The sequence below is a fragment of the Zingiber officinale genome, chromosome 7A, assembly GCF_018446385.1.
Source record: "Zingiber officinale cultivar Zhangliang chromosome 7A, Zo_v1.1, whole genome shotgun sequence".
Classification (NCBI taxonomy): domain Eukaryota; kingdom Viridiplantae; phylum Streptophyta; class Magnoliopsida; order Zingiberales; family Zingiberaceae; genus Zingiber; species Zingiber officinale.
The window spans coordinates 131,928,904-132,000,992 of record NC_055998.1 but is presented as its reverse complement, the minus strand read 5'-3'; the positions used below and the strand labels follow the sequence as shown (position 1 = coordinate 132,000,992).

Sequence of the window (72,089 nt, the reverse complement as noted above, 5' to 3'; positions counted from 1 at the left end):
CTTTAATTAAATTGCTAGTGAAACGTAGATGCTCTTGGTATTTAGCACTGCTAGGAAATTGAGTTTTGGTTACTTTTGGATCATTGACTTATTTGCATTGCTAGAATCTGGTATTGTTTCTTCCTTTTGCTGGAAATTCCTTGACCAGAACTGCCGTATGAGGGGTTTATAATTTCATGCATCAACTGCATTGCTACCCCATTGGTAGTGAATGTCCGGTTATGGTTAATTACAGAAAGCTTTAATTTAATAAGATCAGATGCATGCCTGTTTTGAATTTCTTTTCTATTGTAGTGGGGATTGAAGCTGCTGTGAATAAGACCAGATGCATGCCTGTTTTTTTTAATTGCTATAGTCTGCATGCATTGGTAACTAAATAAGTTCAGTTGCTTGAAACTTGTTAATGTTAGTGTTGAGCTGAATTGCATTTGCCAAAGTCCTTCAGTTGCCTTAGGTTGCTTTGGTAATACAGCATGTTTTAAAAAAAAATTTAGAAATGCATGTTATACTTTCTTACGTGTTGTATGTTTAGTGAGAATATTTAAAAGAACCATAATTCTGCATGTTGCAGCTATTACATGATTGCATGTTAGAGTGTATACTAAAAGCCTAGCTTTTGGTATAAACATTTATCTAGAAATAAAAATCACATTGGTCAAATGTCTACATTTATGATAAATGTAGTTGTTCAATTAATTTATATTATAGATAACATGGTGTGTGGTGTCACACACAGAAGATCATGTTATCAGTTTCCTTATAAATTATAAACAGTAGCTCACGACTAAAATGGAAAGGAACAAACCATTAGAAGGTCGTAGTGTAATTATGTATTAGTTTATCTTAACTATATAATTACACTAGTACACTTAGAGTGTATTGAGTAGGACCATTAGAGGTCGTTTCTTTTATACTGACTTTATAAAGAAACAAAGACCTCAGTTATTATGGAAGTGTGTGCTCTTAATCCTAATATAATAACAAGCACATATATTTGATATTTATTTCTTTAATTTATCAATGGGTGAGATTTAGTTCGATGAATCAATAAGCCCGATAAGTTGGGAAATGATATCACTTATAGTGTGTGTTGTTGATTATAGAAGGAAACTGTGTCCTAGTGATCTAGGTTGAGAATGTCCTCAAGAGGAGCTCATAAGGATTGTCATGTTAAACCCTGCAGGTGGACTTAGTCCGACATGACGATGAAGTTGAGTGGTACTACTCTTGGAGCTAGATATTAATTAAGCGAGTTGTCAGTAACTTACTTAATTAGTGGACATTTGTTATCTTAAACACAGGGAGACTAACACACTCATAATAAGAAGGAGCCCAAAATGTAATTTGGGATTGGTGCGGTAGTTCAATAATAGTTCTTTAGTGGAATGAATTATTATTGATGAAATTAAGTTGTGTGTTCGGGGCGAACACGGGATGCTTAATTTCATCGGGAGACCAAAACCAATTCCTCCTCTCGGTCCCTATCGTAGCCTCTAGTATATAGAGATTTATACCCACCGCATACCCACCTTCTTACCCATCCAATGGGGCCGGCCAAGCTAGCTTGGAACCCAAGCTAGGGCCGGCCAAGTCCAAGTGGATGAGGCATGTAGGTGGCCGGCTACTAGAATATTAAAAAGGATTTTTATTGAAATTATTTCTTATGTGAATATCATGATTTTAAAAGAGAGTTTAAAAATTAAAAATTTCCTTTTATAGCTTTCTACAAAAGATTAAGAGAAGAGATTAATCTCTTTCCTTATTTGTAGTTTAAGAGGATGGTTTTAATTTTTGGTAAAAACTTTTCTTATTTGTAAATCATCTACATGTTTAAAAGAGAGTTTAAAATTTGAAATCTTTCCTTATTTGTAGATTAAAAGGTGGATTTTAAATTTTAAGAAAACTTTCCTTTTTAACCATGTTCATGATTTAAAAGAAAGTTTAAAAATTAAATTTTCTCTTTTATAAGTTTCTACAAGAGGTTAAGAAAAGATTTGATATCTTTCCTTATTTGTAGATTAAAAGATATTTTAATTTTTAGAGATAACTTTCTTTTTATCCACATGTTTAAAAGAAAGATTTTAATTTATTAAATTTCCTTTTTATTAACCAATCATGAAGGGATAAAATTATTGAAGAAATTTTTATAAATTTCTAGAAACAAATTAGGAAGTTTTAATTTTTGTTTTAATTAAAACTTTCCTTGATTTGTGGATTGTAGGTGGCCGGCCAAATAAGTTGGAAAAAGGAAATTCATTTTTAATTAATTAATTTTTCTTTTTCATGGCAAAAGAATTAAGGAAGGTTTTATTAATTTTTCCTTATTTGCCAAGACCAAGGATTATAAAAGAGGGAGTAGAGGAGGTTTCATGGTGAACAACTCTATTCTATTCTTCCTCTCTTTTCCTCCTTGGTGGCCGACCCTAGCTTCTTCCTCTTCTCTTCTTCTTGTGGCCGGCGGCAATCCCTCTTGGAGCTCTTGATGGTGGCCGGTTCTAGCTAGGAGAAGAAAGAGAGAAAGGAGGTTTTATTTCTTGCATCCCTTGGAGCTTGGTGGTGGTGGCCGGACCTCTACTTCTCTTGGAGAATTTTGGTGGCCGAAACCTAGAAGGAAGAAGAAGGTGTTTGGTGGTTCTCATCTCGGAAGATCGTTGCCCACACAACGTCCGAGGTTAGAAGAGGAATACGGTAGAAGATCAAGAGGTCTTTCTAAAAGGTATAACTAGTATTTTTCCTTTCCGCATCATACTAGTTATTTTTGGAAATAATACCAAATACAAGAGGCTTACGATTCTAGTATTTCGAATTTATTTTCGATGTAGTGTTCTTATGTTTTCTTCTTTTCCTTGTGATTTGATTGTTCCTTTTGGTTAACCTAAAGTTATTTTAGGAAATTAAATATTATCTTTCTATAAAAGGTTTTGTCTAGTCGGTGGTGGTTGCTCCCATATCCAAGAAGGCCATGTGCCTCGCCACGTCAGTACTGGGAACCAATTATGGAAATTAATATTTAATGGAATTAATAACTTAGGTGATTTGGATCGAACGTGTTAAGTTCCGCAGGAGATCCAAGTCAAAACCTAAAAGAACAAATAGATTAAGTTTTGGATCAAACGTGTTAAGTTCCGCAGGCGATCAAAAATTTAATTTAAAAGAACACATGGTAGCTAGGAAAAGGTTCAGACCTTTGTACAAAATTTTTGTACAGTGGAACCTCTAGGCTTTCCGAGTAGCAACCAACAGCTTTGGTAATACAGCATGTTTTAAAAAAAAATTTAGAAATGCATGTTATACTTTCTTACGTGTTGTATGTTTAGTGAGAATATTTAAAAGAACCATAATTCTGCATGTTGCAGCTATTACATGATTGCATGTTTGGATTTCATTTCCTGAAAATTTTAAGTACCGCTAATATGAGAGAAAGTAACGCTAGTTAAGTGAAGTTTATAGTTAGTAGATAAGTAACGTTCACCCTTGGGGTGTAGTAAGAAGGGTGAGTTGTTACATATTGGGGCGACCGGCCGAACGGATCCGAACGGAATCAAAGACAGCCCGACGGGGGAGTCGGGGTTCCGACGCTCAATGAAACAGTAAATAATGACCGAGCGGAAGGCCTAAGAGGAGGCAGGACGTAATGGATGCGCCGCCCGGCCGGCGCAGGGAAGTAAAGCCTTCCGGACGGCGCTCTTCGTCTAGTCGGCCGGATGGACGTCCTGGCCGGCGGTGGGTAAATAGGGACAGGAACATCTACTGACAGCCGTCAAGTCGTATGGCTAAGCCATACTCCTAGTCTGACAACAGGGTGTCCTGTTGTCCCATCGAAGGCGTGATGGGATTGTTGTAGTATGGCGTTAGGTAAGCTTTCTGACAAACACATACTGAGGTATGGGCTGCGGACACGTACGCGCCTCTGTGGGCGTGTAGAAGCTCTTTCACCGCTCTATATAAAGAGCCGCAGACTTCGCCGGAGGTACGCATTCAAGGCCTTTGGAGCTACTTTTTCCACCATCTGCTTGCCTGACTTGAGCGTCGGAGGGTCGCCGCCGGGAACCCCTTCCCGGCCCGACTTCTTTGCAGGTTCGCCGGAGCATCGTCCGACCGGCCTGAGATCCACGTCAGCGACTCGGAGAGCGCCAAGTGCCCAGCGTCCGTTGATTCAGCATTCGGACAGGATCAATTTGGCGTCGTCTGTGGGAACGCGCCTGCATCCGAGTGGAAGAGATGAACGAAGCTGGACGACCACACACCGTGGCACTCTCTCGAGAGGGATTGGACGCTCTAATCAAGGCAAGAGCATCTAAGCCCGTGGAGCAGCAGAAACAAAAAGCGCAAGCCGAACGCCTCGAGCAACAGGCGACGGCAGCATCATTAGGCCGAGCGGAAGTACACCTCCGACCGGAAAATATCTCAACATGTGGCCGAGATAAAGGTCCGGTCGGCAGTCAAGGGGAAGCACCACTTGCCCAAGGGCATTACAGGTCGACAACCTAGTATGGAAAAAGGCAAAGCCGGTTGGAAGAGATGGGCAAGTTGAAGACTTCTTGAGCGGGCCCCTCCAAAGTCATCGAGAAGCTCCGCTCGGGTTCCCATTATTTGGAGCGCAAAGACGGGCGACCCGGAAAATTCTGTCATCCTCATGGCCTTGATGGGTTTCGATGAGTACATCGTATCCTCACTCCACGGGTATTCGGGAGTCGAGAAACTGAATCAGATCCTCTGCTGGTCGGCAGGTTAGTTTTCCAGCTGTATTTTATTTCGGTCATAGAATTTCAGTTCCTCGATACCGAAGGCCCCGAGTCGTTCGACCGGAGGTAAATTACCCGAGCCAAGCGCTCGATGACGAAGGCCCCGCGCCGTTCGCCCGGAGGTTAATTAGCCGAGCCACAGGCTCGATATCGAAGGCCCCGGACCGTTCGGCCGGAGGTAAATTATCCGAGCCAAGCGCTCGATAACGAAGGCCCCGAGCCGTTCGGCCGGAGGTAAATTATCCGAGCCAAGCGCTCGATGACGAAGGCCCCGCGCCGTTCGGCCGGAGGTTAATTAGTCGAGTCAAGCGCTCGACGAACGAAGGCCCCGAGCCATTCGGCCGGAGGTATAATATCCGAGCCAAGCGCTCGATGAACGAAGGCCCCGAGCCATTCAGCCGGAGGTATAATATCCGAGCCAAGCGCTCGACGACCGAAGGCCCCGAGCCATTCGGCCGGAGGTATAATATTCGAGCCAAGCGCTCGACGAAGAAGACCCCGAGCCGTTCGGCCGGGAGTACGATATCCAAGCTGGGGGAAAGGTGTGCTAAATGTAAATTTATACACATTTCGGTCGCCTATGTCCTTGTAATGCAGGAAGCGAAATTAATTCAAAGGATGGCCAAGGGTTCCGCCGATCGGCAGCATCGAAGTTAGCCGTAAAGGCCGTCGAGCTCCGACGTTAAATATCGAGAGACGAGCCAGCGTCTATAAACGTCCGAGCGGAAGACCGTCGAGCTCCGACGTTAAATATCGAGAGACGAGCCGGCGTCTATAAACTTCCGAGTGGAAGCCCGTCGAGCTCCGACGTTAAATATCGAGAGACGAGCCGGCGTCTATAAACGTCCGAGCGGAAGACCGTCGAGCTCAGACGTTAAATATCGAGAGACGAGCCGGCGTCTATAAACCCTCCGAGCGGAAGACCGTCGGGCTCCGACGTTAAATATCGAGAGACGAGCCGACGTCTATAAACCCTCCGAGCGGAAGACCGTCGAGCTCCGACGTTAAATATCGAGAGACGAGTCGACGTCTATAAACCCTCCGAGCGGAAGACCGTCGAGCTCCGGCGTTAAATATCGAGAGACGAGCCGGCGTCTATAAACGTCCGAGCGGAAGGTTGTCGAGCTCCGACGTTAAATATCGAGAGACCCGCCGGCGTCTCTCAACCCTCCGGCGGAAGACCGTCGAGCTCCGGCGTTAAATATCGAGACGAGCCGGCGTTTATAAACGTCCGGCGGAAGACCGTCGAGCTCGGCGTTAAATATCGGCGTCTATAAACGTCTGAGCGGAAGGCCGTCGAGCTCCGACGTTAAATATCGAGAGACGAGCCGGCGTCTATAAACCCTCCGAGCGGAAGACCGTCGAGCTCCGATGTTAAATATCGAGAGACGAGCCGACGTCTATAAACGTCCGAGCGGAAGACCGTCGAGCTCCGACGTTAAATATCGAGAGACGAGCCGGCGTCTATAAACGTCCGACCGGAAGACCGTCGAGCTCCGACGTTAAATATCGAGAGACGAGCCGGCCGAGCGGTTCATTTATCAAATGTACTTGGAAGGGAATACAAGGCACGGGCAAGACGCCGCCGAACGGATGTGCATCCCTAAGCCTGGCCGAGCGGATTAATGCAGCGGCCGTTACTCAGTCTGACCGGCAGTCCAGTCAGTCGGACTTCGCCTCCTTCGACTAGACTTGAAGGGGAGGCAAGTGATCCGGCAGTAAGAATGGGGGACCACATTTAATAGAGTCAAATCCACGGGAAGGTTGAAGAGTAAAAGGTCAACCAGAGGATTGGCCGAGCGGATAAATATTGGGGCGACCGGCCGAACGGATCCGAGCGGAATCAAAGGCAGCCCGACGGGGGAGTCGGGGTTCCGACGCTCAATGAAACAGTAAATAATGACCGAGCGGAAGGCCTAAGAGGAGGCAGGACGTAATGGGCGCGCCGCCCGGCCGGCGCAGGGAAGTAAAGCCTTCCGGACGGCGCTCTTCGTCTAGCCGGCCGGATGGACGTCCTGGCCGGCGGTGGGTAAATAGGGACAGGAACATCTGCTGACAGCCGTCAAGTCGTATGGCTAAGCCATACTCCTAGTCTGACAACGGGGTGTCCTGTTGTCCCATCGAAGGCGTGATGGGACTGTTGTAGTATGGCGTTAGGTAAGCTTTCTGACAAACACATACCGAGGTATGGGCTGCGGGCACGTACGCGCCTCGGTGGGCGTGTAGAAGCTCTTTCACCTCTCTATATAAAGAGCCGCAGACTTCGCTGGAGGTACGCGTTCAAGGCCTTTGGAGCTACTTTTTCCACCATCTGCTTGCCTGACTTGAGCGTCGGAGGGTCGCCGCCGGGAACCCCTTCCCCGCCCGACTTCTTTGCAGGTTCGCCGGAGCGTCGTCCGACCGGCCTGAGATCCACGTCAGCGACTCGGAGAGCGCCACGTGCCCAGCGTCCGTTGATTCAGCATTCGGACAGGATCACCGATCTTTGAGGACAAGCTAATTCATCACGTGGAGGGCACTTGTATTTTGTGAATTTTACTGATGATTATTCATGAAAGTTTTTGGTATACTTTATGCTTCACAAGTCATAAACTTTTATAAAGTTTAAATTGTGGAAAATTGAAGTGGAGAACTGGACCGGAAGGAAGATTAAATGTCTTAAATCAAACAATAAGATTGGGTACACAGATTTAAAATTTTAGAAATTTTGCGAGCAGCATGGGATAATGAGGCATTTCTCGGTTCGCAGGACATCTCAGCAGAACGTGGTTGCATAAAGGTTGGACAGGACAATCATTGAGAATGTAAGATGTCTCAAGATGAATACAGAGCTAGCAAATAATTTCTAGATGAAAGCAATTAACATGATATGTTATCTCATTAATAGATCACAAGGCCAGCACTAGAAGACAAAGTATCAGAGGAAGTATGAATAGAAAATCAAGTAGATTACTCTCATCATCGAGTTCTTGGATGTCCATCTTATATGCACATATCTAGTAAGGAAAGATCAAAGATGGATGCAAAGTCAAATCAATACATTTTTCTGGGTATCAAAAGGGAGTTAAAGGCTTCAAGTTTTGAGATCTTAAGACAAACAAGGTGATGATCAGTAAAAATATGGTATTTGATGCGAAGACTATACTATAGTGTACTCAGGAAGAAGGAAATGAAGCACCACAGAGCAACATGGAGAAAGATGTTGTGCAGGTAAAGCAAGAGACTTATGACTCTGATAATTCTAGCTCAGAGCACATAGAACATCACACTATAGCTGGTGGCAGAATGAGATGAGTCGTAAAACCATCCACCATATACGGATTCGAAGACTTAGTATCTTATGCACTTATCATTAGTAGCGGAGACCCTACGTCTTTTCAGGAGGTGATACACAACTCTGAGAAGGACAAGTGGATGAGTGCTATGATAAAGAAAATGGAGTCGTTGCATAAGAACCAAACATGAGATTTAGTGGAACTCCCTGAAGAAAGAAAATTATAGGGTGTAAGTGGACATTCAAGAAGAAATAAGTAACGTTAGAGGGAGAATAAGTGAAGTTCAAGGCTCGGTTGGTAGCAAAGAAGTATTCACAGAGAAAGGGGATTGACTATGAAGAAATTTTCTCTCCAGTAGTAAGATATACGTAAATTAGAGCAGTGTTAGCTTTGGTGGCGCATCACGATTTGCAACTAGAGCAAATGGATGTGAAGATGACATTTCTTTATGAAAATTTGGAGAAGCAGATTTTTATGTCACTAGGGATTTAGTCAGCCCAGACAAGAGTGATTGGTTTACAAGTTGAAGAAATCACTCTATGAATTGAAATAATCTCCTAGGCAATGGTACAAACGTTTAGGTTCATACATGATTTAAAACAGATATAGGAGATGTGAGTATGATTGCTGCATATATGTGAAGAGTCTTGGGGATGAATCATTGATTTTCTTATTACTATACGTAGATGACATGCTTATTATTGCGAAGAATATGAAAGAGGTCGACAAATTAAAGAGGTTACTAAGCAAGGGATTTGACATGAAAGGTTTGGAAGTGGCCAAGAAGATTCTTGGGATGGAGATTTATAGGAATAGAGCTGCAGAGAGATTATAGTTATCTCAACGTGGTTATATGGAGAGGGTGCTGGATAGATTCAATATGAATAATGCAAAGTCAATGAGCACACTCCTAACACATCACTTCAAGTTATCCAGTACACAATGTTTAAAGACGGATGATGAGATCCAAGAGATGTCAAAGGTTTCTTATGCCAGTATAGTTGGTTGTCTGATGTATGTCATGGTTTGCATGAGACCAGATTTGGCGCAAACAGCTAGCATGATAAGCAAGTTTCTCTCAAATCCTAATCGACTACATTGGGATGTAGTGAAGTAAATTTTTATATACTTGAGAAATACAACTGATTATGACATCATGTTTAGTAGACAACCGGAAGATCTTGTTGAACCCCAAGGTTGTTTGATGTGATCAAACAAGTTAAGTTAGGTCCTGTTGGTTTTGATCATTGTGTCTAAGTGTGCAGGAATTTATGAGCACATGAAGTCGAGCAGAAGACGCAGCTAGCGAGAAGGATGACACGGGAAGGGAGCCGACGGGTTCAGTGCATCCGAGGGATGGAAGGGCTGCGAAAGAGTACACCGGTAGATGAGAAGCCGAAGTGAAAGCCTGCTCAAGTAGAAAATCGAAATTGGGTTCGGGTGAACCTTATTTCGGTTGGCCGAAATCACCCAAGCGAGCGGAGCCGGAGCGTAAGATCCAGACCGAGACGAGCATCACCGGAGCAGAGGGCCCGGACCCATTCCGGGCGCTCGGAACCCAACTTTTATCATTATCGATGTGGACGTTGACCGTTGCGTCGGGGATAGAAATCGATCCCACTCTAGGAGCCTGGAACCCTTCCAGGCGCCCCGACCAAGGCTATAAATACAGCCTTGGTCCAGAAGCTTAACAACCACAAGCAATTTGAGTTCCAACACTTGTGCGCTTCACTTTGCTAGTTTAGATTCATTTTTTGTGTGCTTTCACTGCTGTAAGAGGTTTCTCCGCCTGATGGAGATACTTAGTGCGATTCATTTCCTTGGATTAACAACCTCCTCGATTGTAACCAAGTAAAATCTGTGAGCCTCGTCTTTTATTTTATTTTTTTTATTTTATGCAAGTGTTCTTTTAAGTCCGAGAAAGGTTTGTTTCTTTTTTAAATTGTGCAGGGTTATTCAACCTCCCTTCTAGCTGGCCAACGGGCCCAACAAATCCTTCAGTTGTTGGATACGTAGATGCAAACTATATAGAAGATTTAGATGATAGGAGGTCTACTACAGGGTACGTGTTCACCGTAACATGAGAACCTAATTTATAATACAATCTATTATTACATTGTCTACTACGGAGTCGGAGTACATGGTAGCAGCTGAAGCAACAAAGTAAGCATCATGGCTTATAGGATTGGTCAGAGAACTGGATGTTCAGTAAGGTGGAGTTAAGTTATTATGCGATAGTCAAAGTGTTATATATTTTACGAAAAATCAGATGTATCATGTGAGAACCAAGCACATTGATGTGAGATTTCACAATATCAGAGAGTTGATTGCTTCCGGACAAATTTAACTTGAAAATGTTCATATTGCAGATAATGCTGTAAACATATTGACAAAGCCAATGACTACATAGAAGGTCATTACTTAAACTTAATCTATATCTCCAGATGCTAAAGAAAGAAATCTATATCTCCAGATGTTAAAAGGAAGGAAGCCTGGACCTAGAGTTCTAGGTAAAGTTTTGTTTAGATACTCGTATTTTTCGAAAGGGTGAATATTCATCAAGGTGGAGATTGTTGATGGATGACTCATATCTAGATGAAGGCCAATGTGAGGGACATCATAGAAGGAAAAATCTGTTAAGGTTTTTGTAACAGACTTCTGGTATGATTTTTCATAATAGAATTCTATTGCGATTTTTCATAACAAAATTCTGTTACGATTTTATTGAATTTGGGCTTTAGGCACTATTTATAAGGATCATTGTAAACCTATTGCACAATCATGAGAATCATTGAATGTAATTCTCTTGTATAGAGAGATTTCTAATAAAGCTTCGACCATTTTGTGGAGTAGGCACTTTGCCGAACCACGGTAACTCTTCTTCTTCTTCTTCTTTTTCTCCTTCCTTGTGTTTGTTCCTTTTCTTGAGTGTCTTTGTCTCGTTACTCCACGCAATCTCTTCTTTTTTTTATGCGTTAGAGGTTGAGAGGTGTTGCCCATTTTTCGTGCAACATGGCTAATGTTATTAACCACCATCAGTGCGCTTTTATCCTGAGTCGGCTTATTATGGACAATGTTACCGTTGGGTTTGAGTGTATGCATTGGATTTGTAACAACAAAAACAATCTGACTAATTTCGGGGCTCTTAAGCTAGATATGAGCAAAGCCTTTGATAGGATTGAATGGAAATATCTTGAGGAACTTATGATTAAAATGGGATTCTTGGAATCTTTTGTGAAGTTTGCTAAGTCACTTTTTCTATCCGTGCCAACAATTCGATTTATGGTACTCTTACTCCTTGCCATGGGCTTTGTCAAGATGACCTGCTCTCTCCTTGCTTGTTTGCTATTTGTTCCCAAGGTCTTTCAGGTTTACTTGTTTGAACGCCGAGAAACTTTTTAAGGGAGTTAAAATAATCAACACTTGCCCTGCAATTTCTCAACACTTGCTCGGAGGGGGAGCATTGACGTAACGGTAAAGTTGTTATCATGTGACCAAAAGGTCACGAGTTCAAATCCTGGAAACAACCTCTTGCAAAAAAACAGGATAAGGTATCTCACATAGCGAGAGTTTCATGCACCGAACTATTTTTTTTTTTTAAGATGACAACCTTATATTTTTCCGAGTTACGATACATGAGTGTATTCAGCTGAAAAGATGTATTCAAACTTATGAAAGAGCTTTGGGTCAATTGATGAACTATGACAAATAACTCTTACATTTATCCCAAGTACTCCACTGGAAAATATTCAAGCAATTCAGAATGTATTATTCTCCATTGAGGTGGTACAAGGACATGACGTCTATCTTGGGCTCCCTACTTTCTCTCTTCGGAGTAAGCACATTTAATTTTCTGGTTTACAAGATCGGTTTATCAAAAAGATCAACCGTTGGGCTTTTAGATTTTTCTCAACAGGTGGTAAAGAAAGCAATTCCGAATTATGCCATGTCTTGTTTCGAGTTGTCAGTTTCTTTATGCTCGAAATGGAATAGCTTTGTGCTAACTTCTGGTGGAACTCTAAATCTGATAACTGATAAGGGTGGTTTGCATTAGTTTAGATCCTCTGTCCCCATTTCTCTTTGTCCCCGTGTCCCACTGTCGATCGGACGGGCCAGATTATATCTCAAGGATGTCTTGCACATCATGAGGATCCTGCACACATCTTAAAGATGTCATGATGTATTGAGATGTAATCTGACCCGTCCGATCAGCAGTGGGACATGAGGACAGAAAGAAATGGGAACAGAGGATTTGAACTAGGTTTGCACTGGGTCTAAATGGAAGAAACTGTGCACACCAAAACAATTTGGGGGATTAGGCTGTCGGAGTCTCAGTGAATTTAACAAAGCTCTCCTTACGAAACAGGGATGACACATTATTCATGATCCTTTTTCTCTCAGGACTCAAATTCTTAAAGTCCGATATTTTAAACATGTTGATAGCATGGACACATCGTCGGATAGTAAACCATCTTTTATTTAGCGGTCTATCTTACGGAGTTTCTTCTCAATCTTTGCTTTCTACCCCTTTCGAGAATCGTCAACCTGATGATATCATTTTGGCAGAGATTCAATCTGTTCTTCTTATATCTTCATTTCTATTAATCATGTATTTCTTTTTTGAATTATACTGGATTCTCCTGATGATCTATAATATTTCATCTTCCCCCCAAAATAAAATCATCTCCCGAATTAATCTCAATATCTAGATTAATAAAAAAATAATGAAAAAAAAAACTGGAGTGATTTTTAATCATTCATAAGGCTGTAAATGAACCAAGCGTTCGTGAACAAGCTTGGTGTTTGGCTTGGTAAGAGCTTATTTATGTTCGTTCAATATACATAAGATTAATTAAATAAACAAGCTTGAACACATATGTGTTCAGCTCGTTAACGTTCGTGAACAACGTTCGTGAACAATGTTCGTGAACAACGTTCGTGAACAATGTTCACAAATCATATTTATTAATAAAACTCTTTCAATATGCTAAATAAATAATAAAATAAAATAAATAAATTTAAATTATCAATCTTAATAACTAATCAAACAATTAAAAGTTTCAAACAATCAAACAAACTTGAATTGAGAGCTTGATAATATCTAAACGGACCAAGCTCAAACCAAGCTCAAGCCAAGCTCGAACAAAGCCCAAACCAAGTTCAAGCCAAGCTTGAATTGAGAGTTTGATAACATCTAAACGAACCAAGCTCAAGCCAAGTTTCAAACAAGCTCAAGCTCATAAAAAATAAACCAAGCCAAGCTTGAATATTCATTTCAAAAGTTTGGTTTATTTTAAGCTCGGCTCAGTTATCTTATCAAATAAGCTTGAACACCTCAAAGTTCGACTCGACTCGACTCGACTCATTTACCGCCCTAATTATTCAATTGACTAAGCAATAAATGCCATTTTGCTTTTATAGACGGTAAATCGATCCGATAAAGTGGGTTGACTGGTCAACGGATATTAAAACTGAGGGTACTCCATGTACCTATTTCGTAATTTTCAAAGGCGTCAAAGCCGATTGAATGATGCCCTAAACACTAGCGCCCGCATTGAAACAGAATGCCGGTTCACGGTTTGCCTTCGGTCCGGACGCATGCAACCCATTCCCGGAGCGACCGGAAAGGACCGACCGGTACCTCAAGCGGTACATACACATTGCGATGATTTCCGATATGACTAAAATAGGCTTCCCACGTCGCGACTCTGTGCATGGTATCGCCGTAATTTCACCTCACTGTCCTCCTGCACGCGTTTCGCCTATCGGTTGGATACCGGCGATGCCCCCACCAGCCAAACTACATCGACGTAGGAGACGGTAACCCACCCATTCCCATCCCATTACGGAGCGGGGCCCGCAGCTCCAGTGTGAAAGACGGGTACACTCTGCCTTGTCCACTTTTTTTTTTTTAAAGTAGCTCGGATTTGATATACACAGTACTGTACCAGCGTTCTTATTGGAATAGTGGGTGCACCCCGCTTACTTCCGTCCGATAAATGACAGAGTCCTGCGCCGTAAAGTAAAAGAAGCATTATTTTGAGTCTTAGGGTTGGAAGAGGGAGGTGCGCGAGTGGACGACAAAGCGGAAGCAGCTCTCGCTCGCCATTTATCTGCCGATCATCCATGGCTTTCTTGGGTTTCTGGTGTTGTTCTAATCGTCGTGAATCTGGTGAAACTACTGCGACTCTCCCAAAGCAGAGTTTTCAGAGTGCGAATCTTGCGGCGTTTCACATTGCGCATATGCTCTTGGTGATTTGGTAAGCGAGGAATTTTATTTTATTTATTATTATTATTATCCGTAGAGGGATGTTGATCGATGCTGTTGGTATCTTACGTGTTCTATGTTGGATTAATTGAGAAGAAATCGTTTTTTTTTCCTTTGTTTTTTAAGATTTTGGTTTGGTTGCGTGATGTTTCTTAGTTTGATGTTTTATATAGGTTTTCACCGTCTTGTCTTAGAGATGAACGAGATATTCTATCTGGTTGGATTTGAATCTTATGGGAACCGATGGATCGTGAAACCTGGCCATCGCGTTGAGGTTTGTACCTTTTTTTTTGGTTTTTAAAGCTGTAAACTTTCATGATAAATTTCGCTGATTCTTGTGATTTAGGCGTGTGTAAGGTTGAAGGTTTGGCGATGCTTGCTCGTTATCGCTCTGCATGGGCTTGGTTGGTTGACAACGAGAGAGAGCACGCCGGTCCACAGTCCATACCGGCTGTTATGGTCTTGTACTAGCGTGCTCTTTCTCGTTGTCACCCGGTTTGCCTTGTCAAGCGTCTTTTTCTTCGCCTTGCCCGTGAGTTGATGGAAAGGTACTTTTTCGAACGCTAGTTACTTCATTCTGCTTCTTTGTTTGGGTTTACACTTAGTTATGTTGTGGTTGACTGGTGGAAGAAAAGTAAGCTCTCGGACTAGTGATTTAGGATTGCCATCACATTGATAGTGTTGTTGTATAAGCTTGTGGTTTCTTACACTAAGGCCATAAGTAACCTCTTTATTTATTATGTTTTGACGACCTTTCTTGACTATTTGTTTACAAACACATTCGACCCTAGTACTACAGCTACAGCATAAAGTTTATTTCCCAAATTGTGGAAGTCGCTCTTGGCTCTTAACTATTGTTTGAAAAGAAAACATTCTCAAAGATTTTCCTTCTATAAGTTCTCCGGTGACCTACATTCCCTATTTTGCTATTTATTGATTCTGGAATTTGATGGATATTATGTTTTTGTATTAGTTACACATCCTTGTATACTGATGCTTAATTATTTATTTTCCTTTTCATCAATCATTCAGTATGTATCTTTTGTGGGATTGATTTCTTGATCTATATTTTATTTCTATAAGTAGATAAGTACTTTTTGCCTACTCATATGCTTCCTAGGGATTTGAAATCTGTGATTTATCTGATAACAGATGCATGTCTTTTTTCTGTACTCAAACATTTTCTATGGACTGAATATCTATGATTTATTTGAGAAACCCGTTCTCTCTGACCAGAGCTTATAAGAAGAATCAAATCACTAACATCCAGGACAATCCCTGTTAAATGGAATACATTTGCATTTATTGCCCTGTTGGAGGAATGAGGTATACAGATGTCAACACCAATATTAGTGGCTGAGACAGTTAAATTCTATAAAAAAAAATACATTAAATGATTGAAATCTTGTTTTAGAACCGTATTCACATTATGTTTACATGAAATATAATTCTTGTGTTTATTTTTTTTACTTAGGCTGTGGGAACACTTTTATTTTATGGAAGAAAGGAAGCTCAACTTACTATATCCTTGTTAAGAAATATGGATATGAATTATAGCTACAATTACGAAAAGATAATATATTGCTTTAAGCAATTCAGGTTTTGTCCTTGATTATTGTACCATCATTTTAATATTTTCTTGATAATTTTTCTTATTTTTTTTTATTTTGTCATCTCTTAGGCGATGTGAAATAATGACAAATATGTATATCAAACGAGAAAAAGAAAGACCAAAATAGATTTGGTCAACAACAATAAAATAAGATAAAATTTATTTAAATATTGATGATATAATAGGGGATAGATCGATCCCACCTAGTGGGATAAGATTTGATTGTTGTTATTATTGTCGTCATCATCATCCCTTAATGTTATTTAAAAAAATATTTGACACTCAAGTATAGCTAAGATGCTCACACTTTTATACTAAACTTGGCGCATGCTTTAACACATGATTTGGAATTTCTTCACATGCACCCCACACTCTTATATTCGGCTAATATTGTGTTCCTCTAATATCGCCTAATTTGGACACTAACTAATTATGTCTGATTCAGTTCTTGAACTTGAAGTGTGATTTCAACCTTGCTTTGTATCATTAAATACTGCATGTTTCGTATGCAATACTATAGTAAGAGCATTTTCAATTAAGGCTTTATGCTTCATCATAGGATATGTAGAGGTGGGGGCATTAAATTACTTTTGCTATGTTATTTCTTTTGTTTTTGACATCATGTCAATTACGCTAAGTTTATACATGTTAAGATTATACTGTTTATCATAAATTACCGTAGTATTTATTTTCTTTCATTAACTTGGTTTTGAAGCTCTAGATTTTTTTTACTCCATTTGGTGTTCTTTTTCTCATCCTTTCAACTGCTAATGAATCAATCCTTCATTGCCATTGCTCATCAATGAATCCTTTTCTTTCTTATGGCAATAGGTCTTTCACCTCAATGACGATGTGAACACCATCCAACAAAACTTGACATCTACATCATTCCCACCCATTACCAGACTAAAGTTTTTATGACATAACGACCATTTTTTTTTTCTCTCTGGATTCGGCAGTGCTTGTCTTATTTTGTTGTAGTTAAATCTCTTTCATGACATCACTATTGACATGCTTTATCGTAGGTAAACACAATGCATATATATGTCTAATCTTTTGTGAGGAAATTAAAATTTTCCTACTTGTGCTTATACATCTGCGAAAGAACTTTTTTTGTCCATTGTTGCCAAATATAGGTCATGTCATAGATTCTTTGCGTATCCACTCTATGATCAATTCAGTTCATTAGAGGATTCCATCATCTCTGCCATAATGTACTGCTCAATTGCAGCTCCACATCGAGTACTAGAACATAAGTGCATCACAACCCTTAAATGATCTTGGAAGATGATGTTTATGTGTCAGTCTCTTAATTAGCTTGCACTTGCATCTTGCATATATAAAAGGACAACCTAATGGACAAAGCTCCCGTCAATGCGGAGTCCTAGGGAAGAGTCTATTGTACGCAACCTTATCCTACATTGCAAGAGGTTGTTTCCATGTATATATGCATCTTGCATATATATGCTACAATAATTTGAAAGGAAGTGTATATAATAACGATTATGAAATAACAGATGTTTTGTTAGACATAACAGATGTTTTATTTCTAACAACTCCATAAGCATTATTTTCTTCCAGTAGCCTCCAACTACAATAATTGATAGTGTAGAACTTTAAAAGTGCTTTATCTATTTTTCATGAGCATAGTCATCAAGCCAAAGGCCCAAAGTTAAAAACTGAACCTTAGGATCCCAAGGTCCGTATTGACCTAGACTATTATATAAATGGTGCATACTGCATTATTTTAATTACTCTATGAGCACTATTCTCTGCCAGCAATCTCCAAGTAAAATAAATGAAAATTATTGTTCCCTAAATTATATCTTTTTCATGTGTAAGTGTAATGATGGCACCAAGATTACACTCCAGAGCTTATGACCTTAAATCCTATGACACAAGTACAAGTTGACCTAAACTATTCAAATCCCATATAAGAAATTGGATATTTACAAGAGACAGTAGTATTGTCTGCCTTATATTTCCTATCTCGTGCAGCTTAATAGTATTTTTTTTTTTATCATCTATTAGCGTTTAAGAACATCAATTGATATTATCATAGAACTCATATGGTGGTTCTCGTCTAATGTTCAATAGAACTTTAAGCGCTTGCATGGTGAATTCTTAGATAGTATAGGAAATGAAAGTGGAACCATTAGCAATAGACAAAGCATTGCTTCACAAGAGATGAGGAATTAATTAGGTCACATGTCCACTAAGTGTTGTTGAGCCCAGGTTGGTCGAGACACTACTCTAGAATGCGATCCTTGGACTTTGTAGATGTGAAATCTAGATAAAGGTAAAAGGATTGAGGATGGGTGGGTGGGTGGGGGTATAGGGACACAATCGTCAACCTAAAATACTGAGAGAACAAAATTGTCTACAACGAGGCAATGACCCTACTAAACCCTTAACATTGCTAAAATTCTTATTTTCTAAACAACGGATACATGACAACAAATCAAGGAAACCACTTAAATTAAGCATAATGATGATTGGCAAGCTCTGATAATAAGTAAAATCTCCTTTCTTAATATCCAATCCAATTGAATGCAAGCAATTGAATTTTGAAATTGCGGTTAGAAAATTAAGTGGATTAAAGATAGATTAGGGTTTAGGTTCCAGCATCTAATCATGTGCTATAAAAGACAGAAAATGTAATTGTCATTGAAAAAAGTGTTTCTTGAATTTAATCAATTAAATAAAGGGAAACAATGTTGAAAGATAAAGAAAAAGTTATATCAGCAGAAAACGAAAACAGAGACAAATCATCACAAATATATATATAGCATAGTCCTGTTAAAATAAAGGAGAGCAAATAGAAAAGAAAAGGAGATATTAGGAAGCTAATATGACTCCGGATAAGGGAATACAACAACAATCAAATCTTATTCCATTAGGTGGAGGTGGGGTCGGCTAACTCTGGATAAAGGAATATAAAAATAATATGTTTCTAGGGAACAAGCAAGTATATTCATTTATTTGGGCTTCCTTTTTTTGAGTGCAAGAGTGCTTTGAGGTTAGACTTGAAATAACCTACATATTTATTTGGTTTATTTTGGAGTAACTTCATACAATAATATCAATCACATTAATGGATAAAAGCTTGACGATGCATCAATTGTTGATATATTGAGGTAGATCAACTAAACAAAGCTTAAATTAACATTTATTATTCAGGAAATGAGAAGTAATTAAAACATATTAATTAACAGATTGTTTCCTCAATTAGTGCTATCTGCTAAGAATCATAAACATGTTTGGGCATTACAATGGTAAAATTGAGATGGATACCTCCATAGGTAGGAAAGCTTGAATCAACAATTATATTTGCATAGGATTAGGTGTTAGGTTTAAGAGGATGTAGAGAATTTGAACCAGTTAACATTTTTATCTAGAGAAAATGTGCTAGTATAGACATGCGAAAAAACTAATCATATATTTTCTTTATAAATTAGAAGTAGCTATTTACAAGGGAATTGAAAATAAATAAAATTTAGACAATGCAACTATAAGTGACTTAAGCGGTCTTGGTTTATCAAGGTTGTGACCTTAACTAACAAACAATATCAACATAATAAAATCCCTCTCTAATCATGATATCATTATAGGTTATAAGGCAAATTATAGGAAAAGTTCCATGGTTATGATGATTAATGGCAGTTTGTAACACCATGATAGTATATAGATTATAAATAAGAGTGAGCTAAAGTTATACTTGAGTTGAATTATGCTAATAACCTCAAACAATATATTTAGGTGCTTGGATGTGAGTGTTGAGATGGATGAATGTAGTAATATGAATGATAAAATGCAAACAATATCATTTTACAGATTGATGCTATTAATCTAAGACAATATATTTAGGTGTTTAGATGAAAATGTTGAGATAGACGGAAGTATCAATATGAAAGATAAATGAAAATGTTCTCTTTTACAAATGTCAGACTATGAGGTGAGGTTAAAATGGTATGTATATGTCTCAAATTTGAATAGTTAGAATTATTTAATGAAAGAGTGATAATACCTGATTTTAAATAATTACAATACAATATATTATTTTTTGCACTTGCCAACAGCCTTTGATTATGGGATAAAGCTGGCGAGAACACTCTATGAGTAGAATTCCACAAGGAAATATAATATATATGATCAGTGGTTGACAATTTGATATATTAATACTACTATAGTTAATTAACATAAATTTATAGCACAACAACGTAACCTACTTATATAATAATATAAAAGTTACTTAAACTTACACACAAATAATTGATAATTACAATAAATACCAATATTAATCGATGACATAATTAATTGCCTATTCAATTATTTTTTTGATATAACTCTGCTTAGTTTTTGATAATTATTTTTTAATTACCTATTCAAATCGGGATAAAGGAGGGTTGTGTTAGGTTGCTAGCCAACGTTAAAATTATGGCAAATATTCAATGAATGGATCCATTAAATTATTGTACTAATACTAGGTTGTTCCCCGGAAGAAACGCGTTGTCTCAACAAGGACCGTTACATCTCCAAAACTCAGGTGTAGTGTTAAATATGCAAGAGTTCGCATTGTAGTGTCTGACTGTAATATATCGGCAAGAACCGCTACATCTCCGTGAAAACTTGGGTGTATTGTTAAATATGTAAGAGTTTTCACATCATAGGTTAGATAAGAACAAATGTGATATGAAAACTAATAATTTAAAATTTAAAACATGGAACGTAGGAATCCTTACTGATAAATTAATGGAGGTAGTAGATACGATGATTAGGAGAATAATTAGTATTTTGTGTGTACAAGAGAAAAAATGAGTATGTGAGAAGGCAAAATTGATAGAGAACTTAGGTTTTAAGTTATGGATGAGAACTTGGGTGTAGTGTTAAATAGGTAAGAGTTTTCACATCATAGGTTGGATAAGAACAAATATGATGGGAAAACTAATAATTTAATATTTGAAATATAATTTAATATAATTTAATTCTAAGTCTCTATTGATCCTTGATAATTTCACATCTTAGTGGTGGAATGAGAAAATATAAGAAAAAATGAAGGAAAAACGAATAGTTTATAAGGAATTATATATTTGTAAGAATGAGGAAAACTTAAAAAAATATACAATAGCAAAGAAAAAGCTAAGAGAGTAGTGAATGAAGCAAAGAATGAAAATTTTAAATGATTATATCAAAAATTAGATACAAAAGAAGGGAAAAGAGACCTTTATAGAGTAGTTAAAGTGAGAGAAAGGAAGACAAAGATCTTATCTAAATAAAATGCATTAAAGATGAATGTAATAGGATACTAGTAAACGATGGAAAAATAAAAGTACGATGAAAGAGGTATTTTCATCAAATTTTTAATGAAGGTTTAGGTGACCAACTTAACTTAGGTAATTAAAGTAGGTCAAATGAGCATAGAAATTTAAATTTTTACCATAGAATTCAAACTTCAGAAGTAGAATAAACTTTAAATGTGATGCACAATGAAAAAGTAGTTGGATTAGATGATATTCTGATAGAACTATGGAAGTATCTAGGAAATAAGGTATTGAATGACTTATAAAATTATTTAACATGATATTAAAAATGAAAAAAGTGTCTAAGGATAAATATTCTAGTTTCCTTATATAAGAACACGAGAGATGTAAAAATTGTGCAAACTATAAGGGTATTAAACTAATGAGTCATACCATGAAGTTTTAGGAAAAAGTAATTGAAAAAATATTAAGAAAGGAGACCACGATGACCTCAAATCAATTTGGGTTTATATATGAAAGGTCGACAATAGAAGTTATACATCTTCTTACATAATTAGTTGAAAAATATCGAGAGTAAAAATAAGATCTACACATGATATTCATTGAATTAGAAAAAGCTTATGATAGAATCCCAAGAGAAATTATATAGAAAATTCTATAAAAGAGAGGTGTTAGCATAACATATATTGAATAATTAAGGATATGTACGAGGATGCAACGATTAGAGGAAAAACTTCAGCGGAGTAACTGAAGCATTTCTAATAAAGATAAGGATACATCAAGGATCAATTCTAAGTCTCTATTTTTTTACACTAATTATGGACGAACTTACTACACACATTCAAGACATAGTACCGTGGTGCATGTTGTTTGCAGATGATATTGTTTTGGTAGATGAAACACGTGAGTGAGTAAATGCTAAACTAGAATCTTGGCGGAAAATACTAGAAGAGAAATGTTTTAGGCTTAGTAGAATAGAGACCGAATATATGAAATTTAAGTTTAGTAATATTAGACATAAAGAGACAGTTGCTAAGATAGGAGATGACGAGTTATTCGGAACCGAGAGCTTTAGATATTTAGGATTATTTTTACAAAATGATAGAGGGATTGAGAGAGATGTCTTATATAGAATACAAGTAGGATGATTAAAATGGAGGAAGCGTAAGGTGTTTTATGTGACCCTAAAGTACTTCTAAAACTAAAGGAAAACTTTAACAAAATTGTAGTTAGACTTACTATGTTATATGGAGCTGAATGTTGGACTATGACTCGAGCATATGAATAAAAGGTGAGAGTTGCAGAGATGAGGATGTTAAGGTGGATGTGTGGACATACGAGAATGGATAGAATAATAAATTAGAGTATTAGAGAGAAAGTCGGAGTTGCATCTATTGAAGAAAAACTCCGACAGACACGTTTAAGATGGTACGGGTATGTACTTTGCAGACTAATAAATGCTCCAGTTAAGCGATGTAAAATTATGATAAACATATATTAAACTAGGAAGAGGATGATAAAAAAAGACTTGATTAGCAATAATAAAATATGATAAAATTTATTTAAGTATAGATGATGATATAGTAGAAGATAGAGCTCAATGGCGTAAAAAGATCTATATAGTCAACCTTACTTAGTGAGATAAGGCTTGGTATAAATACTAGTCAATAGCTTATACTTAGTATAATCAATCCAAACTTATAAAGGCTAAATTAAAATTTTGATAACCTTATATGTTTCCTTCCTCACCCCTAAGTTTGACGTGACCATTTGGTAGTCTCCTGCACCCTACAATTCCATTCCGTGGTGTGAGGCATCCCGTGCCAAAGTCAATTTCATTGTGTTTTTTTTGAGGGCTTACCATCTTCCACTGCCACTTTTGAAGCTGAGTTCACCACCTTATGCAACCCTCTATTGTGGTTCCCCTTCTCTTTTAAGAGTCAAAGCTGCTCCTATTACACAATTTAAGCTCTCTTCAATTCTCCTTTGAAAGCCGAAGCTTGTCTTGGTACAACCTGTCAATCATTGCTTTTCAATTTCTTTATGCTATTTCAGTGCTAGATTCAATTGATGAGCAGAATGTTTTGCCCATGTGAACTAAAACAAAACAAGATTTCAAATATTAGTCACGATGATATATTCTTTATAAATAGAGGGAATAGTTTAATAGATAGCCTAATAAATTATTAGAGGTTTTTTTGCTTCAAGGACAATAGTGCAACAGTTAGGCCTTTTAAGCGGTTAACTAGACATCTAAGGGTCGAATCCTAGTTGCGACGCACTGCAAGGATTTTTCTCCAATGGGATGACAATTCTAAGAATGTTGGCTGCTTGGATGGGCCTCCGCGAGCACTTGTCGATTTATCCTAGTAGCCCGTGGAAAATTTCACCTCCAGGATCAATTTGTTCGAAGAGCTGATACCTAGATTATTAAAAAAAAGTTGGAGAGTAATATGACTTGATGATCAAATAACATAATTTCAACATTTATTGAGTTGTTTATACAATCGCTTGGGTGGATTTGGAAGAGTCATGCATTAGTTGCATATTATCTCTTATATGCAATTGAAACAATTTATATTTGGTTCATTTGAGTTGTTCATAATGAACCAAGTTGACTTGAAATCCCATTAAGCATTTTTTCACTAACCACATATGCTCTCATATATTACATACGGATTATTAAGCAACTCAGCCATATACGGCGTGTATTTATTTTTTAAACTTTGTTTTAAACAAAACAATCATGATATTCATTATCAAGTTGGTTGTCTTAACTATTGAATCTGTTAGTCTCTTTTAAACATCTTCATTTCATATCAACCTTTTATTATCATTACTATTATCAATTGAAATTAAATCAAATTGATCTACAATATTATTTTTAGTCAATCATTTCTAACAACTTCATTTTAGCATTCTCATCTCTACTATATTTACATGTTGCTTCCTAACAACTTGACACTACAATTCATAAAGCACAGAACTCATACCATGCAATCTTAGAAAACTTTTCTTTTAGCCCAAGGCGAGATCATCTCACAAGACAACAAAAGTTCTCCATTTCCACTGTCAATTCTCTATCCTATTAACCAAGTTATTTAAAACTCTTGCATTTTTGCACTAAAAAATATTTTTTGAAATGTGTTTCGCATTTAATTGTAGAATTTCATCCTTGGGAAAGTAAGATTAGTGATGGAAAATTATTTCAACAAAAATAATTTTCTATCGGAAATTAATTCCATCACAAAAATAGCGGTGGAAAATTATTTCCATCGCTAGAAATTAATTCCGTCTCTAAATTAGCGATGGAAATTAAATTTCGTCGCTAATTCAATATTTAATAACCAGTTTGCTTGTAGTGGTACTCTCCAAACACTCTAGATACCCTAGTATCAGTAGAGATTGTTGATCGGTTGTAATCCGTGAATTAATCAAAATGACTTTAAACGAAAAGAAGGAACACAATTGTGTAGATGCTAGTTCGGCCATCTTTGACCTTGGCAGATGATGGGTTGACTCTTTGGCAGCATCCGTCTCTGCATCTGTTGCGCCGGATGCATCACTGAGGAAAGCAGGATTGAAGGTGAAACTCGATGGTCGTCGTGATTAATGTTACTTGAGTAGCTTGCTTTCTCTTTACTGGTTTCGTGGTTATTTATCTCCGTTGCTTAGTTGGATAATTGCAATATCCAAATTTACTTTTCAAATGTGAGATAAATTGTAGTGTCCGCTGCTTAGCTGGCTTGTTTGATTGGACTGGGATTGAAGCTTTGTTGGGAAATTTTAAGCATTTAACTTCATACCCAAACTTAATGAGTATACTGTTAAAAATGAAGTTTATATTGATTGTTCAGCTTCATTTCTGCTTCATCAGGTTGTTAGCAGATGTTTCTAGGTTAACATTAAGTAGCATCAGTTTCTTGAATTCTTTCGAGCATATCTTATTTGGGATACCTGCATTCTTGTGCTTTTTCTTGGTTGTTCACATTTTGAAATATAGAGTATTCTTTTGTGAATTTGTTTGTAGTGAGTAACAAATAACTTGTGTCTCTATATGACTGATGTCTTAAAGTAGCTTGATACTTGATGATTCAATCTTATATGTTTTGAAGTTCAGTTGACTTTGCTTTGTCAACTAAACAGACTTGTTTCACTCATTCAGGTTCAAAACAGTCTTATCTTCGACAATAAATTATGGATGTCATTGCCATCAGTAAACTTAAAAAGCAGAAAAGCATCCATGTATCGATGCAGAGTTGTATCTATGTCTGTCCAACAAACTAGCAAAAATAAAGTCCCAGTTCTGCCCTTGGAAATTGAGAATGCTAAAGAGCTGCCTCTTAATCTATACAAGCCCCAGGAACCATACACCGCTGCAACGATTGTCTCGGTTGAGAGGCTGGTGGCCCCAAATGCACCTGGTGAGACTTGCCATATTGTGATTGATCATGAGCTATGGTGTTATCATGAGACTATTAGAAAAGCCTGTTAAATATTCTTTCAAGCCTTCTGTAAGTAGAATACATTTCACAGTTAAATGTTTGTCTTTGTTACAATTTTCCTCCAGAACTTTTAATTGATTCTTTCCTTATTATTAGTGAATTCAAGATACCTCTTGATGGAGTGATTTATGACCATACACTCAACTTAGTTTTGGATCCCTCCTCTTAAACAGCAAACACAGTTGATTGGCAACAAACTGGGTAGGTATGACCATGATGACAAGCCTGGTATGAGTTGAGCAAAAATGATCATTTGAAGGTTTTATGTAAGGAGTAAGTTCCACAAATTAAGGTGCCTGTTGAAGTGAACTCTTGTTTTCTTCTCATAGTCAAAAAGCCCTTTGCTTTCTGCGGCTGTTCATTTGTTGTTTTCAGCTCTCTTAATCCAAATGAAGACATTAGTCATTGTTGAAATACATTATTACGTCCCTATTATTTCTGAGTTTTTCCACTTATGTCTCTGAAATGTTTTCGTTCTCATTTATGTCCCTCATAAATTGTTTTCGATCTCACTTATGTCCCTGCCGTTAACTGATCCGTGAATATGAGACAGAATCGGCATGTGATCTGCATGTGCTGGTAAAAATCTCCTAAAAAATCAACTGATGGGCCTTTTCATGATTGGGCTTCGGCAGTGGTTGCAGGTCGTCGAATTTTCGCCGGATCAACTTGTGGAGCACAAAGGAGAGACACATATCTTTGAGCCTGCTGTCTGGATCGCCGGTCGTGAGCAAGCTTCCTTGGCACTGCCAGACCTTTTCCAGGGTGATCAGTCTCTTCTCATTAGCTACTCGCAGCTCGATCGGGTAATCCGATGGCGCAGGCTGCAACTTGTTCTCCGGTTTGGCTTCGCCGTAGACCAAGTACTTGTAGCCTCTCGTGGTGATCGGATCTGGCTTCTCAGAGCTGCTCAATTCGTGCTCGTAGCTCATGTAGTCAGCGATCAACCGCGAGTTCTGACCGTGCCGGTAAGACTGATCGGCCAGCTGAAACACCCACATCCTGAAGAGGAGCTTCACCACGTGCAACATCAGTATCGTCCAGATGGCCGGCAGAATCTGGCGGTCACTGGTGGTGTAGAGAATGCCGGTGTAGACAGAGTCCATGATCTTGACGAGCTCGTACTTCAACCTGCTCAACCTGTTCTTCTTGAAATCGGCATGGCAAACGATGTCAGTGAGGACGAGGAGGAGCGCCACCCAGAGCCAGTTGAAGTCCTTTTGCGCGAAGGTCATTTGCTGCATCGAGTCGATGGTGTACGGGACCAGGGAGCCGGAGATAGCGTCGAAGGCGTGGAGGGCGTACTTGAGGAAGCTACTGCGGCACTGGTACAGGTTCAGTACATGTAGGCCACCACCAGCAGCAGGGCGATGGTGATCACCAGGCCCTCGACTCTCATCAGCTCTCTTTCTCTGTGCCTTTGGGCCAAGTGAAGCTCGTGCTCCTTCTGCAAATCCATCTCGATCTCTTGATCTGCACCTCCCTCTCTCGCTCTCTCTTATCGTCCTATTTAAAATCTTTGCTCCAGTTTTTTTTTCTGATCGATTGAGAGCATAAATTCATCGATTTGATGAGTTTGCTGCATATATTCTCGAGGGACACGTTCGTGACAAGGCATCTATGCTCGAATGAATGAGGTTTGCGTCGGATGAACGAGGAATTAGGATTTTTTTGGGATTTTTACGCTCATATTCACGGATCAGTTAACGGCAGGGACATAAGTGGGAACGAAAACGATTTATGAGGGACATAAATGAGAACGAAAACATTTCAGGGACATAAAGTGGGACGTAATAATGTATTTCCCCTAGTTATAACATTCTTGTTTTTTTATTTATCTATTTGTTTCCTCATATAAGGGGAGCCTTGGCGCAATGGTAAAATTATTGTCATGTGATCAAAAAGTTACGGGTTCAAATTTTGAAAACAACTCTTACAAAAAGTAAGGTAAGATTACATATAATGGATCATTCCCCGGAATCTTGCATGACAGGAATTTCATGCATTGGGCTGTCTTTTTTTTTATTTGTTTCCTCAAGTGAGAACTCGAAGAAGCCAAGGAATCCTCAAAACGGTTAACTCTTTTAGGCATGAATTTAGACGATCAATAAATATTTTAGTGAAATAATATGAAATTATGTTAATGATAATACAGTAAGGAATATAGGATCGCTTCATTGTTATTGGTATGATAATTCAAATTGAAGTTTAGCTAGTTATAATCGTTAGAATGTATTAGAAATTAATTCAAATTATTTGTTTTGAAAAAAATGATTATTTTTATATTTACATAAATTATTATAAAGGCATGTAAATGTACATTGGGTTCTAAGTTTTTTTTTTCTTTCAAGATAATAACTATTTTTTTTTATTTTTGTTAAGGGTGAAACCTCGACGTGTCACCCTAATTAATCCTAGTCAACTATTATATTTGCCTTTTTTACAATTTTAAATCTTCATTGTGGTAATTTGTATAAATTATAAGTGGGTATTAAAGAGTTTTTTTATGCAAATTTCTAATTTACTTTAGGTGTTAATAAGGAATGAAAGAATAAAGGGGATCTAAACAAATTTAAAAGATATCTAATTGGGAGATTGATCAATGGTTAAAATTAATTATAATCAATTTTATTTGAATTTATTTGCTGTAAATAAAAAAAAATCATATAAAACATTCTTCAATGTCTCTTTTGATTAGCAAGCATCTTACGTAAAAAAAAATTGAAAAATGTTCCATCTTTGATTTTCCTTTTAACCTTATCTATTCAATATGATTATAATAATTTCGACAAAAATACTCTAAATTACTATTTTAGTTTAAAAAAAAACTATAACCAAGTCAGAACAGTTTTAACTAATGTTACAACAAATTTAACTTTCAATTTTTTTAAACTAATATTAGAGCTTAAACAAAATCTGAGAGTTTTATTAGTAAAGTAATTTGCTCGATTAGTCCAGAGATGGGTCGTCTTCGTCTGATTCATCCACCGAGTAAATTTGAGCCATCTAGTAACCCAAAGCTCATGTTGTGTTTTGAATTCGATGCAAATCCTTACCAGTCTAGCGAACTGTTTGCCACCAAGCTAGATATTCAATTTTACGATCTAATTAATTCTAAAGGTAATTAATCTGTCTCAGAAACATTTCATTAGTCATCAAAATAAATTAAAAGACACGGATGGATTTTGACGGACGACCTCATAATTTTTTCCAACTTCACAAGAGTAACGCGTCTTGCATGAAATTTAAACCCTCTAGAGAGTTCATCTCATTCTTTACTACTGCACCAAAGCCTCGTGATATTATTAAATATTTTTTTTATAATCCAACTATTCAACTTTTCTAACCGACTAATCTAGGTGATCGATATGACTCCAGTTGAGAATCGACTGGTGGATGCCTAATTAATTGGGAAAATATCTTACATTGCACTATAGCCTTGAGCAATAATAAGTGTTTTTTTTTATATTAAGTATCTAAATTTTATAACCCGACTAATTCTGAGGTTGAATGTTCGATCCCATATTCTGCCTCACCAAGCAAATTAAAGAAGCGAGACTTTTGACGTGGCACTCCAACGTCACTAGCGGTTCAAACGTCACATGCATAGGTTACATGAGTTTTGAACTCTGGTTGTTTGAGAAAAGACACTTTGTTACTTATCATTACACCCTGGAGTTTGTAATAAGTAATTTTTTTTAGTTGACATAAACATCCAAGTATTCGATATGATCCTTGGGAGACCAAGATTAGTCAGCTTATGCTATTAATCTTGGGATGATCAACTCAGTTCTATGAAAATTTTTCATCGATTATCATTATCCCACAGCAATAATATGTAAGTATTTTTAGTTGATATTTAATTTGTTGAAATTAAAATATCATCTTTAGATGTTTGAAAAATTAAAAAGGTATTATGCGACTGTAATTTTAATTGATATTAAAGTAGTTTTAATGATCTAATTAAATCATAGAGCCTAATAAAAATATTCTGAAAGTCGTCTCAACTATGTTTTTTCTGATGATAATTAGATCTAAATTAATTTATCTGGATGAATCTTCATTTTGCGCTTTTAAATTTTACGGATGAGTCGAACCGAATTAATTGGTTCGAAGAGAATACCTTGAATATTAAAAAAGTAAAAAGTATTCTAGGTTTCCCGCGCATGGTTTCTGTCCTTTCTAGTTTTCCCGCGAATCCGGCCAAACCCTCACGCGAATAACCCCCGAGTCCTCAGCTGCCGGAGCATTCGGAGACGTAGGGAATGGAGATTGTTCGATCGCAGAGGGAACCGACTCATGCTGCCGCCTCGACAACGTCGGCTAAACTCTCTTTCTACCGCTTCGCGCCGGCGCTCGAAGTCCGGCTGGAAGATTTTGAACTCTACGCCATAGATCGCCTCCGAGGTACCTTGCAAAACCTCATCTTTCCCCATTTCTAGGGTTTCTGGTTCGTTGTTTACTTTTTGCCCCCTTCCTTGATCAACTTCCCTATCCTGCGTCTGTTTGGCTTTGTCGGTAACTTATATTCGATTGTTTTCATGAAGTCCTGCAGGGTATTTCAGATGGTTTGTCCCGAGGAAAAAAGCCCGAAGAGATGGAGAAATTGGTATTGTGCGTGATTTTGTCTGGATCGCTCATTTTACTTTTAAATAAATGTTTTATTTTGGGAAAATTAGGTAACTGAACTATGGAGGGCACATATGAGGCATCAAGATCCATCAGAGGTCATGAACAAAGACATCATTTCACACTTCGTTCTCCGTCTTGTATATTGTAGAACGTAGGTTTTGATTTTTATGGTCATGTTTTATTTTGATATCGCACTGTCTTTCCTGAGTGTTATCGACTTCACCTCCCAGGGATGAATTAAGGAAATGGTTTCTTTCCATGGAGACTTCTCTTTTCCGCTATAGATTCCGACTAGAAAGCCCCGAATCACAGGTATATTCTGGATACCTTGTATGAGGTTTGGAGCTCTTATCTAATTTCATTTACCAAAATTATGTTCTATTGCTTGTAGAGGTCACTCATGTCCGAATTTCAGCTACCCTATAAGGCTATTAGTCGTGCAGAATTTGAGGTATGACTGCAAATTTATGCACCGTGTTTCTGGTCATGTTACAATACTACAATTTTTTAGACATCTTTTTCTATGGAGATGCATTTTTCTCATGTTCTTTGGCCATGGTTTTATCTAGGATGTCTTTTAGTACCTATAGGAAAATATTTTTTATTTCTTTGCAGACTGTAAAGGAAAAATTGAACCAAGTTGCACGTTCTATTGGCCAGTCGTTGAATGGTATGTCATTACCTATCAGATTTACATTTGTGATGCTACAAGTAACTAGTAATGGGCAAGATTGAACTTCAATAAGTCATCTTAAAACTCTTGTGATGCAATATATATTTGTCAATTTATCTTCTTATCAAATTCCAGGGAACTGATTATAAATTGTTTTGTTCTGTTTGAAAGTAACACGGATACCAGTTGCTCAATCATTTATAGCTTTTACTGTTATGTCCAGTAATTTGACAAATTTTTATTGTTATTTGCAGCTGATACACTCTTTTTTAAGGTACCATTTATCTACTTGTTTTTAGTCTAAACTCTTTTTTTTTACTACAACAATGTTTCCTTGGTTTCTACTGACCTGTGTCTACATGCAGGCACCCTTTGAAGAAGTGCCAGAATTATTTGCTGGCCGCAGGGTTTTCCTACAAAAAGGTTTTGCTTATGTTGCGATGCATCAGGTCCATGTTAAATTTATCTTTATACTTTCAAACTCCATAAGATGTGATTATAACTTTATACTTAGTCGGAACTTTTTTTCAGGTTGTGTCCCTTGTTGCCACTCAATTCCGAAGCAATCTCTCAAAGTGCCTTGTCTTAACCAACAGGTAATTGTTCATGTAATTGATATTCAACATTGCATTTGTTAGAATTGTCATTGCGGTCAAGGACAGTTGCCCTGTGCAATTTGACAATTTATTTTTTCCTTGCTCCATACCTATGATATTAAATCAAATCAAAAGAAAGATATAAAAGAGACACAAGTTTATCGTGACAAACATGGTGTGATGATGGGTGCTCACTATTATTATTATTTTATTTTTATATTTACATCTTCAAGCTTTATAAATCTTGTGATTTTTTATCATGATAAACATGGTGTGAGTTCTTTGCAGAAAATGGACATCAACCATTAGAGACACAGAAAGAGACAGGCTAGCCCCTGTGAGTATAAACTTACCTTACTATCTCGTTTTGCAAGTGCTGGGAAAAAGTTTACATTTAAGAACATCAATTTCATCTAGCTTCTCTAAATATTTTTGCCAATTTAGATCATCGAAGCACTAAGCACTGGGTACCTGGGGCCTGATTACTCTCAGGTTGTTGATTAGTTAGACTGTTGTTAGCTAATCAAATGTATTGAAGTATTTATGATTGTTGGTGTATTTATTGCAGCCTAAAAATTCTGCTGAGATATCTTTGAAGGACATCAACGGGCTAGCTAGCAGTTCTTTTCCTCTTTGCATGCGCCATTTATTTGATAAGGTGATGGATCTCCGGTATTTTGTTATAAATATGTTGTCTGCTTTAACCTTAGCAGCTGTGTTGTTCCTGTAGTTAAGAGAAACTCACCATTTAAAGCATGGAGGAAGAATGCAACTTGGACTTTTCTTGAAGGTACTTTATTGTTGTGGTGATCTGTTTTCAAAATGAAATTGACTTTATTTGCCATGAACATCAGTTGTTTGGCATTTCTTTTGCTATTGTAGCTTTGACTCAAACTTACTATCTTGTTGCAAAACCTTTTCAATTTGCAGGGTGTAGGCTTAAGACTGGAAGATGCTCTTCTATTCTGGAAATCAGAGTTCTCTCAGAAGGTCCTACAAATTGTTTTCTTTTTCAATTGTACTTCTGTATTTTATTCATTCAGGTAAACTACTACATCAGAGATGCAATTTCTTAATATACTAGAATATAATGAAGGGTAATGGTTCCTCACTTGAAACTAGCAACTTGGAAACTTGTATACACTGCCTAATAAATGATTGGACCTGAATCTAATTCTCTAGCTGTCTAGTACCTGGTTAGCCTGCTGTCCTGTTTGCAGGTTTTTGATACTCTATACATTTCTGTTGGAAGATATCTTACCCAAATTCATACTCTATTGAAACAAACCTAATTCAAACCAAGCAAATGGTTCAGTGGCTTTGACATGCCAAATCTATTGTTTAAAATGATCAATTTGTCAAGGTGCTCATCATAGAATTGTTTGTATTATCTAGAACTACACTTATTAAATCATGCAACTTGATTTGTTGCATCTTAGGGTTAATATCTTCTACTCATTTAGCTATTACATTCTGCCTTAGGTTGGTGCTGAACGTTTTGATAAAGAATATGCATATTCAATACGGCACAACTATGGAAAAGAAGGAAAAAGAACAGTAAGTTACCTTGCTCAATAAATCTCTCTCAAACGAGGATGAAGGTCAACTCTATACTTCACATTTCTCAATCAGGATTACACTCCTTATTCTTGCCAAAAAGTTATTTCTTCTACTCCTAGCACTGGTGATCACCACGGCTGTCCTTATCGGCATTTCAGGTCAGAAACCCAATTTTTTTTATGCTTGTCTGGTAGTTTTAGTTTCTATTGGTACATATATTTATTATAATTCAAGCTTTTGAAAAGAACAATATTGTTTATATTGTGTCAATGTCTGTCTGGGTACTTGATATACAATAAAGTTCTTTTTATTTAGTCTTGTAGGTGTCTCAAGCAGACATGCATTAGTACCATGATACTTATACTCTCTTTAGGCAGATTGTGACCAATTGCCAATCCTTGAGTTTTCAGTGCCTTTTCAGAGGCCAGTTGTTATAGCCCTTGGCTTGTGAGCATGCCAACCATACCTTTTGAACTCACACTTAATTTCCCTCCCAGTCTTCAATCAACTAAATATTAGTTTTCATGGAGCAAACACATGGAATTATACCAATTCCAAATTGCTGTTTTCAGGTCCATTCTTTTTTATCATCCTATAGTATCACCTCGACTGCTATTAATGTTCCCAAGTGGCGGAGCCATTGCAAACATGATCTCTGTTGGGTGACTTTTTTCCCCCCTTTGTTATTTCTTGGTATTCATAACAACAACAACCAAGTCTAATCCCACTAGGTGGGGTAGGCTGTATGAATCCTTTTACATCATTGAACTCTATTTTCTAATATATTATCATCTATATTTAAATAAATTTTATCTTATTTTATTATTACTAACCAAGTTTTTTTTTGATCTTCCTTGTTTGATATGCGTGTTTGTCATAGTTTCACATCGTTTAACTAGAGCATTTATTGGTTGTCTAAGTACATGCTCGTATCATCTTTAATATGTCTCTCGGAGTTTTTCTTCAATAAATACAACTCCGACTTTCTTTCTAATACTTTTATTTCTTATTTTGTCCATCCTCGTATGTCCACATATCTATCTTAACATCCTCATCTATGCAACTCTTATCTCTTGCTCATGTGCTCAAGTCATAGCTCAAAATCTAGCTCCATATAATATAGCAGGTCTAACTGCGATTTTACAGAATTTTATTTTAAGTTTTAGAGGATTTTTACGGTCACATAAAATACTTGACGCTCTCCTCCATTTTAATCATCTTGTTTATATTCTATGTAAGATATTTCTCTTAATCCTTCTATCATTTTGTAAAAATGATCCTAAATATTTAAAGTTCTCGGTTCAGGGCAACTCGTCATCTCCTATCTTAACAATTGTCTCATTAAGTCTAATATTGCTAAATTTAAATTCCATATATTGTCTTTAATCTACTAAACCTAAAACCTTTCCCTTCTAGTATTTTTCGTCAAGATTTTAGTTTAGCATTTATTCCTTCACGTGTTTCATCTATCAAAACAATATCATCTGCAAATAACATGCATCATCACTGTATTGTGTCTTGAATGTGCACAGTGAATTTGTCTATAATTAGCATAAAAAGATAGGGATTTAGAGTTGATCTTTGATGTAATTCTATCTTTATTAGAAATGTTTCAGTTATTTCGCCTAAAGTTTTTATTCTGGTTGTTACGTCCTCGTACATATCTTTAATTTGTTCAATATATATTATGCTAACACATTTTTTTTCTAGAATTCTCTATATAATTTTTCTTGGGACTCTATCATAAGTTTTTTCTATGTCAATGAATATTATATGTAGATTTTGTTTCTGCTCCTAATATTCCTTGGTATTCATAGCTTATGCTAAAATTATTAGCTAATGTTCAATATCTGGACCGGGTTGGAGGTGAGCTCCTTATTTGGGTTTAGTTATCGCAATCGTGCTATGTGATGATAATAGCATTCATTTCCTGTATCAACTATAATAATCATCCAAAAATATAAGGGCCATCCTAAAACTTGTCTTCTTTCAACTGGATTTAAACTCAAGTATTGATGATTTCATCTTTTCTATATGTGCAATGATTGAGATTGAGCTATCTCATTTACAGACTTGGATTATTTTTAGATGCCTATATTTGACATTCCTTGCCAAACAAGTTTAGATATAACAACTAGATTCCCATAATTCACAGAAAGCAGACTGATTCCAAGACTCATGGAGTATTGTATGTAGATACTAAATACCATGGTAGATATACACTGATCTTTGAATCATCAACCTCAATTTGCATAATTAGCTGACTAAACAATTAGGGAAGATCCATCTTTATAATTTGACTTCATGAAGCTCCTTTGAACGCATCACATGTTTTCAATACCATGAATGGCAAACCACTCTTAGATTGCTTCCTAGGAATGAATTTTTGAATAAATGCATCAAAGCCTTTTCATTTTGCCAGACTTTCTACTCAATATCTACATTGTGGCAAACACATCAAATTTTGGCAGAACTGATGCTGTTCAAATTTCTCTTGTTCAAAATTTTCCAACTGCCTTTGTGGCTGCATTTGGTAATACACATAAATCTATAAATCATCTCCAATCATTAGTATGGTCCTTCATGGCTTGGTTCAATGCCCTAAGGGTGTAATACATAAGTTATTACTCTTGCTGATTTAGTGGTCTATGCTCATCTCCTGCACCCATCTGCCATCACCAGCTCCCTCTTTGACTGCTTTCTCACCTCATTGTCTGGATTGGCTCCAGATGGTTTGAATATATCCAATGATCGGCACCAGTCATCCACAAGTTTCATGCACATGTTGCAAATATTTGTTTCCTGACGGTTAGATCTCATATATTTTAACAGTGAGGAAAATTTGAGAGCTGCTCTTACTAAAATGGGAGTTTGTGGACGTTCAGTAGACGGCATATTGGATAAAGTTCGGAACAAACATTATCAGGTATTCCAATTCCTAAATCTCAGAGCTCTTGCATCAACAAACAAGCTCCAATCGTTGAGATTTTGACTTCTTTTATTGCATTGATCCTAAACTTCACTGTGACAATCTCAGATAGCTTGTACATTGACATTTGAGGCTGTCCACGATGCTCCCTACGACAGTGGCATCAACCACCCAAATCAGTACTTTGATGCAAGCCGAAAGATACTCCAGAATAAGGTAATTTGAAGCTCTCAACTGCCTTTTAGGTCTTTGTACTGCTTCTGTCATTCTTAAGAGTAATCTCATATCATGGTTCAGATGGAGAGCACTTAATTTGGATGTGTTTATGGCCAACAAGCTGACCCATCTTCGATGCGATTAGTTCTTATTCCATGTCAAATGTTTTGGAGGTTGAATCAAGTGTATGTTGATGGTTGATCAATAGTTTGTAGAATAAACTTTGCAGTGTACTGCGACTAACTTAAAGATCCTCTGGTGCCATGAAATAGAAAGTTGCAAACTGTTACATTAAAGGTGATGCTTCTAACAATTTGAGGCTGAGTTGGCTATCAAACTGTAGCATAAGTGCTAATTCAATGTCAAATATAGGCATCTAACAATTTGAGGCTGAGTTGGCTATCCAACTGTTACATTAAAGGTGATGCTTCTAACAATTTGAGGCTGAGTTGGCTATCAAACTATATTTTTAGATACCTATATATTTTATAGGTGCTAGCAAATTATATTCTTACTATCATTGAATTGTATTTCATGTACTACTCTCTACTAGGTGTTGCCAAATTAAAAAGGAAGAAAATTAATACTTTTAAAACTGTGCACAAATTCATTTTGGAGTTGTTCAAATAAACATAAACCAATGAGCAGAACTCAGAAACTTTATTCAAATCCATTCTAAATCTCAAAACCCGCCCTAGGTTGAACGAGCTAATCGTTGTGGTATTTGATTCGTTTATTGTCCTTGAGAGCATACTCAACAGATGTACATGGGTTGTTGGAATCATCCATGCTTGATGCGAATCGTAATAACATCATAAGTTACTGTAACTAGATATATTAATTTAGAAGGTAATCTCGAAATCTGTCAGAAGCAAGATACTTGCCATTCTCTGTGATAATAACTAGAGGTCTTAGTCTTTAAGAGCAGCATGATATTGTTATGGTTCTTCATTTTCAAGTGCTCCATATTCAGGATTAGATAATAGACAGAAAATTTGAACAGATTTAGTAGCCTTACCAACCAAATTGAAAGTCCTATGCTCTTTGTGTCGCATCAATATCATCCGTCGAACGCTATGCCAATTGAACCTGCACAATCAATTCTTTTATCAACTGAAATACTAACCAACATTGAGTCACTCGTGCACAGAACCTGAGCACGCTAAAATAACAAGTATTCACGTTGATTTTCATTTGTTATGGCAAAAGGTGAATACACTCGTCTCTTGCGCCTCCATCAATTCGTCCCAAGATCAACACGGAGGAGGTAAATCACGAGGCAAATCACGGGCGGCTACTAGTCTTTGGAATAGTGACTAGCACATAAAGGAGGTATTTACCTCGACTTTACCGAGATTCGAATCCCAGACCTCATTATGGCAACACCTCATGTGCTAGCCACTTGACCCATCCGAGGGGACACGTTGATTTTCATTCGTGCATCATTGAGAAAATGAGTCTTAATTATAATTTCATGCGTTGAATTGTACCGGCCAACTGAGTAGAAATTTGTTATTAGGGACGTCAATTGACACTGATATTATGTCAATATAGGTAAACATTATCATAGTTTGAAATCTCATACCGAAACTCAATACTACTAGACACCACCGATACTTTACGCACATTCATTATTTGAGCCCAAAAGGTTTTTGATCCTGTCTGATAGTCGATGAGATGGAAAGCTGGGGATGTGGCGCTTCCGCTGACCGCTTGTAGACTCTGCTTCGCCCTGCAAAACAGATGACGTCAGTGTCGAGCTAGGGAAGGAGTCTCTGACATTGGCCCTTCGACGCTCAAGTTAGTCACCAACGACGATGTAGAAGGCGGAGCAACAACAAGAATAAACATTGTAGCGCAAATAGTGTATATCACGTACCTCCGTTGATGCTTGGTCCCCCTTTATATAGAGCTCTTGTAGCGCGCATGCACGCTTCCCCAAGCGAGCATGCTTCTCGAAGTTTCCCATGAAAAGACTTGTAAGTAAAGTGTCCCTGACACAATACCTTAACAAGCTGAGTATATCTCTGATGTGACAGGTGGAAGCTTCCGTCGTACAATCTTCCTGCTGACCATGCCTGGTGTTAGTGGCACTCACTCCCAAAAGGATGTCGAGAGATAACACAGTGGGTCTGGTGCTGGGCCGAGCGGGTTAGCCGCTCGGCCGGAACCTTGCTACACCTGTGTTGCATCCACTCGACCGGAACTTCACTGTCTATGTCGCGTCCGCTCGGCCAGGACTTTGTTACGCCTGCATCGCGTCCGCTCGGCTGGAACTTCGCTGAGTCTATGTCGCGTCTGCTCGACCATGATTCTGCATATCGTCTACCCTCCTCCGGGCATCCAACACTACTCTATTGAGCGTTGGTCATTCGGCACACCTCCCCGAGTCAAAGGTGGGGTTGGACCGAAACCTTCTTCTCCCGGTTGGCTAATGCGATTATCCTCCGTTTGGCCATATGATATCAAAACATTGACCGCCTTGACTCTGACCTCCATCGTGGCGACGGACCCCTACTGGGTGGGCCCCTCCATATTGCCACATCACATGTCTCTCCCTCAAGTCTAGTCGAAGGAGGCGCCAAGTCCGACTGGCTGGACAAATTGTCAAAGCCGTTTTTCACCCGATCAGCATATGACACTCCTTAGTTTCTGATTGGACCGACGTAACCCGACGGTCGACTATGTGACCGCTCCCTCGTGATTGAGCGAGTTAGTAGCCTTCCCTGTTGATCGGCCTATTGGAGGTTGTTGTTTGGCAATACGTCTGCATCCTTACGCTGATCAGCACAACGAACATTCATACTTAGAAACCTTTTCTCACGCTTCTTTGGGTGAGCGCACTCCAGACTTACGTCAACCATATTTCTATAAAATCGTGCAAATCCCTGCTCATGATGGCTGAGCACGCCGATGTAAAATACCGAAAATGGTGAATAACCATAAGGGAATTTTCTGGAATTTTTAAAAAAATTTTGAAAATTTTTCAAAGCTCGTATGACTTAGGTTACGGGGATAAATATTGGATCACGGAAAGTCTCTTTAGGCTATCCCATTTTAATGAGGAAAAGTTGAATTTTCATTTCCTTTTCCTCTCTTCCCCCGTTTCCTTTCCTCGACCCGCGCCTCGCTCTATTTCTGTTTCTCCTTCTCTTCCCCCAACCGACGCCCCGCCGCCGCCCTTCCCCGCGCCGTTTCTCCTTCCTCGGGTATAAGGCAATGGCCAGGGAAGCCTCGAGCCGATTCCTCTCCTCGCGTGCCCTAGCCTACGCTGTCTCCCCTCCCGATTCTATCTCCTCCTCTCGGGCTGTAGCGACGCCAGCCGATCGTCGGCCACCGGGGGCTTGAGCTCTTTCATCTTCATCACCGAGCCCCTCCCCTCTACCCTAGATAGCCAACCATGGAGCTCCGACGCCGACAGCTGCGAGCTTGATCGTCGACGCCGAGTTTCCACCTCACCTGTGCCCTAGATCGTCGGCGTGAGAAGGTGTTTGGGGATCCAAGGGTGAGCTAGCCTCAATTATCAACCTCTTTTGATTTCCATCGTGCCCTAGTTCTTAGTGCTTGCTGATCTGACATTGGCGATCATCTGCGCTGCTGCCACAGAAACCACGAGGTTCTAGCAACAGTTGTTTTCTAGCCACCAGCTTCTGATTTCTTGCTGCCATCACTGAAGAAGAGGTAATGGGAACAGGTTATTACTGGAATTTAATTGTTAATAGATTGTCTTGTGATTTCTTGATCATTCTTCTGGATCCGATCAGAGTAAGTGGTTTCCAGCAAGTTTAGGGTTCTGTGGATCTAGAATTTGTGGGGTATTTGTGTGCTCAATTCCAAACTGTGGTGTTTTTCGGTATTCCCAACGGCTGTGACTTCCGACAGTGAGTCAACAGCTGAGGATTTAAGTGAGTTTTAGAGGTAATTTCATTTCTTATTGGAGTTGATTTCGAAGGGTTAGGGTTAATGGAGCTAGCCCTAATTAACTTGTGAGTTGGATTTAATTAGAGATTAAATAATGGATTTAAACTAAGCTCGGATTAGACTCGTTTTGGAAGCTAACCGAGGTTAATGAATGAATTAGGGTTCCTGGTAAATAAGGATTTTTGGTTTAGCTGTTTTGTTTATAATAAAACTTAGCTAAACCGTACGATTTATTACAGGATTCGGATTCAGGACGAGCACTTCGACATAGAGGTTGATTAGCTCGATCTACATTGGAGGCGGGTACCTTGACTTATCTTTTAGATAATATCATGTTGATATGCTTAGTAGATTTTAACAAGTAGTAATAATTATATTTATATCTGCATTGATATGTCACTATTTGTTTCCGAGCATGTTTTGTTTGTTACCTGTTTAGCATTCATGCCCCTGTTGATTATTTATGTTATAGAGGTAGTGGCATATCATGCCATGTGATATACCAGACTAGTCATTTACCATATCTGACATGTGTACTTAGATCAGTTTATTTGATCCATTTATTTTTGGTACATGTTTTATGGAGGTAGATATGGTCATGATTTGTATGCTTAGTGTCATGCACCATCTCGCATGATTGCATGCTGAGCGATAGTCAACTCCATTATTGTTGAGCACATCGCCAGTTACATGGATCTGCATACACAACGACTCATGGGTTAGTGATTTTTATTCAGGCAGGGTGTATTGCAGCAGGTTGCTCTGTTTGACTCTGCTGGTCCGCTCATGGGTAGTGTGACGCAGCGTGGTAGCCGGCAGGGATCCCTCCTCTGGATTGTCATAGGGAGATGAGAGCATTGCGCTCCCCCACTTATGATTTGGGGTAGGGGATAAGTGTACTCCGACAGCATCCCGTCCACTCGGTCACTCATCAGGAGCAGTGACGTTAGAGTGCACGGTTGTCACAACCCTACCCACTCGGTCTCACCATTGTGTGTGAGATGACTGACTGACGTCAGAGGTGACCAGGACATGTCATTGGCATTATATGCATGATACATTTATTGTTTATGTTTGCTGCACTTTGTTTGCTGCATATTGGATGGATGCATATGATTGGCATGCATACAGGGACATGTATTTTCGGTCTGACGACCTTGTTATCCTGATAGGATGTCCTGGTGAGTATAACTTCTCCCTTATCTTCAGTTTTGCATTGTTTCATTACTTCTGAAAACTGTACGCATATTTATTACTGTTGGCTATTATTTACTACGCATGTCAACCAGATATCCGCTGAGTGTTGGACCCACCCCCACCCCCCGTTATTACCATTTCAGGTTGAGGCTGCCCGGAGGAGTTCCAGTTGCTAGTTTCCCCCTCCAGGTTGTGAGGATTTTCGTTTTGGATCTTCTCTTTGGTTTTCTTATTATGTTATTGTCTACGTTTTCAAACTTATACCTTTTGGCACTTGGATCTTGTATGATCCCTTATTATCGATGAGTTTTCGTTTGGATGTATGCTGGTAATTTAAGTTTATGGGTGTAGTTGAGTAGGATATAAGATTTGCGTTTATGGGTGTAGTTAAGTAGGATATTTGAGATGTTTTCCTTATCATTGCTTATGTTTGGTTTTTACTATTAAACTGTGTGGGTGCTTGCTTAATATTTATTGTTATTATTCTGGTCGTGTTGGCCGAGGTATATGTGGCCCTGAGGGCATTGTAGGAAGTTTTATATTGTCACCTGTACAGGGGAGATGTTGCCGAAATTTCTTCTGGCAGGGACTACCTGAGGTGTGACACCTCTATGCCTCTTTAATTGCCTTCATTAAATGTCATCCCATAGACAAGCGTCATGTGTCCCGCCTGCTGTTGTCGCACGCTTGACGTGACAGGCGAATATCTGCTGGCGATGTGACTTTGGCGCTTCGAATTTCAATGGCTCGATTTCTGCTTGGGTTTCTGCGACCTAGATCAGACAGCTCCGGTCGGCCAGACTCGAGGTTTATAAACCCGTGCTTGTCATTGCCTTCCTTTGCACACTTACATCTTTGAGTTCTCCGGTGACACTCCGTCTTTACTCCTACGCGAATTTATTCCTCTGTTGCTCTCCGGTGACATTCTGTCTTTCCTCCTACGCGATTTTCTTCCTTCGTTGCTCTCTAACGACATCCCAATAAGCTTTTCTCCCTTTCGATCACATCTTTTCGCTGCCTCCTTGCTTTTTGCGATGGCGAGTTCTTCACAGCCTCCCGTTGTCACCCCTGAGCCTTGGTATACCTCTACCGAGTCCAGGTTGTTGGACCCTGTGATTGTTTTGATGTGATCAACCAAGTTAGGTTAGGTCCTGTTTGATTTTGATCCTTATGTCTAAATGTGCAGGAGCTTAGGAGCATAGGTAGTCGAGCGGAAGACGCAGCTAGCGAGAAAGATGACACGGGAACGGAGCCGACGAGTTCGGTGCATTTGAGGGATGAAAGGGATACGGAAGAGTATACCGGTGGACAAGAAGAACGTACGCAACGTTCGAGGGACGAGAAGTCGGAGTGGAAGACTATTCGAGGAGAAGGTTAGAAATTGAGCTCGGGTGAGTCCTATTTCTGTTGGTCGTAATCACCCAAGCGAATGGAACAATGAAATATTCAAAGGAATGCTGGAACTATTTATATGCTGTAGGCAGAGGGCGCCCTCTATAAGTATGGGAGCCGCCCTCCATAAGTATGGGAGCCGCCCTCCATAAGATATGGGAGGTGCCCTCCATGCTTATTAAGGGCACCCTCGACCCAGTCTATGTAGTCGTTTGGCAGCGGATAAATCTTTATCCGTTGCCTCGCTGGAGGCTCCCTCCAAGCCCCTTGGAGGCACATTTAAGCAGTAGATAAGATTTTCCAGGGGCTATAAAAAGACCCTGTATCTAGGAAAGTCACAACAACTTTAGAACAACTATTGTAATCATTTTCTAGAGATTTTCTGAGCTTTTCAAAGAGTGTAAGAGACTTCTCCACCTACAGAGAAGGAGATATTTCTAGTAGAGCTTTACAACCGTCTTGGATTAACAACCACTTAGGTTGTAACCAAGTCAAATATGTTTGTCTCTTTTCTTTTTAATTAGTTGTTCATTTCAGTTTATTTTAATTGTGATATTGCTACTAATCTTGGTTGGAAAGAAGGGAATGATTTTATTTTTGTTTACAGACGATGCACCCTCTCATCGGCCCCGCCGCTACGCCAACACAGGTTTGACGTCGACGACGCTGAGAGCCTGACAACCACCTTTGAGTTTCCTTCCGATTACCAAGTGCTTCTTCCTTCTCCGTCCGATCGACCAAATTCTCCGCCGCCCGGCTATCTTTGTTTCTTTAGGGATCAGTTTATCGTTGGTCTACGATTTCCAATTCACCCATTCTTTTCTGCCGTATGTAAATATTTTCACATATCTTTTCATCAACTAGTGCCGAACTCCTTTCGGTTGCTGTGTGGGATGGTGATTCTGTTCCGTCTGCACGACATTCCTCTCACTCCCTGACTTTTTCATTATTTTTAGTATCCCAAATTGTCCGAGCCAAGGATTTTTCTTTTCCAAGCCTGCGTGGGCTTAGCTTTTTTGATAAAATGCCGACCTCCAACAAGCATTGGAGGGAGTACTTTTTTATCCGTTTCCCAGAGCGGTCAAACTTTCCAACCAACTGGCAACTCGAAGTGGCGAGTCAGCGTCCACTAAAATAGTACAAGAGCTGATCAGACTACCTCAATGCAGCTTCAATGTTGGCTGATCAGAAATATGACATCCACAAGTTACTGCTGGAGAGCGTCCTCTATATTTTCGGCTTGAGTCTAATCCGCACCAGACTTTCGCCCAGCCTAGGTATGCAACTTCTTCACTCCTTCCTTTGATTCTAACTGATTTCTCTTCCTTTTTGTAGCAGAAGTCATGTTATGTGCGCGTCTGGCCGGAAAGGCTAAGCTTGCGGATGCCGCGATCAATGCAACGACCGTGGATGAGTTGGAGAACCACGGTCTGCTGCCGGTCGACTCTCAAGAAGACCCATAGGGCAAGAGCGAGGGGGCTCTAGCCTTAGCGAGTGGAGGGATAGCCAGCCGAATGCCTAGCGGTGGAGCGGTTGGCGGATCACAACCTCCCCCCGAACGACTTTCGGTTATTCGGGTTGAGAGGGTGTCAGACTCGGCCTCTTCTAGAGAGCCACTGATAAGGCGCAAGAGGCGCCGAACGGAGACATCATCGCGATCCGCTTCCTCGGTGGTGCGGACCCCCACTCGAACTAGTCCATGTCATTCCGCCGAGCGGGTTGGAGCCTTGACCCCAACTCCAGCACTGGCGACTATTCCCCCTACATTATTTGATCAAACTTCATCCCTGTCCGGCCTGCCAAAGTGAACAATTTGCGTGCCACCAATTGCCTTCATGCTGCTGCCATCGAAGGTTCAAAAATCTGGCATCCGTCCAACATCCGGTAGGGTGACCTCGGCACAGTCAGCCCCGAGCTCCAGTGCCACATAATGACGGTTCTCCATCTTCTGACTGAGGAATGGAGCGAGTTGGCTGACGCTAAATCCCGAACCCCCGTGCACCAAATAATCATTCAGGGGCCGCTAGCACAGATATGGGCTAACGCCCGGGCCCGCGCAGCAGTCATTGCCCCCCGGGGCGCTCGCGGACGGTCACACCCAGATGTCCACTGGGGTAAGTATTGTATTCTTAATATATTTTCGATCGACGCTTATATTTTCGTGGTTACTCGCAGTATTGGGTAGAGAGCCTGGCCATGTGCCAAAAGTTCATTTTTTTGGGCAGGAGGTCAAGCAATTGAAGGCGGTGAGCGACGAATCATCTACTTCTCAGGAGCGGCTGGTGCAGATGGACACTCAGATGGCTCAACAAAGAGCCAACCTGGCAAAGAGCGTCGAGCTGCTAGAGGTGGAGAAAGGAAAAAATGCCGAGCAGACTACCCAAATAGCTGAGCTTAATAAACAAGCCAACACTTTTGAAGCAAAAATCCATTTGGAGAACACCAAGAAGCTCTCGGCTATTAACGATCTAGAGATCAAGAATAAAGAGGCCCGAACTCTTGTCCAAAAACTCAAAGAAGCTTAGGATTTCCTAGTTGTTGAGCAAGAGAACTGGTTTGCCGCAGAAGCTTCCCTTCAAAGCCAACTTTCTGCAAAAAATGACGAGTTGGCTATCGCGAAGGACGAGTTGGAGGTGTCCTGGGCGGCTCTAAAAACTTATCAAGATGCCGAGACTGATTGGTTTAAGGCCATGAAGAAAAACTACCTCCGCTCGGATGCCTTCAATGATCAGCTTTCCTACCGAGTGCTTCACCTCTTTAACTTGGCCATCAACGGGACGATCGATCAACTCAAAGAGGGAGGCTATCTGTCGACCGAGCAACATCATTAGTCGGGATAAACTCACCGAGTCGCTGCCTGATGATGTGCTTGATTACTTAGAGTAACTTTGTATTCATCCTGTTTTGTAATCCTCCTACAAAGGCTTAATGAATGATCGTCCATCCGGCGATCTTTTCTTATTTGTTCCCTTGCCGCCATTTGGCACCTTTCGATTTGACTCGCATTTTAGTTGCTTGTGTTGCCGCATAAAACCCTGAGCGAGATTGCGAGTTGCTTACTATGGCTTTGTGATCTTCTGATCGGTGACAAGAAGTCATAATAGAATAATCCCAAACGGTCACCGTGTTTTGAAGACTTGGAGCTTTTGAGTAGTGCGTATTCATGGTCGGTCGTTCGTCATTCTTGAGTTATAAGATTAGCGCTTGACCGATTATTGAGCCCAGGGTTTAAGGTCGTCGCTCGACCATTGGGGAAGACGAGAGTTTAAGGTCGCCGCTCGACCATTGGGGAAGACGAGAGTTTAAGGTCGCCGCTCGACCATTGGGGAAGACGAGAGTTTAAGGTCGCCACTCGACTGTTGGGGAAGACGAGGGTTTAAGGTCGCCGCTCGACTGTTGGGGAAGACGAGGGTTTAAAGTCAACACTCGACCGTTAAAGAAGATGAGGGTTTAAGATCACCGCTTAACTGTTGAGGAAGACGAGAGTTTAAGGTCACCGCTCGACCGTTAGGGGAGAGGAGGGTTTAAGGTCGCCGCTCGACCTTTGGAGAAGACGAGGGTTTAAGGTTGCCGCACGACCGTTGGGAAAGATGAGAGTTTAAGGATTCAGCTCAAGAGTGGCATACTTCGCTTTTATTCACATTTGCCCTGCACTCAGGAAGCATATACAAATACATGTATTCACTCGTGCACCTCTCATCCGGCCCTATAGGGTTGGAGATGATTCGCGCTCCACGACCGCTAGAGTTGCTTTCTGATAACCATGATTTTGCTACATTATTTTGATTCATAATGCATGTTTTTAATTATCTTTTCATAGATTGAATTCATATATACATCATATTTCATAATTGCATTTGATCTTGGATTTATTATAAATTAGCCAATGATTATGGTATTTGATGTTAATATTTGATTATTATTTTGTAGACATCAAAAGGGTCATGCACCCGATCAGATCAGACCATATTTGCGATCAAATCTAGGGCGAAACTAGGCGATCAGGCTCCAGAACAATTGTAGTCGTTCATCCACAATCAAGCAAATCTGAGTCATCCATTAAAGATCCGACCCATCTAACCTAATGAGCAGTAGATCTCAGCTGTAGATGAAGATCCAGAGGTTTTGAAGCAGATCTGAGTTCATCCAACCATTGATTAAGCCCGAAACATTCTGGACCGTCCGATCAGAGAGGGAGTTGTTTAAAACCTGAGAAGCTATAGTGTCTTCGATGGGCTCGGGCGTTCGCGATTTCCTACTGTTCCTCCTCCTTCTTCACAGCGTCGGCCTCAACTCCCATTCCACAAACTAGATTCGTGAGCTAGATTTCTTCATCGCCGGCGATCACTGAGTGTCCGGCGTCCACTGAGTGTCAGAGAGTGGCAGAGGCGTTCCCAGTCCACGAGCTCGAGTTTCTGATTCCAGTTCCGCGATCCAGCTTCGAGAGGCCTTCCCCTTATCTGAGATCTTCATTAGCCACCGGAGCTCGAGAGGCGTTCCCAGAAGCTTCGAATTTCATTCCATCTTCATTTCATCTGCTGCACTTGAGTGGATCTGATCAATCGATCAAGTGATGCAATTTTCAGAACTCGACATCAGATCTTGGTGCGATGAAAGTTCCAGCTGATCGGGAGCTCGAGAGGCGTTCCCAGAAGCTGTGACCGTAGGCTTGCACTAGCTGGAGTGCTTGATTCTTCGCCAATGATTGCTTGATGGATGTTCCCTGATTCAGCTCTGTTTCACAATAGAGAGGAGAGATTTAGATCCGGGGTTTGGATTGTGGAATGCATTTGTTTTCTTTATCTTTGAATTGTGCATGGTCTTGCTAAGATCTTTAGATCTGATTTCTTCTTTTGCAATTTCAATTTTGTTTGAGTTTCTATAATCTAAATCTTCTTGTAGCTGCTTATTAGTTTGAGATCTAAGTTCATTTTGAATTTGTAGTCTAGTTTACTGCTAACTTTTTAGTGTGGTTATTTAGTTAGTAATTCTTTGCTCAATACCATTGATCTTGTGACTGTTATCTTGCTTGAATGTTAAATGCTTACTTGAGCTTTTTATTGTTATCTCTATTCAGCATTACTTTGTTTGAGCTTGATTATTGTAGTTGGTTATGATTATGAAATGGATGCTGCTCAGTTTTTACAAGTGTGTTTGGGTAAAGGAATTTAGATTTTACTGGTATGGTAAGTTGAAGATGTGGGAATTGATTGATTTGATTTAATGATACATTAGAATCTGAATTTAATTGTTGCTCATTTGATGAGAAGGAAGTGGATCATGTTTAGATAAGATTAGTCTTCCTTTTATTCTATTCTTGATTGAATTAGTGCACTATTGAAGCCTAGATGAATTTCATTTGCAACATGAATCAAAAGGAAGTGCCTAATTGACCTTGTTTACGAGAGAATTCAATTTGAATCAATTCTAGAATTTACTCACACTCACTAGTTATCCTTGGAAAAATATGACTTGGGACTCGTTGCTACAACATTTATCTTTAGATTATGTGAGTTTTCAATCTTTATTAATTTGGAGCGCCTAGTGACATGTGAAAAAAAGCCGACACCACCTTCCTCCCTCATCCTCCAAGTAGTAGGTGTCTGAGCGGAGCTTTTCCACGACTATAAAAGGTCCCGCCCTTGGGGCTTCGAACTTGGTGACATCACCAACTGACTTTACTTTCTTCCACACGAGATCATTGATCTGGAAGGTTCTTGGGATCACCCTCCGGTTGTAGTTCTGCTTCATCCATTGCCGGTATGTCATTAGCCGAATGACTACTTTAGCCCACGTTTCGTCCACCAAGCTGAGTTCCATGAGCCTCCATTCGACGTTTCCTTCACCATAGTACTACACCCGATCAGATTCTACTCCGACCTTTACAAGGACGACTATTTCGCTGCCGTATACCAAGTGGAATGGAGTTACGCCGGTCCCCTCCTTTGGAGTCATGCGAAGGGCCCACAACACACTGGGGAGCTCGTCGACCCAACTATCTCTGGCGTGGTCGAGCCGAGTACACGGAACTCTGATACGAGCCGATGGGGGGTGCCGAATCGATATATGATGTTCTGCCAAACGAACTTAATGACCATGTGCTCGGTTATTCTTACAAGCGTCTCGACTTTCACCCACTTCGAGAAGTAGTTCACCGCGACGAGCAGAAATCTCCCCTGACTTATAGCTATGGGGAATGCCCTAATGATGTCCATTCCCCATTGGTCAAATGGGCAATATACTATGGACGCCTTCATTTCCTCGGTCGGCCAGTGCGGAAGGTTGTGATACTTTTGACAGGACAAGCAGGTGGCTACCATCTGAGCGACATCTTCTTGGAGGGTCAACCAAAAATATTGGGCTAGGAGTATCTTTCGAGCCAACGCACGGTCGCCCAGATGACATCCGTAGGAACCTTGGTGCACTTTTCGCAGAATGTATTCGGTATCTTCCGATCCAACGCACTTAAGTAAGGGTCTGGAGAATACTCTCTTATAAAGTTGGTTCCCGACCATGGTGAACCGTCCGACCCTCTTCTTCAGCAAGTGAGCTTCTTGTTGATTGACCGGTGTAACTCTCGACCGCAAGAACTCTATCAGAGTCATCCTCCAGTCGTTCGGGAAGCTTATCCCTTCCATTCGATCAATTTGTGCCACGAGCGAGACCTATTCAATTGGATGCCCTATGATGATTGGTAACAATAAACTTGCTAATTTTGCCAACTCATCCCCCGTCTGGTTTTCCGATCAGGGGATCTTTTGTATAATGACCTCCTGAAAGTTAGTCTTTAGCTTCTTGAAGGCTTCCACATAGAGCCTGAGTTGGGCATTGCTTATTTCGAACGTCCCGGATAGCTACTGAGCGACCAACTGAGAGTCTGAGTGAATGAGGACTCTAACGACTCTCACATGTCGGGTTGCCTGTAAGCTGGCTATCAATACTTCATACTCAGCTTCATTATTGGTGGTGCGGTAGTCAAGCCAAACGGAAAGCTGCACCCGGTTTTTCCATGGTGAAATGAGCAAGATGCTAATCCCGCTACCTTGTCGAGTGGATGAGCCATCAACATATATCTTCCACGTTGCTTCCGGCTCGACATTCTGGTCCTCTACGATGAAATCCACCAAGGCCTGGGCCTTGATTGTTGTTCAAAGTTGATATTGTATGTCGAATTCACTTAGCTTGGTCATCCATTTGATCAGCCTTCCCGATGCCTCGGGGTTGAGTAGGACCCGTCCCAAGGCGCTATTAGTCAACACGATGATTGAGTGTGCTAGAAAATATGAACGAAGCCTGCGAGCGGCAAGTATTAATGCATAAGCTAATTTTTCCAGACCGGTGTAGCGAGACTCTGCATCCTTCAATATATGGCTTAAAAGTATACAAGTTGTTGTTCTTGGCCGTTCTGCCTAACTAGAGTCGATCCAACCGCATGTTCGTTGGATAATAAATAGATCAGAGTGACTCACCAACAATCGGCTTAGCTAATACAAGTAAGGAGTTAAGATATTCCTTAAGCTCTTCCAATGCTCGATCACACTCGGGGTCCCACTGGAATTTTGTAGCTCGGCGAAGCACTTTGAAGAATGGCAAGCTCCGGTCGAATGAGTTGGATATGAATCTAGACAGTGCTCTGATCCGACCGGTCAGCTGTTGAGCTTCCTTCAAGCTCTAAGGCGGCGACATGTCCTGTAGTGCCTTGACCTTGCTTGGATTGACTTTAATACCCCACTCAGTGATGATGTAACCCAGGAAGTGACCACTCTTTGTGCCGAATAAACACCTACCCGGTTCAGCTTTATTCCATAAGCCCTCAGCATTCGGAAGGTTTCCTCGATATCTGCGCATAGGTCAGTAGCACGGAGAGATTTTATCAATATGTCATCGACATATACCTCCATGTTATGGTCGATTTGCCTTTGGAACACCTTGTTCATGAGTCACTGATAAGTCACACCCGCATTCTTGAGTCTGAACGACATGACGTTATAGCAGTATGTCTCGTTGGCTGTAATGAAGCTGACCTTCTCCTGATCTTCTCAGGTGAGTGACACTTGATAATACCCTTGGTATGCGTCGAGCATGCAAATTAGCTCACAACTCGCCGTTGAGTCCACCATCTGGTCTATCCTAGGTAATGAATAGAAGTCTTTTGGGCAAACCTTGTTCAAGTCACAAAAGTCGATGCAGACCCTCCATTTATTGCCCGACTTGGAGACTAGCACAACGTTAATGAGCCAGCCTGGGAATTGGACTTCCCTTATATGGCCAGCCTCCGACAACATCTCTATCTTCGCCTGGATGATTAAATTCTGTTCTACGTTGAAGTCCCTCTTTCTTTACTTTATCGGCCGAGCGTCCAGTTAGATATGAAGCTTGTGCTGAGCCACACTCGGGGAGATACCGGGAAGGTCGTGTGTCGACCAAGCCAACACATCGTGATTATTTCTAAGACATGCAACTAGTTCTGCCTTCTTCTTACCCTCCATGTCGGCGATGATAAAGGTGGTTGCTTCCGTCCGGCTTGGGTGGATTTGAACCTCCTCCTTTTCTTTGTATACCAATGTAGGAGGTTTTTCAGTGATTGCGTTTACCTCTAAGCGTGGATTCTTCCAAGCGCTTCTCTCTTCAGACTTGACCATCTCGACGTAGCATCGCCGAGCAGCCAGCTGATCGCCTTTGACTTCGTCCACCTGGTCGTCCACCAGAAATTTAATCTTTTGGTAGTATGTATACACCAACGCTCGGAATTTGTTGAGGGTCGGTCGGGACAAGATGACGTTATAGGCCGACGGTGTGTTCACCATGATGAAGTTGGAGGTCCTGGTTCTCTTCAGCGGCTCTTCTCTTAGCGATATGGCCAACCGAGCCTATCTGAGCGGTAGTACTTCATTGCCCGTAAAACCGTAGAGAGGGGTTGTCATAGGCAGCAACTCGTTTCGATCAATTTGCAATTGATCGAATGTCTTCTTGAAGATGATGTTCACTGAACTTCTTGTATCAACAAAAGTTCGGTGAATAGTGTAATTAGCAATTACCGCTCGGATGATCAACGCGTCGTCGTGAGGGATCTCCACTCCCTCTAAATCTCTGGGGCCAAAGCGAATCTCGGGCCCTTCTGTCTTCTCCTTATTACATCCCACGACGTGGATTTTCAGTCGCCGAGCATACGATTTCCTAGCTCTGTTGGAGTCGCCGCCGGTTGGCCCCTCGGCGATCATGCCTATATCTCTTTGGGCGGTGTTACTATTGTTTTCTTCTTCCCGAGCGGAGAATCTATTTTCCTCAGCCGGGACTTGGGAGGGATCAGTGTTATCCCTCTTCTAGTGCTGATGGTGTCACTCGGGCACCCTTCTTTCGTCCTCTCGCCGCCGGTAGATTGATGTCTATGTCGCCGATCGGGAGATGGAGATTGGCGGCGGTATCCTCTAGGCGTCGGTCGACTGATGATCAGTATCAGATCATAGTAGTCGCGCGTGTTGTGCATCACTGACTGGTTTGTTGGTGCAGCGGGGTCGGCAAGAGGGGAGAGGTGAATTGCCTGCAAAATAAGAATACACTCCTCAAACTTTCAACTCTAAAATTAGTAGCAATAATAAGAAAATAAAATAAAGCAGAATAACAGAAAAGAAAGAAGACTCAGCGATTTTGACTTGGTTACAACCAAGAAGGTTGTTAATCCAAGGCGGTTGGAAAGCGCACTAGAAAAGTCTCATTCTCTGAAGGCGGAGAAGCCTTTTACACACTAAAAGCTCTTACAAGTTGCTAGGAAGTTGTTACATAGTTGATTCATTAATTTCTTAGCTCCAGGGGCCTTTATATAGCTCCTGAAAATCTTATCCCGAGTGTTAAAGGCGCCTCCAAGAGGGTTGAGGGCACCTCCAAGCAGTTTGACCGGATAAAGCTCTATCCTGTTGCAAACGGTCACGAAGACTGGGTTTGACACGCCTCCAATGCCCTTGAAGGCGCCTCAGACTGGTCTGAGGTGCCTTCAAAGTGATTGAGGCGCCTCAGACTGCATGGTATAAATACTGCCTTCAACCTGCATGGTATAAATAGCTTCCAGCTTCTCTTTTTCCTCTTCTTTCGAAGCTCCGATCGCTTGGGTGATTTCAGCCAACCGAAATAGGGCTCACCCCAAACCTAATTTCCGGCATTCTCCTCGAGCAAGCTTCTGACCCGGCTTCTTGTTCCTCGAACGCCATACATGTTCTTCTCGTCCATCGGTGTATTCTTCCGTAGCTTTTTTGTCCTTCGGACGCACCGAGCCCGCCAGCTCCCTTCCCGTGTCATCCTTCTCGCTAGCTATGTCTTCCGCTCGACTTCCTGTGCTCTTAGGTTTCTGCACACTTAAACACAGAGATCAAATAACAAGTAGGACCTAACCTAACTTGGTTGATCACATCAAAACACCCACGGGGTCCAACAATTTCCCCCTTTTTGATGTGCATCAACCCAAGTTCAAGTTAGGGAAACAAAAATAGACAAACAGTAATTTATAGAAATTACTAAACTTGCAGTTCAAGCATAAGGATTGCAATAGAATTTGCAACACAAGTTAAAAATAAATTTTAAGTAAAAACATTAAAAATTCCCCCTAAACTTGTACCTATCTTTCTCCCCCTTTGATCACAGCAAAAATGGTGTATAGACATGTTCAAAATAAATTTCTAAGTATTTTGAAAAAGTTTCTAAGTATTTAAAAAATTTCTAAGTATAAAATTTTAGACATTTTTCTAAGTTTAAAAATATTTTTGAAGAATTTAAATTTTTTTAAAAAAAAAAAATTCTAAAGCATTGTTTAAGTCTAATTTTAATGCTTTATCAGAAAATTAATTACACATTTTTATTTCAATATTTTGACTTCTAGGTCGTGGCGAGGCGCTAGACCTTCTTGGTTATTGGAGCAACAACCACTTCCTTAGATAAAGCCTCATAAAAAAATTTTAATGTTTAATTTTCTCGCTGAGAGCGCTAAGTTTAAAGTTTTAATTTAGATCAAATGCTTTGATTTTTACACTATGATATTTAAATTTCCATTTTAGTTTATCATAATTACTCAAATCTAAAATAGGAAAATTTGAACATTCAGAAAATTGTAGTATCTTTTCTATTGTTAGTTTGTCAAAATCCTTTAATTGACAGGTTATTTCTTTTAACTCACTATTAGTTAATAATTTTTCTAATTGACAGGAATATTCTGATTTGCAAAAATATTTTGACAAAATATTTTGTAATTCACAAAAATCTTGCAGCAACATTTTGATTGACTTAACCAATTGATCAGGAGGTGGAGACCATACCTGACTTACCTTGTCGGTCGTTGATTGCCCCCCTGTCGAGTTGTCTTCTTTTGAAGACTCTTCCCCTTCATCGATGCTCATATGAGATGAGCTTTCTGTGTCCTCGAGATGGAATTCGACTGTTGGGGCTGACCCGACAGTTTCCTCGATCTCAGAGTCTTCTGACGGTTCAGTATCCATCAAGGAGTCGGCTTCTCTTGGTTCTTCGTGGAGCTTTAAGAACTTTTCCCAAAGTTCTTTTGCACTTTGGTAGTCGCCAACCCTATCAAGCTCTTCATATGGTAGTATGCTTAGAAGGTGAAATTTAGCCCGAGCGTTTGCCATAAACTCGTCACGTTGCTTATTGGTCCAGAGGTATTGTTCAACGTCTTCTCCATTCGTTGTCTTTGGTGTTTCATAACCAAATTTCATTATTAAAAAAATATCAAAGTCTATGTTAAGATATACCTCCATTCGTTGCTTCCAGAAAGCAAACTCTCCCTCAACTGCTGGTGGATAGATGTTACCTTCGGCCATCATTTTGTTGCTTCAGTCGGCGGTTAGTCCTTCTGAGGTTGTCAGGCTCTGATACTACATGTTGGTTCAGCGGGCCCGGCAAGAGGGGATTAGTGAATTGCCTGTAAAATAAGAATACCCTCCTCAAACTTTCAATTCTAAAATTAGCAGCAATAATAAGAAAATAAAATAAAGCAGAATAATAGAAAAGAAAGAAGACTCAACGATTTTGACTTGGTTACAACCAAGAAGGTTGTTAATCCAAGGCGGTTGGAAAGCGCACTAGAAAAGTCTCCTTCTTTGAAGGCGGAGAAGCCTTTTACACACTAAAAGCTCTTACAAGTTGCTAGGAAGTTGTTACAGAGTTGATTCATTAATTTCCTAGCTTCAGGGACTTTTATATAGCTCTTGGAAATCTTATCCCGAGTGTTAAAGGCGCCTCCAAGAGGGTTGAGGGCGTCTCCAAGCAGTTTGACCAGATAAAACTCTATCCGGTTGCAAACGGTCACGAAGACTGGGTCTGAGGAGCCTCCAATGCCCTTGAAGGTGCCTCGGACTGGTATGAGGCACCTTCAAGGTGATGGAGGCGCCTCAGACGGCATGGTATAAATATTGCCTTCAACCTACATGGTATAAATATCTTCCAGCTTCTCTTTTTCCTCTTCTTCCGAACTCCGATCGCTTGGGTGATTTCGGCCAACTGAAATAGGGCTCACCCGAACCTAATTTCCGGCCTTCTCCTCGGCAGGCTTCCAACCCGTCTTCTCGTCCCTCGAACGTCGTGCACGTTCTTCTCGTCCACCGGTGTACTCTTCCGCAGCTCTTTCGTCGTTCGGACGCACCGAGCCCGTCGGCTCCTTTCTCGTGCTGTCCTTCTCGCTAGCTACGTCTTCCGCTCGACTTCCTGCGCTCTTAAGTTCATGCACAGTTAAACACAAGGATCAAATAACAAGCAGAACCTAACCTAACTTGGTTTATCACATCAAAATACCCACAGGGTCCAACAAAGAGCATAACATTGGTGTCCATACCTTGCCTTTTGCCGCCTTCTGCCGACTGGAGGTCACATGCTACACGACATGTGTCTTGGCCTCTGGGTGTGGCCTTGCTCCCTCTGCCTTTAGACCTTTGGGCGACTGGTGGCTGTTCGACGGTCGCCACACGAGCCCGCGGTGGCTCAGATGCCGCCGCGGGCTCGATCGATTCTTCCTTTTTCCTTGCTGCTTGGGCTTCTTCCTCATTGACCTTTTTGAGTAGGTGGTCGAAGTCCCTGGGCGGTTTCTTGATGAGTGACCGGAAGAACTCTCCTTCGACAAGCCCCTGGATGAAGGCATTCATCAGCATCTCGGAAGAGACTGATGAAATGTCCATGACTACTTGGTTAAAGTGCTTGATGTACGCTCTGAGCACTTCCTTGGGCCCCTGCTTTAGGGCAAAGAGGCTGATGCTCGTCTTCTGATAGCGTCGACTGCTGGTAAAATGGTGCTGGAATGTAGTTCGGAAGTCCTTGAAGCTGCATATTGATCCGTCCGACAGTCTTCGGAACCAGCATTGTGTTGATCCGGAGAGAGTAGTGAGAAAGACTCGGCACTTCACTCCATCTGTGTACTGGTGCAGCGTGACTACGTTATCAAACTTATCCAGATGATCATCTGGATCGGTCGCTTGATTGCATTCCTCGATCGCTAGTGGGGTATAGTGTTTGGGTAGAGGGTCACACAAGATCTCTTGAGAGAACTGCAGATTAATCCATTCGGGTGAGGCGTGGATTCTGGGCGCCTTGCCTTTTCACGCATCCCGAACGGGAGCGCCATCCGAAGATGATCCTTGTTCCTGGTTCGCCTGGGCTATTTCCGAGGGGGTTTGGAACAAGGCACGATGGAAGGGGGTGGGGCGCGGGTGGCGCTTCCCCTTGCGTGCTGGTCAACCTCCTATTGTACCCCCATATGGAAACTTATTCTGCTCAGTCTTCTAGCCCCGCTCGTCCTCCTGCTGTCGACGTCGCCAACTACTGTACTTGTCGCTCGGCTAACGCCTGCTGTTCCTGCTGCTCGACCATCTTCGCCGCTAGCATGTCGAGCTCCTCCTTAGTGAGCGTCACGGTAGTGAGTCGTCTAGCGCCCTCCATCTTCTCAACTCGGATGTAGGTTAAGTTCCCACAGACGACGCCAATATGATCCTGTCCGAAAGTCGATGAGATGGAAAGCTGGGGATGTGGTGCTCTTGCCGACCGCCTGTAGATTCCGCTCCGCCCTACAAAACAGATGACATCAGTGACGAGCCAGGGAAGGGGTCCCCGACATTGGCCCTCCGACGCTCAAGTCAGTCACCGACGACGATGTAGAAGGCGAAGCAACAATAAGAATGAACACTATAGCGTAAATAGTATATATCGCGTACCTCCGTCGATACATGGCCCCCCTTTATATAGAGCTCCTATAGCGCGCGTGCACGTTTCCCCAGGCGAGCATGCTTCTCGAAGTTTCCCTTGAAAAGACTTGTCAGTAAAGTGTCTCTGACACAATACCTTAACAAGCCGAGCATATCTCTGATATGACAGTGGAAGTTTCCATCGTACGATCTTCTTATCGACCATGCCTAGTGTCAGCGACACTCACTCCCAAAAGGATGTCGAGAGATAACACAGTGGGTCTGGTGCTGGGCCGAGTGAGTTAGCCACTTGGCCAGAACCTTGTTGGCCTGTGTTGTGTCCGCTTGGCCGGAACTTCGCTGAGTCTATGCCGCGTCCGCTCGACCGAAACTTCACTGAGTCTATGCCGTGTCCGCTCGGCCAAGATTCTGCTCATCGTCTACCCTCCTCCGGGCATCCAACACTACTCCATTGAGCGTCGGTCATTCGGCACACCTCCCCGAGTCAAAGGTGGGGTTGGATCGGAACCTTCTTCTCCCGGTCGACCAATGCGATTATCCTCTATCTGGCTATATGATATCGGAATGTTGACCACCTTGACTCTGACCTCCATCTTGACAACGGATCCCTATCGGGTGGACCCCTCCATATCGCCACATCAGTTTCCAAATGCCTTAGAGCATGACTCAGTATATTTAGCAAAGTAAATCACTAGAGGGAAGCACTTGACCATTAACATTAACATATATCTAATCATTTATTTGACATAAACTCAAAGGAAAAATAAATAAATAATCAAGTAAGATAACATTAAATTTGAAACGACGTGTACAATATAATATTAAATTTGGGATGATCGATACGTCTATCAAGATAAATTAGGAAAGTGAACGTGGATTCACATCCTAATAGTTAATTTCAAACTCTAAATCTTGATTTATTATTATAGGGTTAACAATGACACTCTACTAAGGACCGATATAAACTCAAAGAAACTTCAATTGGTGGAGAAGTAGTACATAATTTGACGATCAGACCTAGGGTGTAAATAAATCGAATCAAGTCAAATATCCAGAAAAATTTAAAATTCGAATTTGACTCGAAATAGGTATATTCGAGCTCGATTCGAAGTTCGAAAATTTTAAAATATTCGGTTCGAGTTCGGTTCGAATTAGGACTCAGGTTCGAGTTCGGTTCGAAATATTTGAACATGTTCATGAACTATTCAAATTATTATTCAAAAATAAATTCGAAAGGCTCAAAATTTATTTATTTAATATATATTTAACTTATATTAATGAATATTAAGGTTCGCAAACGGCTCGAACAATATAATTTGGACTCAAATTCGGCTCGAAAAATAGTTCGAACATATTCAAGTTCAGCTCAAATTCGATAAATTCAAATACAAATTGAATATTTTTTGAACCGATTTGAAAAACTCACGAGCCAACTTTATTCATTTACCGTCCTAATCGAGCCATCCGTTATTTCTATCTGCTGATCTTGAGAAAGGTCCAACGATGAAAAATAAATCGAACTGTTTTCGTGAAATAATTTGCTCCATTCTAAATTAATTTTTAAAATGCAAACAGATTTACAAATCAGGTTATACCTTATCTGAAGTTTTTTTTTTTTTTTTTTTTGACGATTATGAGTTTTTATATGATTGATATGAATCTTTCTTACAATTATGAGTTTAGAAAAAAAGTAATTATAGAAATGCCCCGGCTTCTTTACAAATATACAATCAATCTACGAATTAAATGTTAAAAGAAAACTCTTTCGCGACGCTCCACCTTCCCCCCTCCTCCCAAACCTGATTGGCCGCCGCCGCCACCAACGCCCACGCTCCTGCCGTCGATTTCGACAATTGCGTCCATGGAAGATTTCGGCGGAGGGGAAGCATTTGCTTCTGGGACGAAGGTAAAGAAACACAAGGGAAAGCATGACAAGCCCAAGCCGTGGGATGAGGACCCCAACATCGATCACTGGAAGGTTGAGAAGTTCGACCCTTCCTGGAACGAGTCTGGCATGCTCGAAGTCAGTTCGTTCTCCACGCTTTTCCCTCAGTACCTTGGTACGATTCTCACCTTCTATTTTCGACGGCAACTTCTCTTACTCGTTCGTCGTTTGCCCTAAGGGTCGGGGATTTTGATAAAATTTCTCTTCTAAGTTTTTTCACTTCTTAGATACCTGTTTTATTTTTGTTCCCCTCATGTGATGTTTGCAATTTCTTATTTTTATAGAGAAGTACTTGCAAGAAGCATGGCCTAAGGTGAAAAGTGCATTGAAAGAATTTGGAGTCTCATGTGAACTTAATCTGGTGAGCCATTTAAACTTTCTACTCGTTTTTTATGTAGATTTTAGCAGGGAAAATCTGGTTCTTATAGTTGGAATTATATTTTTCTTATTCCATCTCTATTTTATGTAATTTATTGACTTTTTTCCTTTACACAAATCGGTTTTGATGTTTGCGTTAGGTTGAAGGATCAATGACGGTTTCAACAACTCGAAAAACTAGGGACCCCTACATTATTATGAAAGCTAGGGATTTGATTAAGCTTCTTTCACGCAGTGTCCCTGCACCTCAGGTATGCATTCTTCTCTAGGTTGGATTTGTTATTTAAGATGTTATTATTATTATAGTGGCCATTTCCTCTCCTTACATTATCATTCTCTCTTTTGTTGGTCTTTCACCTGGAATTCAATGTCTATAAATTTGTAATAATTCTTTTTTAATAGTTTTAGCAGTTTTACAAGTTTGCCTAATTGTATTACTGATCCTTTGTAGGCAATCAAAATTCTGAATGATGAGATGCAATGTGATATTATTAAGATTGGAAACCTTATACGCAACAAGGTAAATTATCCATAACTTTTTAATCATTATCCTTTTTTTTTCTCTGTTTGCAAGTTTGAATGAGGAGCCATATTGGGTTACTTCCATATCACTTCAATGCTAGCCAGTGTAACCACTTTCAGCAACTAGTTCGTCACCGTATCTTGTTCTAATTGATAGTATTCAGTTGAGTTATTGGCTATACTTCCTTTTGGTATTATATTGGAATTTTATTGACACCTGGTTGGCAGCTTAGAGCTATTCTGTTCTATTGTGAAGTCAGAGTGTGAAAATCTTCATACATGAGACTCTTCAGTAAAGTATCTACCTGTATGTTTTGCACTAACAATCCCATTGCTTGTGTTTGTATAGCACTTGACAAGTAGAAAAGAGAGTTAATTCTTTAACATGTGTCTCTATTCACCTAGTTCTAAGGATAAATAATTAGTTTTTTTTTTGTTCTTGTACCATATAACAGTTTAGTGTTTTTTTCTTTCCCATTTACATTGAGTTTTTGAAAATCAAACTTTGGCTTGTAGTGATAGTATCAAAAATCATATCAGTATAATTTATCTAAGTGATTGTTTGAACAGTTTATAGCATGCATCTTGATAATTAATGCAATTCTAAAGATCATGAAATACTTTAACTTCACTTAGTATGTGAAGTTGTAAGTGCCAGTGGCTTATGTAGGTGCATTTTTAAAGTTACAGTATCTTGCTGCTTTTGTTCATAGTATGGAATATAGTTGTTGCCAACTTGCCATCTTTGCTCTCCCTGACCTAATAGGTAATTGTACGTGCTCAGCTTCATAACTTATTAAGGGTTCGTTGTCAGTTATGTACTTCACTGCCTAGTAGTTAATTGTACATGTTTTGGCTTCATAACTTATTATTATTATTATATATTCGTGTGTGTGTAATAGATACATGTATATTTATTTATTTTGCCAGGAACGATTTGTAAAGCGGAGGGAACGCCTTTTAGGACCCAATCTATCTACTCTAAAGGTCTGCACTCTAATCAAGAATCTGATTAATATGTAAACATCATTGGTAATCCTGGAGTAGTTGATTCTTTTAACTCATGTTAAATTGACTTACACTCTTGTTATTTATATTATAGGCCATTGAAATCTTGACTGAATGCTATATATTGGTTCAGGTGCTATTCTCTTTATGCAATTTCCTACTATTTTAAATCTCTTAATGTCATGTTCTAACCAAAAGCTTACAAATTGACTAGGGGAGCACAGTTGCAGCCATGGGTTCATTTAAGGGTCTAAAACAAGTTCGAAGAATAGTAGAAGACTGCATACATAACCAGATGCATCCTGTTTACCATATCAAGGTATTTCTTCTCTGGAAATGGGTATGATTGCATTAGCAAGTGATTCATTACTTTCTTACTATATGAACACTTAAAAGAGATGTTGCAAAAACAGACCCTTCTCATGAAACGTGAACTTGCCAAAAATCCAGCATTAGCCAATGAGAACTGGGATAGGTTCCTTCCAAAATTTAAAAAGTATGATGATTCTGCATTTCTTTTACATATATGGTTATGTTACTACTTTACAAGAATCCTGTTTAAACTCATATACCCTTTTGCATTCTTAATGCTATCCAGGAAGAATGTTCAAAGGAAAGTAAAGGCTAAGGAGAAGAAACCATATACTCCATTCCCTCCTCCTCAGCCACCAAGCAAGGTGAAGTTATTGTTGCAATTTGTGAACATTAAATCTCAGACTAGACCTTCACACTTACAGATCATTAGTCCCTTCGTTTTCCTTTACTGGTTTGAGAAAAAAGAATTTACTTTTTTCTTGATTTTTTTTTAATAAAAAAATCATCACTAACTGTCTGCACGACACTTGTTAAAATTTAAAGATTTTTGACACATTTTCTTGTAGTTAAAATTATATGTAATACACTAATCAATATTCACTGGAATGGAAATCCAGTTATTGGATAATTCAGGTATGATGACTGTACAAAAGGAATTTAATAATCACTATTCTCTAGAATGCACGTGTAATCAAGCAAATTAATTATAATTATCTATACATGATCTTCTCATGAATCCCTTTAGTGTTTCATATCTTTTACTTATTGCTTTTTATTTTTTTTAAACATTTGGCAAAGTTGTTAGTTTATAGATACTTTGGTTACATTAAACTGGATATTACCTAAAGATTATGTTTACCTTCTTGAAAATGTAGTCAGACTGTTGAATTCTCTTTAACTTGAAACTTGAGATATGTTGGTAAATTCTTTCCTTGACAGCCGTGGTATATACGGCATCCTATTAATATATTGTATTAGAGGGATTCAATTGTATTTATGGATATCAGTTCTATTGTGATTTCTAGTTCAGAACTTCAGTGCCCTATTCTAGTTTTAGAGCCTGTTAATTCTTTTTCAGCTTGATCTTCAATTAGAAAGTGGTGAGTATTTCATGAGTGTCAAGAAGAAATCAGCAAAGAAGTGGCAAGAAAAGAAGGAAAAGCAGGCAGAAAAAGTAGCTGAAAACAAGCGAAAAAGAGAAGCTGCTTTTGTCCCTCCGAAGGTTTGTTGCTCAGCCATTGGATGCCTTATAAGGGAATTTGTTTCATTAATATATTGGTAATTTTGGTCATATTCACTGTTGACAGGAACCCTCTCAAATTTCTGATTCGAACAAATCTGACAATGACAAGAATGATCTGTTTGCAATGACAAAGTCCTTGAAGGTACTTGTTATGCTTTTGTATATTTGGTAATTCTCATTATGATTGTTTTTCTCATCTCTGTGGTACTTGTACGTTCATATTATCGTGCAACTCTGAAAATCAAGCAAATTAGTTGTATGGCTTGTTTTTCTTTTTTTGACTATGGTCGTTTATTGGTGCTTGATGATTGTGATTATTTTTAACTAATGATGTCATTCATCATTTGAACGATTGCCTAGCAGCCTAGGCATTCAAGCAATGTGCAACCTGAGTACCACAAGGAAATCTTGAGTGAACTCCTTCAACTATGTTTGTGCTAGATCGGCATTAGGCATCTAACAATGCACAACCGAGCACCATAGGGAATCTTATACAAGCTCCTTTGACTTATTGCACGATATACCAACGCCTCAAAGTTGTATGTTAGACATTTGAAGCACCTACTGGGAATAGCTGGGAATAACTGATTAAGAAAACTTGAACACTTGTTTCAACAATATTAGAATAGGTGAAAAGAAAATTTGCCATGAATATCAGTATATGCACTGTGCACAACATGATCTTCATCATCATTAACCTGTGTCTGTCCTTCACTTATTGATTTTATCCTTCAACAGACTTTTTACGAGGCTTTATGATTGTTAATAAAAAGGAATAATAAATACAATGCACTAATGGTGTATGGTATATAGGGTATAGAGAAGTATATGGATAATAAAGCTGTAATTCTTATAGTACATTGACGGATAAATAATTATTTGTCATAAAGCTGTAATGCCTAAAATCTGCCCTAACTTGAGTTTTTCATATATTTTTTTCATGTCAATTTTTTTCCTAGATTCCATAATTTGCAATCTATTTCCTCATCTCATCTGTTTCCTTCCATACTGGCTATTCTTCTCTTATGTGTTTGTTTTTTTGTGGCAGAACAAGGCAAAGGAATTAAAAATGCATGAAGCCCATGACAATGTTAGAGCTGATTCATTCATCGCCAATGCTGAAAGTTCACGTCCCAAAAAGAAGTCCAGGCATTCCTCAGCGTGACTGACATCGATATCTATCATATTATCGTTTGAAAGAATAGGAAATGCTATTGATTAAGGGCACTGCTTTTAAGTTTTTTTTTTTGGAACGGAGAAATTCAACATCAGTGAGTGTTAGACAGAAAACCTGATTTAAAAGAATTTGTTGTATGAATTTTGCTTCTAATTACACTTATCTGTATCGACTTCTTAGGACTTTGTAATTAAAGTTTTTCAAGTAGATTCCCTTTGTATTCTGAAGATTTTTTTGTCTTCCTGAAGAAATAAAAACCTATTTCAGATTTGGAAGGCTGAGGAGGGAATATTATCTCATTATGGTGTCATTGACGGGGGCATTGCATTTGCTTGTCTGTTACTCTGACTTAGAGGGCGATATCCACCATCAATTTCCCCTAGCATATAAATCTGCTCATTTAGATGTATGGTTTGGATGGATTTATGTAGGTCTTCGTAGTCATCTTCCGCTTCTGAGATATTGTAAATAGTATCACTTTGTGCTCCGTATTTCACAGTCCTCTGGTAAATCAATTTGTTCGAAAATAGCTAGTTTTTTATATTTCTTTTTTCATTTAGGTATTCTCTTGCAAAATGACCTTTTTGCCCACATAGGTAGCATTTACACTTTTTATTTCTTACCAAGTGTTTCTTCTTTTCAATTCGAGCATGAGTACCATGAAGTTTCCCTTTATAAGTTTTTGATTTTTTTTATTCCTATCTTCTCCTTCTCAGTATTATAGTAGCCAGGTATTGAAATTTGGCTACAGAAACAAAGATCTTTAAGTGAACGCTTAAATGTAGCATCTTTACACTCTTGTTCCAGGAATTTATATGCAAATAGTATTATGGGAAAGACGCCGATAGTGAGGCATGTATATTTTTCACCAAAGGCACTTTTTATCTTGTTGCCTAAGTCTCCAGGCATTTTGAGCCATAATTTTTCAGAGAGCTCTGGTCCGATATATAATCAACCTGTTTTGGATGCTAGCCTCATATAGTCATTAAGATACTGGATAATGTTTTTAATATTATCGTAAGATAATTTTTCCAGATCTCTGTATGTTTGATCTTGGATTACAGTGGATCCTGAAATATGGTCTTCTGAAGAGAATATCCGTCGCATTTGGGAGAGAATATTCTGTGTACTTTCTCGTCCTTCAGAGATATTGATCAAGACTTCATACTCCATGGGATAAGACATTCTCCACTGGATCCATACTAATTTTTCTGTTTCTCCCAGTAAATTTTTCATGAATTCTATTTTATCATGAGAGTCAGTAAAACCTTGGCTGGCTACATAATTTTTTGTAATAGATTCTCATCTGGAGAATATGTCATGAAATCTTCCTAAATTTTCTGGTATAACAAATATAGCACCAGTCTGTTGTTGTGCTGAGGGTAAAGTCCAGATTTTATTTGCTGTATCCCTTTTGAACTTCACATGTGCAGGTCTTTGTTCATGAATTAGTTGTGATAGACCAGGAATAGGTTGTAATGTTGATGCTTGGGGTATCTTGGGAGAGTCATAGTGACTTCCTGTGGCGTATTATAAGGAGATATTACATTACTGAAAGAATATATTTATTCTTGAGGGGTCACTATTAGACGCTGCAGATTTGGATAGTCAATTTTATAACCATTATTGTTCCACTCCAATAAGTAAAAGCCTATATAACAAGTATGAGAATAGTAATATAATACGACTAAACTTATGTATAATATGATACTATCAAATTTAAAAAACACTCAAATTTCTATGTATAATTGTGCCTTGAATGTTTATCAGTTTGCAATAAAATTAAAACTATTCGAGCGTCTGATTACTTCATTGTTTAATATTAGCTTTAAGTTGAGTTACATGTGATGTAAAAATGTCATAATGTTCACCCAACTCCTTTACCGTCCTTTTATTGAGCGGCTTCTTAGATGGGAGGAACTTATTTTCTAAGAAAATAAATTCCAGGGGATTCAAATCTTATACATCTGTTTTAAATTTACCACTTAAATGGCTTCTTACATGGGAGGAACTTATTTTCTAGGGATTCAAATCTTATACATGTGATTTAAATTTACCACTTAAATACCAATTCAGTTTGGACTTTAAGTCGAGTTATAGGAGTATATTGGATAATGTTATGTCACTTGAACAAATTTATAAAGATATAACTATTCCTCTTCTCTTCTTTCTTTGGAAAAATTTATATGAGTAACACCCTCAATATTATTACTTAAACATATTGGTTTTAGCTCAGAATAAGATCATCAAGTAGTAATACATATATTCCCACTTGCTGTAATTAAAATTTTTGAAACATACAAAATTTTTGAAAGATAAAATAAAGGAAATTAATCATTGTAGAGTGAAATTTCATGTAAACATAATATAATATCATAGACACACCACTTTGTCAATAAACCTAAGTTGATTCTCAATAGAGGCAGAATATTCTCTTGATTATCTCAACCCTACATGTGCTATTATTTTTGAATTTCCATGATTTATCTCCTTCCAAAAAGTATGAGACCACTTTAGAAGGATTGAGTGACAATTTTACCTTTTCCGTTGAACGGTTACTCAATTGATTTTTTTTCTAGATGTCTTTTGATTTGTTTAATCATTTATTTGCATAGACATACCTATAGATTAGGAGATTTAATATGGTGCTCACTTCCTCATGCATGATTCATGCGCGACTCTCCACACTTTCGAGTGTCTGGATCACTTCCGGATGTCATGCATGGATGGCCCTCTCAGTCTAACATGGGAGGTGAGCATATACCATTTCCGTATAAATTAGATACACATCTTTTCATATATAATTATTTATTAAATTAACAAGATGATTATTGTAAAAAGATTGATTACACTAACACCAAATGCCTCTTAGAGTTCGTTCTCACGTGAAGAAAAATAAATCACGAAGTCAGCTTATAGCCGACCGCCAAGTTAGCTAGGGGGTGAAACGAATTTTTTTTCCTCATGGCATGCGCCTGTTCGTAATTGATTCCTTGTCCTCATTATAGCAAGTCTTTACCTTCTAATCAATTGGACATCCCATGCTTTATGCTCATCTCCTGCACCTATCTGGCATCACCAGCTCCTCTGCTACTGCTTCTTTCTCACCTCATTGTCTGGATTGGCATTGGCTCCAGATGGTTTGAATATATCCAATGATCGGCACCAGTCATCCACAAATTTCATGCACAAGTTGCAAATATTTGTTTCCTGACGGTTTAGATCTTATCTATCTTAACAGTGAGGAAAATTTGAGAGCTGCTCTTACTAAAATGGGAGTTTGTGGACGCTCAGTAGATGGCATATTGGATAAAGTTCGGAACAAACATTATCAGGTATTCCAATTCCTAAATCTCAGAGCTCTTGCATCAACAAACAAGCTCCAATCGTTGAGATTTTGACTTCTTTTATTGCATTGATCCTAAACTTCACTGTGACCATCTCAGATAGCTTGTACATTGACACTCGAGGCTACCCACGATGCTCACTACGACAGCGGCATCAACCACCCAAATCAGTGCTTTGATGCGAGCCGAAAGATTCTCCAGAATAAGGTAATTTGAAGCTCTCAACTGCCTTTTAGGCCTTTGTACTGCTTCTGCCATTCTTAAGAGTAAATCTCATTTCATGGTTCAGATGGAGAGCACTTAATTTGGATGTGTTTATGGCCAACAAGCTGACCCAATTGAATAGATAAAATTAATATTTCTGGGATAGAAAACTGGTATAGAATTGATAATCAAAGTTCACTTTTATTGAATGAGAATTAACATGAAACAAGATAACGATTCTTATGCCTGTGCGACCAACAATCTACTTCACGTATTCCTTTCAAAGCAATATCCATTTTGCAAATACTTTAGTAGGTCAACCAGGTTGCCCTGTTCTTCAGGAAGATTTTAGCAATTTCTTGAACCAGCTCACAGAGTTCTTTGGATATCTCTTGAGATTGTCTTTGTAGTCGACAAAGTACAAGCCAAATCGTGAAGTATATCCTGCGGCCCATTCCCAATTGTCAAGAAGAGACCAGGCAAAGTATCCCTTCACATTACAGCCATCTTCCCTGCATAACACAACAACACATGCAATTCTAATTGTTAAATCCATTGTCAACTCCAAACAATCACTGTATGTCTCATCTTATTTCTCGTTCATCCGTATCGGTATGCATTCGGCATCAGTTTTGTCCAAGTCATACTTTCAACATGAAGTTGCATTACTAGAATGATTAATCTTATTCCTGAGACTGATCGCTTTCAGTTCTAGGCATCTCACTGGCAAAATCAGAGGACTAGGAATTACCTTATGGAAGCAGACAAATTCGAAAGGTAATCGTTGTGGTATTTGATTCGTTTATCGTCCTTGAGAGCATCTTCAATTGATGTAAATGGGTTGTTGGAATCATCCATGCCTGATACGATTCATAATAACATTGTAAATTACTGTAACTAGATGTATTTAGAAGGTAGTCTTGAAATCTGTAAGAATCAAGATGCTTGCCATTCTCTGTGATAATAACCAGAGGGTTTCCATACTTCTGTTTGATGTAATTCATCAGGCTCCTTAACCCTTCAGGTACAATATAAAGCCATATTGAAGATGACTGCATCACAAAATCAATTGCAAGGTCTCGTTACGCCACAAGGACTCCCGATCGGTAGTCGGAAACATAAGATACAAGACTAGTGATAAATATAACTTAGAAAAGTAACATAAGTGTTTACTCAATTCTTCAATGAGATTTACTCACCCTATCTCCGATTGGCTTTCCATTCTTGAAGGCTGCATAACGAGAACAAATAGATGTTAGACAAACAAGAACACCACCAGTTCACTAATTACTGTACATTGTAAAGAGCATGTAATAAGATTTCAATACTCACGGAGAGTGATGGCGCCAGAATCTGCAATGGTATCATTTAACAAGATTCCAATCATATTAGTTTGGTTCTGTTTTGCATAATATGTGGTGTAATGATTTACTCCCACAAAATCTAAGGACCCCTTAACGAGAGCAGCTTCGGCTGTTGAAAACTTTGGCAACCTGTCTCCCACTCTTGTCCTCATTGAGCTTGGATAGTCACCAAAGAACAATGGATCCATAAACCTGTTATCGGTTAAGGTTTTAGTCTTTAAGAGCAGCATGATATTGCTAAGGTTCTTCATTTTCAAGTGCTCCATAATCAGGATTAGATAATAGACATAAAATTTGAACAGATTTAGTAGCCTTACCATCCAAATTGAAAGTCTTGTGCTCTTTGTGTTGCATCAATATCTTCCGTTGAATTCGACATAGGCTCAAACCACATGACGTCAAACGCTATGCCAATCGATCCATTCTGAGCATCCTGCACAATCAATTCTTTTATCAACTGAAATACTAACCAAAATTGAATCACTTATGCTCAGAACCCTGAGCATGCTAAAATAACAAGTATTCACATTGATTTGCGTTCATGCATCATTGAGAAAATGAGTCTTAATCATAATTTCAATTGTCGAATTGTATCGGTCAATTGAGTAGAAATTTGTTACTAGGGATGCCAATTGACACTGATAATATGTCAACATGGGTAAATGTTATCATGGTTTGAAATCTAGTACCAAAACTCAATACTATTCGGCACTGATACTTTGAGCACATTCATGATTTGAGCACAAAAGGATACTTTAAACTTAGCCTTTTGTGCTTATTTATTGTTTTGAAATTTCTAATGGCATAGATAAGATACCTTATACTTCTTCCTGTAGATATCAGATACAGTGGCATGAGATAAAAGAGTATGGTGAGCGACAATATATGGCTCGGTTGCTGAATTCCCTCCTTTACAGAATAGCCGAAGGAATATCGAGCAACGGCCAGGGGCTTGGAGTCCCACATCGTAGCCTTGGATCGCGAACGTGTGCGGCTCATTAAAGGTAATCCAGTGCTTCACTCGGTCCCCAAATGCCTTAAAGCATGTCTCAGCATATATAGCAAAGTCTTGTCTGAGAATTACAAAAGGAATGCAAATCACAAGAGGGAAGCACTTGGCCATTAACATTAACATATACCTAGTCATCTATTTGGCATAAACTCAAAGAAATTTCTATAGGCGGAGAAGCATTACATAATTTGGCGATCAAGCCATCCGTTACTTCTATCTGCTAATGCTTGAGGAAGGTCCCAATGATACAACGTCACATATGGTTCGATACCTACACATTGAGAATTATAAAAGCAATATGTTATTAAATAGGAGGAGATGCTACAAATGAATTTTGAAGCTTTTCAAGTAGCATACCATTGGCTAGTAAAGCATTAATTAGCTTGTTGTAATGATCGATCCCTAATTGATTAACCTCACCAGTTCCATCTGCAAAATTATTACTTCAAAGATGAACCAAATATATGCAAAACAGACATAGTTAAGTAGTCTATACAAGGTTTGTATGTTTGTTCTTTACTTTGGTCTTAGATCAACCAATTAAGTTTAAAATTAATAAGATTCTTGTATTTGTGTGCTATGTAGGAGTTAAATTTAGTTTCCATTCTAAACCCTAAAACCCACAAACCAATATACTCTTTCTTCATTAAAAATTTAGTTTAATTCACTCAGATTCTAGCAACTTGTCGAAGAGAGAAAGATCGATTACTCGGGAAAATGCGTGGCCAAGCGATGGAAAACCTATAAGCATCCAATCCCATATCTTTCATGAGTTTTATGTCTTCCTGTCATCACAACAAACGAGCCTTGTAGTGTCAACAAAACTTTAAGAGCAAAAATTTAAGAAAAACTATTAGGATGAATCAACAAAAATCATACATCGTATCGGTGATATTGGTCGACTGCCACATCAGCATTGCTAAAATCTATCACCTTCCCTGCAAATCCAAGACAATTCATTGGATTTCATATGGTGTAGCCATTAAACCTCAATTGTGAAAAATGAACTCTTAACGTCTATTGATAAGGGAAAATCAAAGAGAATACCGAACGAATGAGCAAAAGTGTCCCACACTGCTTTCCCTCTTCCATCTTCATTCACTGCTCCTTCATACTGTGAAAAAGATAAAAACAGATTTTAAAATGTAAATTCAAATTTATTGTTCTTAATTAAACTACAAATATTAAAGAGAATTCTAAACAGATTTGAACATCTTCCAATCTTTGTCCATGATGATTCCAAACCAAAATTTTAAGTTTCATATTCCAAAAAATAGAAATGATAAATCTGCGTTCCCTTTCTTCACACACATCCCACATCCCAAGAAGGATGCCCTGCCTCTCCTTCCTCCCTCCTTTTACGGTTCTCCACCAAACCATTTCCTTCTTCTCCGTTTCATCTCCACACTCGTCGCACAAAACAGAAAGCTCAAAAAAAAAAAAAATGGAGGCAGAAGGGATTAGAATGGCACCTGGTAAGCTGATGAGGCAGTGCCGAAGACGAAGCCTTTGGGAAAACTCCCTCTGGTGAGTTCTTGTCCATTAATGGCCTGCACCAAGCAGCTCCCAAGCACAAGAATAAGGGAGAGGCTTAGGCTTCCTCTCCATCTGACCATTTTGACGGTAAGAAAGAGAAAGAGAAAGAGAAAGGAAATGAGATATATGGACAAGTGACCCAGGAGAAAGTATATATATATATAAATATAAAGAAAGCCATAGAGTGAGCATGGAAGGAATGCTATTATTCAAAAGGGAAATATAATAAATATTTCATTTATTTTTCTTTATTAAATTACTATAAACAAAAAGAAGGTGAAGAAATACAATAATAACTAGTCTTTAGATCGAATAAGTTTGATAAAATATATAAATATTAATTTACATCCTTTCGTGTAATCTCAGGATAATATACAAAAGAAAGAAGTATAATCATCTTTTACTATAAATATAAATAAATCATTATCATTTCTACAAGGATGTCTAATTAACTATAAGGTGATAATTTTACTATAGTAAAAAAAGGTCAATTTTCTATTAATACATGTCAAAAAACTCTTCTCACTATCTACTTATTTGGTTGTAGATTATAAACTGATCTTATAATTTATTTCCTTTTACACAATACGGTGAGAAATATTAATAATAAATGTATTATCATTTATATTATTCAAATGAATGTCATACATATTTCAATAGGTCTAATTATGAATTTTCATTAATATTTTTATTTTTGGTTATCTTCATATGCCTACATTTTAATAATTGTTATCACTTCTAATTAAGACCTTCGCTACACTTAGCATTGTTATTTATATTATTCAAATAAATGTTATCCAATTTTAATAGGTCTAATTATGAATTTTCATTAATGGTTTTATTTCTTATTCGGTTTATCTTCATATGTCTACATTTTAATAATTGATATTAATTATAATTAAGCATTTTAATTATGTATTATTATTATTATTTTAGTTGGTACAAGTTATCCAAGTCTTTGACTCTAATAATATTGTGGGTGACGTTCGGCTACACAGAAAATTTTTATCGATTATCTGGATAAATAATATATATATATATATATATATATATATATCCATTCTAAT

At 39.1% G+C, this 72,089-nt stretch overlaps 3 protein-coding genes across 3 annotated transcripts; 2 read left to right on the top strand and 1 right to left on the bottom strand.

The window, feature by feature from the left end:
- Nucleotides 1–29,834: 29,834 nt before the first annotated feature.
- LOC122002617 (probable DNA primase large subunit) lies at nt 29,835–36,568 on the top strand. The gene is made up of 19 exons (XM_042557844.1): nt 29,835–30,073; nt 30,214–30,275; nt 30,346–30,449; nt 30,529–30,610; nt 30,690–30,749; nt 30,914–30,968; nt 31,226–31,245; nt 31,337–31,420; nt 31,503–31,567; nt 31,856–31,904; nt 32,012–32,059; nt 32,136–32,225; nt 32,298–32,357; nt 32,498–32,557; nt 33,050–33,124; nt 33,200–33,285; nt 35,960–36,053; nt 36,165–36,272; nt 36,354–36,568. The coding sequence occupies exons 1-19, from the start codon at nt 29,932–29,934 to the stop codon at nt 36,366–36,368; spliced, it is 1,359 nt and encodes a 452-aa protein (XP_042413778.1). The 5' UTR covers nt 29,835–29,931; the 3' UTR covers nt 36,369–36,568.
- A 22,139-nt stretch (nt 36,569–58,707) lies between these two features.
- On the top strand, nt 58,708–63,858 carry LOC122002616 (KRR1 small subunit processome component homolog). The gene is made up of 12 exons (XM_042557842.1): nt 58,708–59,031; nt 59,201–59,277; nt 59,435–59,545; nt 59,746–59,814; nt 60,747–60,803; nt 60,919–60,957; nt 61,039–61,143; nt 61,238–61,320; nt 61,423–61,501; nt 62,218–62,361; nt 62,447–62,524; nt 63,431–63,858. Exons 1-12 carry the CDS (start codon nt 58,833–58,835, stop codon nt 63,545–63,547), a joined length of 1,158 nt encoding a protein of 385 aa, XP_042413776.1. The 5' UTR covers nt 58,708–58,832; the 3' UTR covers nt 63,548–63,858.
- Nucleotides 63,859–67,291: 3,433 nt separating this feature from the next.
- LOC122002615 (beta-glucosidase 6-like) lies at nt 67,292–71,157 on the bottom strand. The gene is made up of 13 exons (XM_042557841.1): nt 70,959–71,157; nt 70,534–70,600; nt 70,366–70,424; nt 70,196–70,271; nt 69,844–69,915; nt 69,670–69,757; nt 69,292–69,547; nt 68,792–68,907; nt 68,443–68,666; nt 68,310–68,341; nt 68,060–68,162; nt 67,862–67,970; nt 67,292–67,622 (listed from the first exon to the last, which is right to left on the bottom strand). Exons 1-13 carry the CDS (start codon nt 71,100–71,102, stop codon nt 67,448–67,450), a joined length of 1,521 nt encoding a protein of 506 aa, XP_042413775.1. The 5' UTR covers nt 71,103–71,157; the 3' UTR covers nt 67,292–67,447.
- Between the last annotated feature and the right edge of the window lie 932 nt (nt 71,158–72,089).

Excerpts from the sequence above, each read along its gene's own strand:
- LOC122002617 (XM_042557844.1), top strand. The coding sequence starts at position 29,932 with ATGGAGATTGTTCGATCGCAGAGGGAACCGACTCATGCTGCCGCCTCG. Across the intron at positions 30,969-31,225 it reads TATTGGCCAGTCGTTGAATG|CTGATACACTCTTTTTTAAG; the intron begins GTATGTCATTAC and ends TGTTATTTGCAG. Across the intron at positions 31,905-32,011 it reads AAAGAGACAGGCTAGCCCCT|ATCATCGAAGCACTAAGCAC; the intron begins GTGAGTATAAAC and ends TTGCCAATTTAG.
- LOC122002616 (XM_042557842.1), top strand. The coding sequence starts at position 58,833 with ATGGAAGATTTCGGCGGAGGGGAAGCATTTGCTTCTGGGACGAAGGTA. Across the intron at positions 59,032-59,200 it reads GCTTTTCCCTCAGTACCTTG|AGAAGTACTTGCAAGAAGCA; the intron begins GTACGATTCTCA and ends TTATTTTTATAG. Across the intron at positions 62,525-63,430 it reads CAATGACAAAGTCCTTGAAG|AACAAGGCAAAGGAATTAAA; the intron begins GTACTTGTTATG and ends TTTTTGTGGCAG.
- LOC122002615 (XM_042557841.1), bottom strand. The coding sequence starts at position 71,102 with ATGGTCAGATGGAGAGGAAGCCTAAGCCTCTCCCTTATTCTTGTGCTT. Across the intron at positions 69,916-70,195 it reads TTGGCCACGCATTTTCCCGA|ATGGAACTGGTGAGGTTAAT; the intron begins GTAATCGATCTT and ends ATAATTTTGCAG. Across the intron at positions 68,163-68,309 it reads GAAAGCCAATCGGAGATAGG|TCATCTTCAATATGGCTTTA; the intron begins GTGAGTAAATCT and ends TTTGTGATGCAG.